The following is a 71,689-nucleotide window of genomic DNA, read 5'->3' as shown; positions in this document are numbered from 1 at the left end:
ACCAACTAGGCCCCAATTACAATTTTTTGTACCCTAAAGGCAGGATGAGGAGTAGGAGGAGTTCGGAACAGGCAGGAGGCAGACTGAAGCACCCTCAAATCCTCGGCAGTATGAGATGCGCCCCAAAAATTGGAAAGGTGTATCTCACACGTACCGACACAGACTATCACGCAATTTAATTGTTTATACCCAAAGGTTTTGATTACATAGAGGAATAGAAAATATGATCAAAAAAAAAGTGTATGTATATCACACGTACACAACCACACTAGGCCCCAATTACTATTGTTTGTACCCCTAAAGGCAGGATGAGGAGTAGGAGGAGTATGGAACAGGCAGCACTCTCAAATCTTCAGAAGTATGAGATGAACCCCAAAAACTTGGAAAGGTGGATCTCTCTCACACGTACCAACACAGACTATCCCCCAATTTAACTGATCCCCAAAGGTTTTTGATTAAATAGCGGAATAGAGAATATGATCAAAAAAAGTGTATGTTTATCACACGTACACAACCACACTAGGCCCCAATTACTATTGTTTGTACCCCTAAAAGGCTGGATGAGGAGTAGGGGGAGTATGGAACAGGCAGCACCCTCAAATCTTCAGAAGTATGAGATGAACCCCAAAAACCCCAAATATCATTCAGCTCTGCTGCAGGCCACAACTTAATTTTTTTTAACCCAAGGCTGTATATTGAATAGTGGAATAGAAAAAAAGTGTATGATTTTTGAAACCACTCAATATTAGCACATGTGAACTGAACACAGCAGTGTATGATCAGTCACTCAGCACAGCACAGCTGAAGGAAAAAGGCTGCACACAGTGCCTGATAGAAAAATACTTTTCTCCCTCCTCCTCAGTGGGCAAAAAAGATTGTGTTCACTGCACCCCAAAAAGATTGTGTTCACTGTACCCCAAAAAGATTGCGTTCACTGCACCCCAAAAAGATTGTGTTCACTGCACCCCAAAAAGATTGTGTTCACTGCAGCCAACACACAGCAAAATGGATGTGGACCACTGACACCTGCCTACCTCCTATCCCACACCACACAGCAATATCAATTGTAGTTTGTAGAACACACTTTCCCTAAAAATCAGCAGACTCTATCCCTAACAGGATTGATAAGATCGTAGATCAGGTGACTGCAAACCCCACCCCACACAGCAATATCGATTGTAGTTTGTAGAACACACTTTCCCTAAAAATCAGCAGACTCTCTCCCTAACAGGATTTATAAGATCGTAGATCGGGTGACTGCAAACCCCCCCCCACACAGCAATGTCGATTGTAGTTTGTAGAACACACTGTCCCTAAAATCAGCAGACTCTCTCCCTAAATTGCCTACAACTTGCCCTGCCTAACACACTCCGACCTGTCCCTCAATTCTATGCGGACACAAATGAGTTTTGCCTGCCTTTCTGTCCCTAATCAGCAGCCAGCACGTTGATGTGTGCTCTCTCCCTGATCTAAACAGCAGAATGACGCCGCAGCGGTGCTGCCTCGAACTTATAAAGACTTGGTCACATGCTTCAGACGGCCAATCACAGCTACTGATACATTTGCAGGCATGGCTGGGATGGCTTAGGCACACCAGTTAAACGCTTGTTGATTGGCTGTTGAAAGCCCGCCATGAAAAGCGCGCCAAAGCATGTAAAACCCGGAAATAAAACGACCGAACACGGATTTTTACCCGAATATACAGTAAAGTGTTTGTGTCCGTGTTCGGGTAAAAAAATCCAATTATTCGGTACGAACACGAATAATACAGTCCGTGTTCGCTCAACACTAATCGGGAGTGGTATTAGTGTCGAAGAATTCTCGCAATTGGGCCTGTATGTGTGTGAGTGACTCAGGATCAGAGAGGAGAGAATTATTGCATCGCCATACAAAGGAAGAAGGGGTAGTGGGGCTAGTTAGATAGTGACATGAGAACCGCAGCGTGGTCGGACCACGTGATAGGGGATATAGAAGTGTCCAGCACAAGCGGTAACAATGTAGAGTCCACTAGGAACATGTCTATCCTAGTGTACGTATTATGGCAAGGTGAAAAAAAGTAATAGTCCCGCTCTTCCACGTGTTGGTAACGCCACACGTCATGGAGCCCCTCAGCATGTGCCAGAGAAGCTAGAGAAGGCAGTTTTGATGCGCCCCTGGAGGAGGAGTCCATGACATGGTCCATCACCAAGTTGTAATCACCGCACATGATCTGTCTACCCACTTTTAGTTTAGATACCTTCATACAAAGTTTACGTAAGAAGTAGTTGGTGTCTATTGGGGGCATACACGTTAACTAAGGTGTACGGACAATTATCTATGACACAAACAAGAATTATGTATCTGCCCTCTACGTCCTGCACCAGCTTGGAGTAGGAGAAGGATACAGAAGAACGAAGCGCCAGCATCACACCCCTCTTTTTCTCTGTAGAGGAGGCCTGGAAGTTGTGAGGATAGTCCGGGTGTGTGCAACGAGGACTGTGGTCTTGTTTAAAGTGCGTCTCTTGTACCGCTAGTACATCTGCCCTAGCTGTAGTCGCCTCCCGCCACATAGAGTAGCGCTTCACGGGGTGATTTAGCCCCTTAGCGTTCAGAGAGAGAAGTTGAAGGGTCATGGTAGCATTGGGTAAAGGGTATGATTGAAGCAGGAGGTGTTGTGCAAAAGTTCAGGAGGCAGCTCCTCCGGGGATGGGTTGCGGCTGGGATGAATGTCATTCCAGTAACAGATGGAATGTGGGAAGGAGCAGATAAGAGAGAGTACCTGAGGGGCCAGTCGACGTGGGTCTTCGGACAGGATAGTAGCAGTGCATTGCAGGAGCACAAAGAGACGACTCCGGTCCACCCCTGGAGGAAGGCGAAGATGGTGACTCGAGCGAGTGTCAATGAAAGGTTCCAAACCAGGAATCACAGGATGTAACTGCAAAAAATTGGCAAAAACAAAAACGACACACAAAAAACAAGAAAAGAGTAGGGTAGGGTAAAAAATACTTGGCCTTTTACGACCAGGTGTACAACAGGCATTGCAAAGGCATCAGGGGTGAAAAGCACGGTGGTATGTGCTCATTCAGCAAATTGGGGTCTGATCCACCCAGCGAGGGTAAGGAAAACTGCTGTCACTTGTGGCGTGATCTGGATCTAGAGGATCTTGACACGACGTTCCACTCGGGTTGAACATGCCGGGGCGGAAGTGTGGTGGTGTTGCGTTGGGGATCCTGAGGTTCTGGTACAATTCCCCATTGGCGGAGCAATCGGATCCCTTGATCCAGGGAAGTGATATGGGATGTAGTACCTTGGTGAGTCACGCAGAGTCTCGCAGGATATTTCCATTTATAAACAACTTTGTGGTTGCGGAGGGCCTTGGTGACGGTGTTCAAATTGCGCCTAAGTTGCAGAGTGTATAGAGAATAGTCTGGAAGAACCTGCAGTGATCCAATTTGGTCAGGTAGGCGATCTCTGCGCCTGAAAGCTTCCAGATTTTTTTCTTTGGCTTGAAAGAAATGGATCCTGAGCAGCACGTCTCTGGGCACTTCTTGTCGGAGGAAGGATGGCTTGGGGATGCAGTGAATCCGATCTATTGTTAAGTCCGCATTAGTGAGTTCCGGAACCGCTTTTTGAAAAAGGTCCCTCGCGAAAGACGGTAGTTGGTTAGGTAAAAGTGACTCCGGGACGCCACGGATCTTAAGATTGTTGCGTCTGGATCTGTCTTCCAGATCTGCAATTTTTGCTTGGATTTTGTGGATGTCTTCCTGATGGGAGACGTGAGAGTCCACTAATACATTATAGGAGGATGTGAATTCCTCCATCTTGTCTTCCAGATTGTGTACCCGGTCCCCCAAGCCATGCAGCTCTTTCTGGCAGTAGGAGATATATGCAGCAATGTTAGCCTGCATGGAGTTGTTAAGCATGGACATCATCTCCTTGAGCGTGGTGTCTGACACTGGCTGCCCTGTGGTGGTAATGGCAGCAAAGGGGTCTGGAGGCGGTATATAGGCCCAAGGCAGAGGGCTGGTGGATGATTGAGTGCTCTCCTCCATGTCCGGTGTTTCATATGTCGCATGGCTGCTGTCCCATCTAGGCCTGGATTTCGCAGGGCTTTGCGTGGAGGGAGTGGATGGAGAGGAGTCCCCTGTGCAGGATGATCGCATCTGGGTCGGTGAGCCGTGCTGCCCGGGGCTCGCCTGATGCAGGTGCGGCCGCCGCTAGAGGGCTGGCGCGCTGTGGCAATGGCTGGGAGCCGGCACCATTTTTTTTAAGACTGGGAGACGCCGGCCGAAAGAAGTCCGAGAGTTTGCGGACTGTTGGGGCCTCGGTCTTCCGTCTTGCCATCTCTGGGGTGTGCGGGGAGTGATCACGCACTCGTTCCCGAAGAGCTGAGTTGTGAACAGCAGTTGTTGCGGGCCGTAGATCCGGAATTTGCCGGGTGGGATCAGGAGCTCCGGCTCTATGCGGCCATACTAGTTGGCGGTCGCCACGCCCCCCCCCCCCCCCTCTGCCTGTCATGTTTTTTTTTTTTTTTTTATAAATTTTATTGAAAATTTCTTCACAGTACAGTAACCACAATCAAAACAACATGTAATGAATGAAGGTACAGTCGTGTACAGATATATATTTGATAGTCATTTCTTTTGCATGGTTGCGCTATTCTTTTTTAATATACATGTTGCTTGGTCCATAGCTGCACCGGCTTTAGATATACATGTTCAGGGTTTGCTCCCCCAATTTTTTGCTTGTGTACAGACAGTCGCATTATTGCACCAATAATAAACCGAGAACAGGTAAATAGCAGTATTACTGCATGAAGGTGGGGGGGTGGTGGGGTGAAAAGTAGGGAACCTGGGGGGGGGGGGGGGGTAAAGACTACGGAGGACAGCCATAAGTAGTTTGAGGACACCTAGAGTAGAGATAAAATATGCAAATATTCAGATAGTAAAGTGGGACCATCAATTCAATAGTGCCATAGGTAACATTGGCAGATGGATGGACTGACAATAATAACTGATGTTACATTGAGCCCGTCCTTTTCAGCTTAGCAAGATGAACAGTATGGTACGCTGGCCGATTGTGAAGGTCCAGTTGTTCCTGATTTGTGAGCGTAGTAAGGATAAAAGCATTCCAGCGGTCGGAGAAGCGATTAAAAGAGGCAACACTCCCAACGTCCATGGACAATCTTTCATTATAGAGACACAGTTTTATGTGTGTGATTTTGGGGCACAAATGGGAGGTCCATTTGTTCAGTATGCATTTCCTGGCTATAAGGATGCAAAGTAAGATCCATTCCTTATGGGGGAGACCGGTGTCCGGGGGTCTGGAAAGAACTTGCGGGTCCCAATATCCGAAGAGCAAAAGGAAGGGATCCTTGGGTATGCGGACTTGCGTGACTCCAAAAATGAAAGAGAGAACGTGGTCCCAGAAGTTGGATATAGCCGTGCATTGCCAAAAGTGGTGGGCCAGGGTGGGGCGTGGAACTTTGCAGTGTGGGCATGTCGCACCCTGTGGGTTATGAGGATCCGTAGAGAACGGCATATAGGCACGGTGCAAAATGCGCAACTGAGTTTCCCTCCAAATTTCATTTGGTGTCAGGCAAAGAGTTGCAATAAGTCCTGTTCGAAGTCGGAGGAAAAGATCTGGATGTGGAAAGGCTGTACCCCAGTTCAGAACTGTTGAGTCAGATAGGGGGGGGCGTGGACTTCAAAAGGATCGGTTTATATATGCCCGAAATAGTGTTTATATTGTCAACAATAAAATTGTCTAGGATGGAGAGGCGGAAGCGATCAATGTCAGAGCTACACGACTTGCGAATAAAGCTCAAGCATTGTCTGTAGTAGAAATGATGAGAAGGTGGCAGGGAGAAGGCTTTGGTTACAGCAGAAAAATCCAAGGGGGTGCCAGAGGTACTGTCACACAGATCCGAAAATTTTGTGAGGCCGTTGGTTTTCCAGAGGTAAAAGATACCAGAGTCCATGCCCAGTGAGAACATAGGGTTTCCCTGAATCGGGAGGTGCCGAGACATGTGGAGAGGAAGATGTAGAAGCTTTCTGAGTTCCCTCCATGCAATGGCCGTATCACGGAGCAGTACATTATGTTGGAGGACAGGGGCCAAGGTTTTCCATTTGCAGTGTAGCAAGGCAGATAGGGAGACAGGGTACACCATAGCGGCCTCCAATGTATACAAAGAGCAGTGGGTAGACTGAGTTAGCCAATCAATACATATCCTAAGTAAGCATGATAAGTTGTAAACTCTTATGTTGGGGAGACCAATTCACCCCTCTCTCCTGGGCAGCTGCAATTTCTTAAGAGATATCCGTGAACGCCTGCCTCTCCAAATAAAATGAGAGATAGCCTTGTTCAAAAGCTGAACATCTTTATGTTTAAGCAACAGAGGCAGGGTTTGCATTGGATAGAGCAGTTTAGCGAAGCTGACCATCTTGACCAGGTGACATCTGCCAAGGAGAGAGAGAGGCAATTCCATCCAGCTGCCCAATTCCTGTACAATTTTGGTTATCAACGGTGGAAAATTTAGTGTGTAAAGTGAGGAAGGGGTCTTACCAATTTTTATTCCTAAATAGGTTATGTGAGTTTTGGCTATAGAGAATATAGAAGTCTGTGGCCATTGACGGGTTGGACAACAGGTGAGAGGTAGTATTTCGCTTTTTTGATAATTAATGCAGAGACCCGCACATATTTTAAAAGTGTCAAAGATAGATTTTATAGTGGGTAGATCAGAAGCCGGATTGGACGTGAAAATAAGCACGTCATCAGCAAAAAGGGCCGTACGGAGGTCGTGCTCACCCACCTTGATGCCATGTAAAGGGGCTTGTTCTGCTAGGTATCGGGATAAAGGTTCCAAGGCTAAATTAAAGAGTAGGGGTGAGAGGGGGCAACCTTGTCTCGTACCTTTATGCAGGCTAAATTCCCCCGTGAGGAGACCCTCCACCACCAGTCTGGCTGTAGGTGCCTTATACATGGAATCAATCAAATGGGTGAAGACCCCAGAGAAGCCCATGTCGGAAAGGACCATCGACAACCAGTGAAAACCCACGTTGTCGAAGGCTTTCTCGGCATCCAGGGTGATGATTGCCAGGTCTTCCCCAGGGTGGAGCCGGGCCTGTTCCAAAACCACAAGATATTTAGCATGGCCGTTCTACCTTTCACAAAACCTGATTGTGAAAGGATTAAATGGATGGCCGAAGAGGGTAAAAGGTTAGCCAATCTGGTCGCCACTAGTTTTGACAAAATGTTTACATCCAAATTACATCCAAATTAAGTAGGGAAATTGGGCGGTAAGCACCTGGGTCAAGAGGGTCTTTACCTTTTTTAGCTAAGAGTTTAATTAAGGCTTGATTACCGGTCGGCAGATATTCGCCGCCTTCCCAAATGTTGGTGTAAACCCGATGTAGAGTGGGTTGGATCACTTCGCGAAAGGATTTGAAAAATTTGCCGGTAAAGCCGTCAGGGCCAGGGGCTTTATTAGAGGGCAGGGATTTTATGACCGAACTCAGTTCATCTGGTGAAATTGGAGCATTAAGAGTTTCCAGCTGTGAAGGGGTCACCTTAGGCAGCTTAGTGCGTTGCAAGAACTCGCGGGTGGTCGGGGGGTCAATGGGGTCTCTAGAGTAAAGCCTGGAATAGTATTCCAGCATTGCCTCACTGATCCACTTAGGGGGAAGTTGAGGGAAATTCAGGAGGTGTGCGATGAGTTTCTCGAAAAATGGTTTGTCCGGTGTGTTCAGAGCATAAACATTGGATATTAACAACTCCGTGGAGCCAATCTGGATGTGAGCCGTACAAAAACGACCATGGTCGTCAGATGTGACTGACAAAACATTACAGGATAGATTTTTATGGATCAGTATAATGACCCCAGCCTTGCGACCTAGAGCTGCTGATCTCAGCACCTCACCCACCCAGAGCTTCCTAAGCCGGTGGAAGCCTGAGGGGGCGAGGTGTGTCTCTTGCAGTAGGGCAATGTCTGCATGCAGTCTGTGCAAGTGACGTAAAATTTTCATGCGCTTGAGAGGGGACCGGAGGCCCTTAACATTCCATGATATTAACTTCAGGGAGGGTAATCAGGGGAGAGAACTGGTTGCAGGAGTGGGAATGAACACGCCTTAGCTGGAAGCTCAGAGAGTAAGTATCTGACTCTAGATGGGGTAAGAGCAAAGATATGCAAATAAATTGGGCCAGGGCCTTCACCACAATTAGTGAGGGAAGCGAGGTAAAGGGTGAGATATAAGGAGAAGGGGTAGGGGAATACAAAAAAACAACATACAAAAACCAGTACTAACTTCTCTTTTTTCCACATGGGGTCACAATCGAGGGGGTCTCCCACTCACAACGGCCCACGCAGATGCACACAAAATCGCCCCAAGGGAGTCAAAGAGGATGACTTCTCCTGCTGTAAAAAAAAAAAAAAACACAGGGGGAGAAATAATGTGTGCCCTGGGAGGGATGGAGCGAGCGGCAGGGCCAACAACCCAGGGGGGAAAAGAAGCATGGCAAAACATAGCAATGTAATCACATGTGAATACATAGAAAAAATAAAACATGTTCCCTAGGGAGCGGAGTCCTGTAAAAAAATGAATAAGGCATGGGAGTGAGGTAATTGAGGGTTTGATCAACAGTCAGGTGAGCGAGTACTCGCGTGAAAGGAGAATGAAGATGGAGGACAAAGTCCAACTACAGTACCTTTAGCTGCAGAACAGGCAGGTCCGAGTCCGAGACCTGGGAAAACATATGTAAAGCATACCACAAAATTACTGCGATTGAAGATTGAACATTGAAGATGCAGGAGAAAGTTCAACGGTGTTTAGTGCGGTAAGACGGATCAGCGAAGCGCTGGCGCTTTGGCGAGTCCTTTCGGGGGCTCCGTTGATCCATAGGTCGCGGGAAAGAGAGAGGCCTAGGGGTAAACTGTTGCTGATTGTCTGGATTCAAAGAGCGCAAATAATCTTCCGCCTCAGAGGGATCCTGGAATGACAGCTGCTCACCAGTAGATGATTTCAGACGCAGAATGGCGGGGTAGGCAAGGGTGAACTTTATGTGTTGTTGGAAAAGCTGGGAGCAGATTTGCTGAAATGCTTTCCGTTTTTTGACACTTCAATGGAGTAATCAGCAAATATTAAAACTTTGACCCCATCCACCTGAAGGGATTTGGATTGTCTGTATTTCTGCAGTAGCAAGTTCTTGTCAGCATAATTAAGAAATTTAGCAATGATGGGCCTAGGGGTCTTGCGGTCCTTAGAATGAGCCCCAATGCGGTGAGCTCGTTCTACCACATGAACACCGGTCAGACCAAGCGCCTCCGGGATGCGGCGGGAGCAGAAGTCAATCAGCTCTGAAGAAAGTAGCGATTCTGGGACTCCCACAAAACGCAAGTTGCTGCGTCTGGCTCGGTTTTCCAAGTCTTCAAGTTTCTGTGACAGGAATACATTCGTCTTTTCCTGCATTTGTTCTTGGGCCTGCATGTGATAAAGTTCATCCTCCAGGCTGGAAATACGCTGCTCAGCCTCGATTAACCTGGTGACATGTTCCCCCAGCTCCTTCTTTATTTGCAGCATGCCAGACTGCACTGCTTTCTCCACAGTGCTTTGTATGGTAGGGGATAGGAGAGAGGCAACAGCCTGTGCGATCCGTTCAATGAACCCCGGATCGATGTGCGGAGTATGGGAGGAGGAGGGGCCGCCCACCTCCATGGCTGGCTCCGAGGCCTCTGCCGGCTGCTGTGAGGAAAGCGCGGCTTGGACAGCGGGCGGTTCCTGGGCTGCCCGCGGACCCGATTTCTCCAGGAAACGATCCATCGTGGTGGCGGGTGAGTGCACGGCCGGGCTGCGGGTCCCCGATGGGTACAATAGCGGGCGAATGGCAGATTTTTAAGCCGGGCGCGGGAGCTGAGGTGGAGTGTGACTACTCCATGCGGCGCCGGAACCGAAAGCCATGTTTTTTAATTACCCTGTGACAAAAGTCTCTAGAGAATTGCAGTATATCTGGAAAAAAGGTATACAACACCTCACTTCAATCTGTGGTATTGGGGGGCCACAGTTTTATCACACCAGTTCTACAAATAATTGGCTAGTAACTGTTGTCACTGTGTGTAGCACAGTTAATACAGCAACAGAGGCCAAAAGTTTACAGGACTAAAATACACTCTTAGAAAAGTATACTGTTAAATAACATGCCACTTCAATATGTGGTATTGGGGGCCACTGGTCTATCACACCAGTTGTTCAAAAAATTGGCCAGGGAGTTTGGCACTGTGTATATCAGATTGAATGCAGCAAAAGAGGCAATATTGTTGCAGGACACAAATACACTCGTAAAAGTATACTCAGATAACACCCCACTGCAATATGTGGTATTGGGGGGGGGGGGGGCAATTGGTCTATCACACCAGTTATAATACATTAAAAGTGCTTTTGTCACTGTTTGTAGTCAGGGCTAGCCTTAGGTGTTCAGGCGCCCTGTGCGAGCTAATCCTGTGCACCTTTTTTGCACTTTATTTGACTTTTCTTTTTTATGATCACTAATAACTTAGCCCCCCTTACATCAGAGAACCCCTGCACATCAGAGACCCCCCACACAAAATCCCCTTAATTTAGAGCCCCCCTACATCAGAGAGCCCCCCTCACATCAGCGACCCACCTCACATCAGAGACCCCCACACAGAGCCCCCTCACATCAGAGACCCCACACACAGAGCCCCCCCCTAAGGCCGGCCCTGTTTTTAGTATTGCTGCAGCAACGCTCAGTCACCACACTTGTCACAATGCTGCACAGTGGACAATAATACCACTGATCCACTATAATATGCTTTCTACGAACTATATTATACCGTGGATTACCCTCCCCCCCCCCCCCCCCCTTACATGGTGCACTGCACAGCAATACCAAAAAAATTGCAGCCCTTTAAATGGCTTTTGTGGACATTAACAGAGTGATTTGTGTGACTGTTGCCGATCTCTAACTTCCCCTAAAGCACAGACTGGATACCTGTCCTTAAACTCAAAAGAGACTGTAGTAGACCTATACCGAAATACCAGCCCTGAAAAGGACTTTTGTGGACATTAACAGAGCGTTTTGTGTCACTGCTGCCGATCTCTAACTGCCCCTAAAGCACTGACTGGATACCTGCCCCTAACTTGAAAAAGATACTAGTAGACCTATACCGAAATACCAGCCCTGAAAAGGACTTTTTTGGATCTTAACAGAGCTATTTTTCCCTTACAATCTCTCCCTGATGCATGCAGCAGACCTCTCCCTACGCTGACAAAAAGCAGAATGTGAAATGGCCGCCTGCTCTGGTCTATTTATAGGATAGGAGGCATGTACATGTGCTGAAATGTTTCAATGGCTGTCCCGTTCCACCTGATGGCTGTGTCATGGGTCAAAATTCTCCCCAATGTAAACTAATATGGCCGCCACGAACAACACCATGTGTTCGAAAATTGGCGGGTAGCGAACAAGCAAAATTTGCCGCGAACCAACCGCCGGGCGAACCGCAAGGCCATCTCTAGTGGGCACCCCTCCAATCAGATATGGTCACCTCTGTTGTCATACAGGTACCTCTGCTGTGACATGGGCCATGTCACAGCAGAGGTACCTGTATGACAACAGAAGTGACCATATTTGATTGGAGGTGCCCACATCACATCAGCGTGCCATATTCACACCAGGCCAGCAGTCCTCAAATCACACCAAAAGTGTCCAGACCATATATGGAGCTAAGTGCCTGTAACAAAGCTGTATTAGTCCAGACAAGTAACTGTTATGATTGATCTGTTATGACCATAGACACACATGTTTTCAGCATGGCTCTTTATGATGGAACAGATGGCAGAGCAGGAGGATGACAGCAAAATGAGGAGTTTTTAATACAGTGGCCTGTGGGTGTCAAACTGGTGGCCCTGCAGCTGTTGCGGAACTACAAGTTCTATCATGCTTCTGCCTGTGGGAGTCATGCTTGTAACTGTCAGCCTCGCAATTCCTCATGGGACTTGTAGTTCTGTAACAGCTGGAGGGCCGCCTGTTTGACACCTGTACAAGGAACCACAGAACCCAGCACTGCCCTGCTTCCCTATACTGTATGCTGTAACTAGGATAGATTTACAAATCTTACAGAGCAGAAGATATGTATGTCTGCAGAAAGATGGTCTGTGGGTGGTACTACTTTGTTCCTCATTGGTTCTAAAATCATCCTAATAGAGACTATTGTATTAATAAACTCAGAATTCTGTAAAAAAAAAAAAAAAACAGATATAAAAAAATTTGAAAAAAAATGTGTAGATATTAGTAAAGGTGCTACACATGTCCAATGATAAAGGAAACATTTTCTACTTCAAACTTCTATAAAGGACTGTGTGCTGTCCGAGGTGATATTGTGATCAGATTTGTATGTAGCTGATACTTTGTACATATTTTGTGTCATTTACCTATCAGGCAGCTTATGGCTTTATCTATGGACATCAATCTGCTGTTGATGATGGAAATAGATACAAATAGGCTGGGCTGATGGAATAAATACAATGTTTCTTTTATCTTGCTTCTTTTTTCTTGTAAGAATGTGTGAGCGCGGCATAAATGTTTATTCAGCTCTGCCACCTTGTGGTGATTCCTGGTAGAACAGTTGGGTATGTGTGCAGTACAAGGCGATGAATTGGGAATGTATAGAGGCAGAAAGTGGAGATGATCTCCGCAATAAATCTAGAATCAGGACGGTTCGATCCATTCCCCACAGTACTTCTCTACTAAATGTCATTATTATTAGTTTCCCACCCAAGAGCCGGACATAATTGGATTTATTTTCTTTATCAAGTAATATTTTATTGTGATAAATTGTATAATTAAAGTGCACTCTACAGGCAAACACTTTGTCTTCTTATCACACTCAGACTTGTAATACAGGTGAGTAGTAATGAGAGGAAATGTGATCACAGAACTTCATTCTCTCTCATCTCTTTTACTTCCAATCTATCTATGCTGATCGTCTACTCACCGCTAAACTCCTCCAACCAAATCCATTCCTCCTACGTCACATCACATTATAATTCATAGTTCAGGACATTATTTACTCTCTTGGCTATTAATAGACCACGCCTATAATGGATCAGAGTTGCTTCTTTTAAATCTCCCGCCGTTATTCGACTGGCCAATAGGAAGATTCAGCCGCATTATCCCGCTAAACTCGACATTGTAGAAGTTCTATTCATAGATTCGCTCATCTTCCTCCAAATCACATCACTTGTGTCGCCTTTCAGGTTCCAAATATTCAATCAATTATTTTCTATTCCCAAACACCTCCATCCTTTAATTCTGCTGAATAATTTCTGGAGATCAGAGATCATTGAATATTAAATACCAAACAAACATCCCCCATCTGAAAAGGAACACAGATCTCAGATCCCCCTTCACACTCCTTGGAAGAAAAATACATTTTATTATGGGAAGAAACCGCCCAGAACTGTGATTGGTGCAATTTTCACATTTTAAAATTTAAATTTCCCGCCGGAATTCTATGGAACGTTCCAATTATCTCAGATAGAATAATCCGACACTAAAATCTGATATCTTTTCCTCCGGGAACATCGATCATCCGTCCTCTGAATTGTCGGGCAGTTTATCTAACCAAGAATAATAAATACGTTAGAAATATTAGGTTCAGTTTCAACATAAACGATATATTCTCCTCACCCAGCAGCCAGCTCGGAAAATCGGCTCCATCACCCGGAGTGCGGACTCTACAATCAACTATAACAATGCATCAACTGCCCAACCAATGTAATTTGTAATATTGTTCTGTTCTTCCATAGCTTTGTTAAACGTAAAACAGATCGAACAATCAGATCGCAGAGTGTATGGGCAGCTAGACATCGCAGCACTCCATTTCTTAGTGAAAAGAAATGAGCGGCAGTTCCTATGGTTACACAATAAATGTGTAGAAATGAGTGTTGGGAGTTGTGAATGATCAGCCCTTTGTGTGAGAAGGTGGGTGGCCCTGAGAAGGACCTTTGTTGTGATGAAGTGGGGTAAGCGGTGGATGTTGGGGTTTTTTAACCTCCGAATCCGTAGAGAGTGCGCCCCTGGCGTTTGAGAGCATAGACGACATCCATGGCGGTGACGGTCTTCCTCTTGGCGTGCTCGGTGTAGGTGACGGCATCGCGGATGACATTCTCCAGGAAAACCTTCAGCACTCCGCGGGTCTCCTCATAGATGAGTCCGGAGATGCGCTTGACACCCCCTCTGCGGGCCAAACGTCGGATAGCGGGTTTGGTGATGCCTTGGATGTTGTCCCGGAGCACCTTCCTGTGCCGCTTAGCGCCTCCTTTCCCCAGACCCTTCCCTCCTTTACCGCGACCAGACATGATGATTCTCTGCTACAAAGACAGACTGAGCTCAGCTGTCTGCCCGCCCGCCTTATATACAGCCTGAGCGGACCAGATGGAAACCTTCCTGGGAAAGAGGCGGAGTCACACCATTCATTAAAAAAATAAGACAATTTAATTCATTTATAAGGCACCTAATTATTATATTATATGCCGATACATTAATGCAACAGCAATACATTTCCGGAAGATGCATTTATTCCTTCTTATCATGTATTTCTATTTATAGCTGGAGATTACACGGAGAAAAGGAATCTTTAACACTTCATAACAGAAACACAATCACCAGTTTTAATTGTTCAAAGTAATTTAATATTTATAAAATATTGTTTTGAAAAGGAAACAAGGACACGTTTTCCCGACATCTCACCTTCCTGGGTGTAAGGCTGGGCGGACCTGATGGGAGACATGCTGAGAAGGGGGCGCTGTCAGTCATTTATTACACTGCAGATAATTGCATTTATTTAGAATATTGTAATGAATGGAAACGGATGTAATTTATCAGAAGCGAGATATTTTCTTTATTGATTCATTGTACATTTTTTCTGACATGTCATAATTTGATATATTTATATAAGTTTTTTCTTTCTTCATTTACTAGTTGGAAACATTGTTAACAGTTTGCTGATTTTAAAGTTACAAAGAGGGAGCCGATCAGACATGAAACATTTGTTTCATTGTACATATGTATTTGGCAGTGTCATCATTGCTACATATCTCTACCAGCACTTTCACTTTTTTACTCTAGTTTTAATATGGGGAAAATCTGTAACTGTTACATCTCTGAAAAAGGGAACATTAATTATCGGCCAGTTCCACGATCATATACAGATGTGATGATGAAACGTGTAATACTTTTTATCCCATCATATAGAAAGGTAGAGATCTATGAGAGAAGTCATCTCACTATCATGTTCTCTGTGTAGCAGTGTGTATGTGTGTGTGTGTGTGTGTGGGGGGGGGGGGGGGGGTTGGATTCTGCATTCTGAGGACTTGGAATAAAAGAGAACATATGGAAATGTTTTACATTATTCAATCATCTTCACATTCCATTTCTATTCATCTTCTTGATAATAAAGCATTGATGAGATTTCTCGGATAAATGTCTCATCTGATGATCTCAGGTCTCAGTGTCGGATTTGGCGGTATAATAGGGCTGAGTATTTCTCTGTAACGTTCTTCACAATTCAGGCGGCAAATTTAAAAAAGAGCTATGTGAAATCTGGGCCAATTAGAGCCGTGGGCGTTTCCCTCTTAAGCCTCTACTTCATAGAAATCTATTCTGAGATCTTTCTCCGTTTCCCCCCGAGAAAATACTTGTTCAGTAGACTTTTCATTGATCTCTATAGGAAACATTCTCTAGCAGGGCGGATTCTGTATTGTAAAGTAAAAGAAAAGCTTGGAAGAAATGTGACATTTATATTTCTAACGTATTTATTATTCTTGGTTAGATAAACTGTCCGACAATTCAGAGGACCGATGATCGATGTTCCCGGAGGAAGAGATATCAGATTTTAGTGTCTGATTATTCTTTGTGAGATAATTGGAACGTTCCATAGAATTCCGGCGGGAAATCTGAATTTTAGAATGTAAAAATTGCACCAATCACAGTTCTGGACGTTTTCTTCTGATAATAAAATGTATTTTTCGTCCAAGCAGTGTAAAGGAGGATCTGACATTTTTGTTGCTTTTCAGATGAGGGATGTTTGTTTGGTATTTAATACTGAAAGATCTCTGATCTCCAGAGGATATTCAGCAGAATTAAAGGATGACGGAAAATGAAAACTAACCCCTATAAGGAGATCACATCGTTCCTTATACGATATAAACAATTAGATGATATATATATATATATATATATATATATATATATATATATATATATATATATATATATATATATATATATATATATATATATTTATTCTAATTTGAACAGACAGGTGTCATTATAGCACATTGTCCCCCCACCCGGATCACAATCTTAGGTGTATAAATATACGATCAGATCTCCTAAACATGTATGTCCGGCTCCTTCTTAGGCTCTGGGAAGATCTGTTGGATTTGGAAATAGAAAATAATTGATTCGGATTACTTGGCGCCAGACTTGTGTCAGTAATCATCGAGAATTTAACCGGTTTGGAAGAAATATTTGGAACCTGAAAAGCGACACAAGTGATGTGATTTTGAAGAAGATGAGCAGATCTATGAATAGAACTTCTACAATGTCGAGTTTAGCGGGATAATGCATCTGAATCTTCCTATCGTCCAGAAGGAGCACCTTTACTAATATATACACATTTATAGATGAATCAACATTAGCAGATTAAAAACTTAAAGTGTTAGTAATAAAGGAGCTAAGGAATAAAGGCATCCTCGTAGGGTGGTACTGTAAATGCGAGCATAAAAAGGTGCCACATCCCAAATTGAATAGCAAAATTGATCAGTGAACTCTTATGGCCTGTTTAGGCACCAAACTACACAAAATGTCTTACAAATGATACATTTTATTGCATTTTGTTCTTGAAATAGAAAGAGCAAATAAAATACTTGCGGTATGATACAACCCAAATATTCATAGCCACATGACCTTATATATACAGACCAATAGCTTACATGCCCGTACTTCTTGAATTGTATATTTGTTTGCTCTCTGAGCAATCCAATTTGTATACATGCTATACTTTGAGAATGTATCTTCTCATTTCATTTTTTGTTTCCTTTACATCTTTAAAAAAAAAAAAAAAAATCAAATACAAAATTAAAGTAATAATAATAATTTAAAAAAAAAAAAAAGATCACTTAAGACACATACTTTTTTCTTTATTTTAGTTGGAGTGGAAAGGGATAGGACCCCCTGACAGGTTTTTAATTCTGCTTGTGTCCCCATTGAGGGGGGTATTTACCCTCTCTATCTGTCCTGTTTACCATTTTCACTGAGCTTGAAAGTAAAAGAAAATCTCAAATGTTGGGTTATCACCGGAACAGTAGTAGAGTGGAATTCTTTCACACTGGACACTAGTTCTGGTGTGAATCAGGGATCCCCTCACTTTGCAAGGATTTCTTCTCACTCCCCGTTTAGCTATGGGACCAAAGATGGTAAAAATACATTTTTCATGGGGTTTATTATAACCCTCCCTTATTTTATATATTGAAATAAAATGGAAAAATAAATAAAAAATGATTATTATTATTAATAATAATAATAAAGACGATTAACACCAACCTCTGCCTTACTTACATCCTCTTTTTGCCCCGTGTGAAGGAATGTGTAGATGTTACCTCTGATTCTAGATACAAGGAAACATTCTACCTGAGTAGTCTATATAGCTGTGTAGTAATATGTGCTAATAAAGTTACTCAGAATATCCAGTGACAATATATTTGTAATGATGAGCAGAAAATGATACAAAGATGATGAGAACATGTAATGTTTAATGTACTGACACCTTCGAAATCTCTAACAATCTCTCCCATCACATCACACAGGGATCTGATGTCCCCGGCTGATGTTTTTGTTCCAGGCTCCTTCTACTCAGCTATAGACGAGCAGATTTGTGTGTTGGAGGGAAATGTTTCCTGATCTTCTCTCTTCACTCATGTAATGTGAAGATGATTGTAGTTGGAGATGTGAGAAGATTGATTTCTGATAGGAATGTGTGTAGAAAAGCAGGTAGAAGGAAGAATGAGACACACACTCAGGAGGTTGGAGGTGTTTGCAGCCTCTGTGTTCAGCCTCCTGAGCAGATGATGAGAGCGGTAAGTGAGAGATCGATAAGTGACAGTCCAGTGAGCAGATCGGGTCCCCGATAAAGATCGGCCATCCTTCCATTTCATATTAAAATCGTTTATCTCTCTGACGGGGAAACACAAGAAGAGAGAGAAGATTCTCCAACACTGAAATAAGAATTAGTGGGCGTGTTTAAGGTGTAACCAATAGCAGCGCAGAAGACAAATTCTATATCAACCAATAGCGGCGCAGAACGTCTGTATATAAGGCAGAGCGCCATCCCAGAATGATGTTTCTATTATCTGTTTTAAAAACTCCCTGAGAATCATGACGGAGACTGAGAGCGCCCCAGCCGCCGCTCCTCCAGCGGAGCCCGCCGCCAAGAAGAAGGCGACAGCCGGAGGAGGGAAGAAAGGCAGCAAGAAGCCGTCCGGTCCCAGCGTGTCCGATCTCATCGTCACAGCCGTGGCCGCTTCCAAGGAGCGCAGCGGGGTCTCCCTGGCCGCCCTCAAGAAGCTCCTGGCCGCCGGAGGATACGATGTGGAGAAGAACAACAGCCGTCTGAAGATCGCCGTCAGGGCGCTGGTGACCAAGGGGAACCTCGTCCAGGTGAAAGGACATGGAGCCTCCGGATCCTTCAAGATCAACAAGAAGCAGCAAGAGGGCGACAAGGCCAAGAAAACCGCCAAGAAGCCATTGGCTGCTGCTAAGAAGCCGGCCAAGTCCCCCAAGAAACCGGCGGCCAAATCACCCAAGAAGCCGGCGAAGTCCCCTAAGAAGAAGGCGGCCAGCAAAGCGGCCAAGAGCCCCAAAAAACCGGCAAAGGCTGCAGCTGCCAAGAAGGCGACAAAGAGCCCCAAGAAGCCCAAAGCTGCAGCCAAACCGAAAAAAGCCGCCAAGAGTCCGGCTAAGAAGGCGGCCAAAGCCAAGACAGCAGCCAAGCCCAAGAAGGCCGCTCCGAAGAAGAAATAAATCCCAGCAGCCGGAGATCTCCATCTACACCCCCCAAAGGCTCTTCTCAGAGCCACCCACCTCCTCCTAACAGAGCTACACATACCTGCCTACACCCCACCTCCTAACAGCTACACCTACCTACACCCATCTCCTCCTATCAGAGCTACACCTACCTACACCCATCTCCTCCTATCAGAGCTACACCTACCTACACCCATCTCCTCCTAACAGAGCTACACTTACCTCCTCCTAACAGAGCCACATATGATATTTCAGTATGTAATGCGGCCATTATGAACGTTCTAAGAAGAATCATTGTAATGATCGTGAGATCTCATCCTCCTCTATGGGCTGATCGATCCTCAGATCTCTAAGCACTATTCCTAGCGATTCTGTTTGGAATAAGAAATGACGTTTCTAGAAAATACAAGAATGTGTCTCCTGAGAGAATCCAAACATTGTTCAATCTGTTCCTAGGAAGTGATTTGTTTTACCGTTAAATATTGTCCCAATGTATCTCTTAGGGAAGATATTGAGGAAGTGTGAATTGTTACTCTGTAATTGTTAGTAATGTTACAGATGAGTTCCATTGTATTTAGGGGACAATAAATCGGTAAAAGGATCTCCTTTATAGATGAGAAATGTGAATTTCTCTGGGATCGGTTTAGAAATGTTACAGATGAGATTTACTTCCACACTGAGGATCGGAGCGGAGAGAAAAGAGAAATGCAGTGAAGCTGATGGCCGGGAAAGTGTAGAAATGTAGTAGCGGGGATTGGCAGCATGTAGTAGGGGTGTAGAAATGTAGTAGCGGGGATTGGCAGCATGTAGTAGGGGTGATGAGGTAGTATGGAGCTCTTTGTGAGGCGGATGTGGTGGCTCTGAAAAGAGCCTTTGTGCTTTGTAGAGATAGTATGGAGGGAGATAAGAATGTATTTAGGCCCTCTCTCCGCGGATGCGGCGTGCCAGCTGTATGTCTTTGGGCATGATGGTGACCCTCTTGGCGTGGATGGCGCAGAGGTTGGTGTCCTCGAAGAGTCCTACGAGATAAGCCTCGGAGGCTTCCTGCAGAGCCATGACGGCGGAGCTCTGGAAGCGCAGGTCGGTCTTGAAGTCCTGGGCGATCTCTCGGACGAGGCGCTGGAAGGGCAACTTGCGGATGAGCAGCTCGGTGGATTTCTGGTAGCGGCGGATCTCCCGGAGAGCCACGGTGCCGGGCCTGTAGCGGTGAGGCTTCTTGACTCCGCCGGTAGCCGGGGCGCTCTTGCGGGCGGCTTTGGTGGCCAGCTGCTTGCGGGGAGCCTTCCCTCCGGTGGACTTACGAGCGGTCTGCTTGGTTCTTGCCATGGCGGAAAAACTCTTCTAATCTCCAGACGGAACAGAAGTGTGAGAATACGGGCTGTGCGGCGTCTATTTATACAGACCGCGCTCCGCGTTTATTGGTTAGTGCTGACCACGCCTTCTTAGGTTTAATTGGACTATTTCTTAGAGCTCTAATCAGCCAATGACTGAGTTGTGTGATTCAGCTTTCAGTAGGGCGGGGCTTTCCCAGCAAGAGGTCACATGGGGCAGATTAACCCGAACCTGCCCGGAAAGCTGTGCGCGCCATTCCTGAAATAGGAGACATTAGAAATATTGTGAAGATGAAATGCTTTGTGAAATCCACTAAAGGACAATTTTACTATAAACTGCCCAGGAAGGATCATCGGGAAATGTTTTATTGAATCGGAAATAATTTCTGGCTTTATAAAGTCGTTTTTTTCTTAGTGATCAGTAAGGTGTCAGAGTTTAGATTTGATTTTCAGGTAAAATCTCTAATGAAGGTTTCTATGAAACGTGTAATACTTCCTATCCCATCATATAGAAAGGTAGAGTTCTATGAGAAAAGTCATCTCACTATCATGTTCTGTATGTAGCAATGGGGGAGGGGATTCTGCATTCTGAGGACTTGGAATAAAAGAGAAGATATGGAAATGTTTTACATTATTCAATCATCTTCACATTCCATTTCTATTCATCTTCTTGATAATAAAGAATTGATGAGATTTCTCGGTTAAATGTCTCATCTGATGATCTCAGGTTTCAGTGTCGGATTTGGCGGTATAATAGGGCTGATTATTTCTCTGTAACGTTCTTTACAATTCAGGCGGCAAATTTAAAAAGGAGCAATTTGAAATCTGAGCCAATCACAGCTGTGGGCGTTTCCTTCTTCAGTCAATAATGTCTTTCTTATAAGGATTTTAAAGAAATGCATTCTGAAATCTTTAATCGTTCCCCCCCCCCCCCAAAAAAAAAAAAATACTTGTTCAGTAGACTTTTCATTAATTTCTATAGGAAACCTTCTCTAGCAGGGCGAATTCTGGATTGTGAAGTAAAAGAAAAGACTGGAAGAAATGAACATTTATATTTCTAACGTATTTATTATTCTTGGTTAGATAAACTGCCCGACAATTCAGAGGACGGTTGATCGATGTTCCCGAAGGAAGAGATGTCAAATTTTAGTGTCGGATTATTCTATTTGAGATAATTGCAACGTTCCATAGAATTACGGCGGGAAATTTGAATTATATAATGTGAAAATTTCACCAATCACAGTTCTCTGTCTCTAATTCTGCTGAATATCTTCTGGAGATGAAAGGATGGAGGGAAATGTCAGCCAGTCCCTGTAAGGAGATCACATCCTTCCTTCACATTAAATACGATATAAACAAATATAATAACTAAATAAATATATAGCACGTTGTTCCCTCAGCCGGGTCACAATCTTAGGTGAGGAAATCTACAATCAGATCTCCTAAACATCTATATGCCGCACTCACACATTCTTACAATAAAACATCCTCCACAATCTCCCGCCTTACATTGTTACTTTATCTCAAATCACACGTTGGGAAGATCGCGGAGCTTTTATCCCACAACACAATGGAGGAGAGAAGCAAGAGAAACGATACATTGTATCTATTCAATCAGCCCAGCCAAATCTTTGTCTATTTGTATCTATTTCCATCACCAACAGCAGATCGATGTCCATAGATAAAGCCATAAGCTGCCTGATAGGTAAATGACACAAAATATGTACAAAGTATCAGCTACATACAAATCTGATCACAATATCACCTCAGACAGCACACAGTCCTTTATAAAAGTTAGAAATAGAAAAATGTTCCTACGTCATTCCACATGTTTAACACAATTACTAATATCTACACATTTATAGATGAATCATCATTAGCAGATTAAAAACTTAAAGTGTTAGTAATAAAGGAGCTAAGGAATAAAGGCCTCCTCACAGGGTGGTGCTGTGAATGCGAGCATAAAAAGGTGCCACATCCCAAATATAATAGTAAATTGATCAGTGAACTCTTATGGACTTTTTAGGCACCAAACTACACAAAATGTTTTAAAAATTATACCTGTTGTTACATTTTGTTCTTAAAACTAGTGATCGACCGTTATAGTTTTTTTTTTTTTTTTTTTTTTTTTTTTATTGCCGATACCGATAGTTTGGTCATCGCATATCGGTAAATATCAACCGATATTTTCGTACATTAAAATAAATAAAAAAAAAAAAAATATATATATATATATATATACATATATGTTTTATTATTATTTTTTTTACAGGTACTCTTGTGGAGGGATCTGGGGGTCTAAAAGACCCCAAACCCCTCCTCTGCGCTTGGAAACATTCAAAACGCCACGTTTGGCTGTTTTATATGCTGTAATTTATTAGAATTTTGCGCAGAATGTGGGGAAGTCCCCTCCCCCTCCTTGTAATGGCAGGCTGTCCAATGACTTCATTGGAGAATTGTCTTCTTCTATAAAGGACTGTGTGCTGTCCGAGGTGATATTGTGATCAGATTTTTGTGTAGCTGATACTTTGTACATATTTTGTGTCATTTACCTATCAGGTAGCTTATGGCTTTATCTATGGACATCGATTTGCTGTTGGTGATGGAAATATATACAAATAGACAAAGATTTGGCTGGGCTGATTGAATAGATAAATGTTTCATTTTTCTTGTTTCTCTCCCCCATTGTGTTGTGGGATAAAAGCTCCGCGATCTTCCCAACGTGTGATTTGAGATAAAGTAACAATGTAAGGCGGAGGATGTTTTATTGTAAGAATGTGTGAGTTCGGCATATACATGTTTATTCAGCTCTGCCGCCTTGTGGTGATTCCTGGTAGAACAGTCGGGTGTGTGTGCATTACGAGGCGATGAATAGGGAATGTATAGAGGCAGAAAGTGGAGATAGATCTCCGCAATAAATCTAGAATCAGGATGGGAATAGAAGGAAGGTTCGATCCACTCCCCTCCCAGTCTAGGCGATCTACAGTACTTATCTAAAGATAATTTAAAGAGAAAAGTTTTCTATTTTCTAAAAATTAATTAACTTCCTTAATGACAAAACACATAAAGATCGGAGTAGAGCTCTGCTGTGATGTCTGTGGGTGGCTCTTAGAAGAGCCTTTGTGTGTTGTTGGGGTGATGGGTGGGGGAGGGGTATTACTTGGCGCTGGTGTACTTGGTGACGGCCTTGGTGCCCTCGGAGACGGCGTGCTTGGCCAGCTCTCCGGGCAGGAGGAGGCGGACAGCCGTCTGTATCTCCCGGGAGGTGATGGTGGAGCGCTTGTTGTAATGAGCCAGGCGGGAAGCTTCGCCGGCGATGCGCTCGAAGATGTCATTGACGAAGGAGTTCATGATGCTCATGGCCTTGGAGGAGATGCCGGTGTCGGGGTGGACCTGCTTGAGCACCTTGTAGACGTAGATGGCATAACTCTCCTTCCTGCTCTTCCTCCGCTTCTTGCCGTCCTTCTTCTGGCTCTTGGTCACGGCTTTCTTGGAGCCCTTCTTGGGCGCCGGGGCGGACTTGGCTGGTTCAGGCATGATCAAGGATAAGAATGTTTTCTCCGCTCTGAGAAGAGAAAGTGTACTGGCGCCGCCCTCATGTGCTGCTTATATAGGCGGTCCTATGCAAATGAGCCTCCTCCCTCCTCACTCTTCTATTGGAGGACTCAGCCATGTGATGGGGAGTGACGTCATGCTTTCCTACCTCTTTTACCGATTGGTCTAGATACAAACCTAGAGGTTATTGGCTGGCTTCAAACGTGGCCAATCACAGGGCGAGACGTCATATCATTCAGAGTATAACAGGAAAGGGAGCGGCTCCAGCCATTCACATCTCTTTGAGAACTCCATTATCACAGAATCATGTCTGGCCGCGGTAAACAAGGAGGAAAGGTTCGGGCTAAGGCCAAGACCCGATCGTCCCGGGCTGGTCTGCAGTTCCCAGTCGGTCGTGTTCACCGCCTGCTCAGGAAGGGTAACTATGCCGAGCGGGTCGGGGCCGGAGCTCCCGTCTATCTGGCCGCTGTTCTCGAGTATCTCACCGCTGAAATCCTCGAGCTGGCCGGCAACGCCGCCCGCGACAACAAGAAGACCCGCATCATCCCCCGACACCTCCAGCTCGCCGTCCGCAACGACGAGGAGCTCAACAAGCTGCTCGGGGGCGTCACCATCGCCCAGGGAGGAGTCCTGCCCAACATCCAGGCCGTGCTGCTGCCCAAGAAGACCGAGAGCCACAAGGCTGCCAAGACCAAGTAATCCTCTTCCTCACCAAACACAAAGGCTCTTCTCAGAGCCACCCACAACTACATACAAAGAGCCTCATACCTCATTCTGTGTCTTACAACAAATCACATCTATCACTCAGTAGGAAAAGTTTTTCATTCCTACAAATACCTCTAAAAAGCAAACAACTTGCTTATTAACCCTTCTAATACCGGGGACTTGTAGTGAGAACATTTCCTACATCTAAAGAGAGCCTTCCACTCATTATTGGAGAATCTCCTTTCTAAAGTTCTCATCTCCCTCCAGGAACTCCTCGTCATTCCCCATCCTTTATTCCTGCTGAATGGATTCTACAAATCAGCAATTACCAAACAAAACATCTTCCCAAGGATCTCCAATATCATCCAAGTCAGGATTCTCCTGTAAAGGAAGAAAAAACGTTCAGAACTGTGATTGGCTCAAATTTCCCGCAGGAATAGCATGGAAAGTTACAATCCTCCCTGATTGGCTGATCTGACATAAAATCTCCCTTCCGGGGAAAATTCATCAACGGTCAGCCTCTGCTTCCAGGCAGTTTTATAAGCATTGAAATGTTACATTGTTTTAGGGTTTGATTTTACTACAGAATCCTCAGCCATTACTGGCGGATGAAAGGAACGCCCACAGCTCTGATTGGCTCAGATTTTAAATTTGCCCGCCTGAATTGTGGAGAACGTTACAGAGAAATAATCAGCCCTATTATACCGCCAAATCCGACATTTATCCGAGAAATATCAACACTTCATAGTTTTATTTTCACCGCTTAGTGAGGAATGACTACAAATGGAATCTGAAGATGAAAGAAAAGAGAACATATGAAAATGTTTTACATTATTTAAAGTCCTCAGAATCCCCCTCCCCCACACACAACATGAGAGGACTTCTCTCATAGATCTCTACCTTTCTATATGATGGGAAATAAAGGATTGCATGTTTCATTATCAGATCTGTGTAGAACTATATCTCCCCTCTGCCTGATATACAATTTGTACATATAGCAGATGCACAGATTTCTTCTTCCTGTATTACAATCGGAATGTTCACAAAAATTCCATCTTTGAAACATTCTATTTCTAGAATCATCTCAGTATTAGTGATCTCCATTCTTTTCATAATGAAATATACATTTGTAGGTTCAGTTCCAGGATAAACTATGATCTATTCTCCTGACTCAGCAATCGGCTCCACCACCCTGAGTGCTGACTGTACAATCTCCTATAGATCTACTGACCGCCCAATAAGATTCCACATATAATATTGTCCTGTTCTAACATCTATTGTTCAATCTGCTTTATGTTTAGCAGAGTGTATGGGCAGCCAGACATCGCTCCATTCAATTTCTTACTGAAACAATTAGCGGAAGTTCTTATTGTTACACGATAAATATATAGAAATTACATTTCTGAGTTATGAATCATCATCAGCCCTTTGTGTGAGAAGGTGGGTGGCCCTGAGAAGGACCTTTGTTGGGGTGAAGTGGGTAAGCGGTGGGTGTCAGGGTTTAGCCTCCGAATCCGTAGAGAGTGCGGCCCTGGCGTTTTAGGGCATAGACGACATCCATGGCGGTGACGGTCTTCCTCTTGGCGTGCTCGGTGTAGGTGACGGCATCGCGGATGACATTCTCCAGGAAGACTTTGAGCACTCCGCGGGTCTCCTCATAGATGAGTCCGGAGATGCGCTTGACACCCCCTCTGCGGGCCAAACGTCGGATGGCGGGTTTGGTGATGCCCTGGATGTTGTCCCGGAGCACCTTCCTGTGCCGCTTGGCGCCTCCTTTCCCCAGACCCTTCCCTCCTTTACCGCGCCCAGACATGATGATTCTCTGCTACAAAGACAGACTGAGATCAGCTGTCTGCCCGCCCTCCTTATATACAGCCTGAGCGGACCAGATGGAAACCTTCCTGCGAAAGAGGCGGAGTCACACCATTCATACAAAATAAAGATAATCTTATTCATTTATAAGGCTCCTAATCATTATATTATATTCAGATACATTAATGTTGCATTACATACACAGCAATACATTTCCAGAAGATTCATGTATTCCTTCTTCTCATTTATTTTCGATTTATTCCTGGAGATTACACGAACAGGTAACTTAACACTTTATTACCAGAAACAAAGTAACCAGTTTCATGAAATTGTTCATAGTAATTTCATATAATTTAAATTTATAAATATTGTGAAAAGGAAACAAAGACACACATCTTCAGACATTTCACAGGCTGAGCGGACCTGATGTGAGACATGCTGAGAAGGGGGCGGGGTTCAGTCATTTATTACACTGCAGAGAAGTTAATTTATTTGGAAGCTTTTAAATGTTTTACTGAATAGAAACGGGTGTAATTTATCAGAAGCGCAATGTTTCCTTTATTGATCCACTGTACATTTTTTTCTGACATATCATGATGATGATATATATATATATATATATATATATATATATATATATATATATATATATATATATATATTTATTTATTTATTTATTTCCCTTACTTAGAAACATTGTCAATATTTTGCTATTTCTATTTACAAAACGAGACCGATAAAATAGAAACATTTGTTTTATTAATTCATTGTACATATGTATCTGGCAGTGTCATTATTACTACATATTTCTACCAACACTTTCACTTTTTTATTCTGGTTTTAATATGAGGGAAATCTGTAACTACTTCATCTCTGAAAGACAGAACACTAATTATCGACCAGTTCCACGATCATATACAGAAGTGTATATGTTAATTTTCTCGGATATATGTCTCATCTGATGATCTCAGTGTCGGATTTGGCGGTACAATAGAGCTGATTATTTCTCTGTAACGTTCTTCACAATTCAGGCGGCAAATTCAAAACAGAGCAATATAAAATCTGAGCCAATCAGAGATGTGGGCGTTTCCTTCTTTAGCCAGTAATGTCTTTCTTATAAGGATTTCAAAGAAATGTATTCTGAGATCTTTCTCCGTTCCCCCCCCAGAAAATACTTGTTCAGTAGACTTTTCTTTGATCTCTATAGGAAACAATCTCTAGCAGGGCGGATTCTGTATTGTGAAGTAAAAGAAAAAAGACTGGAAGAAATGTGACATTTATATTTCTAACGTATTTATTATTCATGGTTAGATAAACTGCCCGACAATTCAGAGGACGGTTGATCGATGTTCCCGGAGGAAGAGATATGAGATTTTAGTGTGGGATTATTCTATCTGAGATAATTGGAACGTTCCATAGAATTCCGGCGGGAAATATGAGTTATAAAATGCGAACATTGCACCAATCACAGTTCTGGGCGTTTTCTTCCGATAATAAAATGTATTTTTCCTTCCAAGGAGTGTGAAGGGGGATCTGAGATCTGTGTTCCTTTTCAGATGGGGGATGTTTGTTTGGTATTTAATATTCAATGATCTCTAATGCTGTTGAATATCTTCTGGAGATCAAAGGATGGAGGAAAATGACAGCCAGTCCCTGTAAGGAGACCACATCCTTCCTTCACACATAAATACGATATAAACAAATATAAATAAATAAATATATAGCACGTTGTTCCCTCACCCGGATCACAATAGGAAACCTACAATCAGATCTCCTAAACATCTATATGCCGCACTCACACATTCTTACAATAAAACATCCTCCACAATCTCCCGCCTTACATTGTTACTTTATCTCAAATCACACGTTGGGAAGATCACGGAGCTTTTATCCCACAACACAATGGGGGAGAGAAGCAAGAAAAACTAAACATTATATCTTTGTCTATTGGTATCTATTTCCATCATCAACAGCAGATCGATGTCCATAGATAAAGGCATAAGCTGCCTGATAGGTAAATGACACAAAATATGTACAAAGTATCAGCTACATACAAATCTGATCACAATATCACCTCGGACAGCACACAGTCCTTTATAGAAGTAGGAAATTGTCCAATAAAGTCATTTGACATGTTTACTAACATCTACATATCTGCATCTACATGCATTTCTTGTTTTGGATAAAATGTCACTTCTCCTGCAGTGAGATAGTCTTGCGGTCTCACTACTGCTTTATTTTTCTCTTGTTATTTTGAATTACCTTTTTATTCACAATAAAATATATTGAGGAGAAAAAAAAGGCCTGCATTCTTGCTTATAAGAAAAAACTGACCTGATGGAAGACTGATGGAAGGGGCGGGGTCACAGCCATTCAATGATCTGCAGAGAATTTAATTTACTTAGACACATTGTTAAAATGTTTCCGATTTCTATTTACAAATAAGAGACTGAAATGAAACAACTGTGTTTATTGATTCGTTGTATATATATTTATCTGGCAGTGTCATGATTACTACAGATTTCTACCAGCCCTTTCACTTTTTGTTTATTTTAGGATGTAGGGGGGAATCCATAACGGCTACATGTCATGTCTGAAAGATGAAACATTAATTATCGGTCAGTTCCCCGATCATATACAGATCTGATAATGAAACATGTAATACTTTATTTCCCATCATATAGAAAGGTAGAGATCTATGAGAGGAGTCATCTCACTATCATGTTCTGTATGTAGCAGTGGAAGGGGGGGGGGGGGGTTCTGCATTCTGAGATCATATGGAAATGCTTTACACTATTCAATAATCTTCCAATTTTATTTCTGTTTATTCCGTACTAATCAATTAATCTGCCTGAAAATAAAGTGTTACAGATATTTATTGGATACATATCTCATCTGATTATCTCAGTTCTCAGTGTGGGATTTGGTGTTATAATGGGACTGGTTATTTGTCTGTAACGTTTTTCACAATTCAAGCGGGAAGATTTGAAAATGGCTAATTCAGATCTGAGCCAATCAGAACTGTGAGCGGTTTCATTATCAGCCTTCATTGGTCAGCGATGTCTTTATGAGGAATCCAAAGAATTGTATTCGGAGATTTTTCTCGGTTTTCAGCCCAGAAAAGATTTGTTCCATAGACTTTTTATAGATCTCTATAACAAACTATCTCTATAACAGAGCAAATTCTGTATTCTGATGTGCAAAATCAAACCTTAAAACAGAACAATAATATTTCAACATATATATTTCCTGGAAGTGAAGGGACAGTCCCGGAAAGAGTGATATTTTCTATGAATAATTTTCAGTGTCGGATTAGCCGATCTGAGATGATTGAGCAGATACAATGTTTCACTTTTCTTGCTTCTATCCTCCATTGTGTTGTGGAATAAAAGCTCCTTTTCAAAAAAGTTTTTTTTCAGCAAAAACATGCCCCCCTTCTCCTGGGCACCCAGTTCTTCCATGACATATTTGGGCATTCAACTCACCTCCCAGTCCTGGGCAGCACCCTCAAATCTTCAGAAGTATGAGATGAACCCCAAAAACTTGGAAAGGTGGATCTCACACGTACCAACACAGACTATCCCCCAATTTAACTGATCCCCAAAGGTTTTTGATTAAATAGCGGAATAGAAAATATAATCCAAAAAAGTGTATGTATCTCACACGTACACAACCACACTAGGCCCCAATTACTATTGTTTGTACCCCTAAAAGGCTGGATGAGGAGTAGGGGGAGTATGGAACAGGCAGCACCCTCAAATCTTCAGAAGTATGAGATGAACCCCAAAAACTTGGAAAGGTGGATCTCACACATACCAAAACAGACTATCCCCCAATTTAACTGATCTCCAAAGGTTTTTGATTAAATAGCGGAATAGAAAATATGATCCAAAAAAGTGTATGTATCTCACACGTACACAACCACACTAGGCCCCAATTACTATTGTTTGTACCCCTAAAACGCTGGATGAGGAGTAGGGGGAGTATGGAACAGGCAGCACCCTCAAATCTTCAGAAGTATGAGATGAACCCCAAAAACTTGGAAAGGTGGATCTCACACGTACCAACACAGACTATCCCCCAATTTAGGGGGAAAAATATATAATAGACAGATAGAGGGAGAGCCGAGACTCAGGAGGATTAGCACAATGTATTTTCGGGTGTCATTTTTGCTATGTGCATACTATGTGTTTGAAATATCTTATAAATCAGGGGTCTTCAAACTATGGCCATCAAGTTGTTTAGGAACTACAATTCCCATCATGCCTAGTCATGTCTGTGAATATCAGAGTTTTACAATGCTTCATGGGACATGTAGTTCCGCAACAGCTGGAGGGCCATCGTTTGAGGATCCCTGTTATAAATGAACAACTTTGTGTAAAAAAAATGCACTTTAATTTTCTTTTCATATTTTCCAAAAACTTGAAAAGAAATTACATGTTCAAAAGACTCATTATGCTTAACAGAATATACGTTTGGGTGTTTACTTTGCTAAATGGGGTAATTTTGTGGGCGTTTCATTTGCACTGGTGCTCAAGGGCCTTCTTTTTTTTTTAAACATAAATTTTTATTGAAAGTTTTTCAGATAATACAGTAATAACAAAGTATTGGGTAAGGCCGTGATTACATAAACAGAAGCATTAACATCAGCTTCAAATGTGCAAATACAGGAAAAATTGTCAATGAGCAAAAAAAGGCATGTTGAGAGCCCCTAACATAGGGAACCCCCAACCATAATTGCATTATAGGCATACCAGTAAGAGTAGTACCTCAATAAACCATGGGCGAGGGCGGACCTAGAACCCGAACGGAGTGGGAAGATGAAAAGAGGAGTACCTGTCCCCCCCAATGGGAACACACTGTGAACAGGTAGTCCCCAGCGTCGCTTACTGGACAAAGCGGGCTGCCACTACCCGCCCCCTCACTCCGGGGTCCAGGCCGCCAGCATGTGGTGAGCCCATTACGAAGCAAATGGTGAGCACCATTTACTACTAGCAGACAATTGGAAACCTCAAAACATGCCAGACTTGTTGATTACAATGAGAATCGCCATCGCAGCCTGGAGGGAACTACATAAACACACAAATGTAGGAGATGCCCATTGTAAACAAAGACTACCTATCCGACTACTAGACATCTTGATCCCATGTCTATCTACCCTAAAATGGAAGGACAGTGACATCCACTGGATTGACGACCTCTTTAGCGACATCGACTGAAACCATTTACTTCCCTCACTCAACAATACCAAATCCCTCGTTCGGAACTATAGACTTACACTCGTATCTCCACGTTCCTGACTAAAAACCCACCAGCACCCATCACTATTCCATACCCAGTATACCAGTTCCTCACAACCCCTCCTGGGTCGATAAAAGGCATCACCTTCTTCTATAACATATTCCATGCCAAAAAAAACTTTTCAAAAATGAAATCCCATGATTAAGTGGGAGGGCGACCTCCAACGACCTTTCTCACCACAACAGTGGACCCACACCTTCCGGCACTCGTACGGGGTGTCGAAATGCACCAACCACTGGGAACTGTTGTAGAAAATTCTCTCCCGCTGGTACCTTACACCATATAGGCTGTCTCAATTCTACCCAGCACACTCCCCGCTCTGCTGGCGAGAGTGTGGCCAGGTTGGCAACTTATACCACATCTTGTGGACATGTAAAAACCTTACAAGCTTCTGGAACCAGGTCTTTGGCCTCATCTCCTCTGTAACACAATCGCCCATTAAGCTAAATCCGGCTTTGGCACTCAATACCCTGGCCATCGATCTGCTTCCTAGTAAGGTCAGATGGGTTGTTTCACACATTTTGCTGGCCGCTAGGGCCACCATTACTAGGAGATGGAAAAAAAAAAGAAGCACCAAACCTATTGGAGGTTGTAGCCTCAGTGACACTCACATTTGAATTTAAGAAATCACTAGCATTACAGTCCCATTCTCTTAGGACACATACCAAACACTGGGAACCATGGATCACTTGGAATGATAAATGAGTGTTAATTGTTTCTGACTATATCTCTCGAATAACAATACCTTGTATTACTTGTTGTTTATGTAAATTTATTTTTTCTGTTGTGTCTTTTGACACCTTGAATGCATTTCTTGTATCTGCTGTTTATAACCAATAAAAATCTGTTTGGAAAAAAAAAAGAAGTAAGTGTCGGCCATAAAAGGCCCCAAAAATTAGCCCACATGGGTTTAACTGACAGCAAAGAACTTAGTATTTGATGGCTAGAGGTACAGTAGGCATTCACAGTATACAGAAGTAAGTGTCGGCCTGTATAGGCTCCAAAAAATTAGCTCACATGGTTTGAACTGACAGCAAATAACTTAGTATTTGATGGCTAGAGGTACAGTAGGCATGCACAGTATACAGAAGTAAGTGTTGGCCTGTATAGGCTCCAAAAATTAGCTCACATGGGTTTAACTGACAGACCATTGTTAGACCATGTGTCTGTGGTCAGATGTATCTTGGCACCAACACTGTGTGCCAGAGATATATTCACTTGCCGCTGAACATGGCCATACAGCTCTGGAATGCCCTTTTGCGAGAAATATTTCCTGCTTGGGACCTCCCATTGTGTTGTTCCAATGGCCACAAATTTACAAAAGGCCTCCAAGTCCCACAGTTGATATGGCAGTAGTTTGCGGGCTATCAGTTCCGACAAGCCAGCAGTCAAACGTTGGGCAAGAGGGTTATCCGGCATCATTATTTATTTCCGCTCCAACATTTGGACCACAGAAGCCTGCCTTTTTCCAGAACAACGTGATGACGGCATCATGGAAGGGGGAGTGGAGGGCAAATGTGAGGAGAGATGAGAAGGAGAAGGGGCTGGACGATGAGAGCCTGGAGTGTTGCTTTGTGGGTTCTGATGGTGTTGCTCCCACTGGGCTCGGTTATGGGAGTTCAGGTGCCTTCTTAAGGCGGTGGTCCCTAGGTGAGTGTTGGGCTTACCGCGACTTATGCATGGACTGCAAAGGCTGCAGATGACAACACTGTTGTCAGCAACGGACACATTAAAAAAAACCCACACTGCGGAGCCATGTGCCGGCGTCCTGCTAATGCCAGATGTGACTGTACATGGTTGATGGCTCACTCCTGATACATTTGCAGTCTGCTTTCTACCTCTTGTGCAATGCAAATTCTGCCTGCCTCCCCTCCCTATCTGCCGGCCCGTCTCCCCCTCTGAACTCCCTTCCTCTTTCTCTCTTGTGGACTCCCACGTGATGTCCATAGGCTCGTCATCATCCACGTCACCTTCCCCACTACTAACATTCAAGATCTCTGAGTAGGCAGCAACAGCGGGGACCAACCTCCTTGGGCTGATCTGGGTACTGTCGTCAGACTGCTGAGTGGTGGCTGTTGCTACCTCCTCTTCCTGATCCAATGCCAACAATGGCTGTGCATCGCAAACGTCTTGTGATGGATTGGAAAATAATTCCAGTGACTCAAGTGGAGGGTATGTGGTGGTGGTGTCTTTGGGGGTGCACACAGCAGAGCGTGAAGAGGGTGCAGATAGAGAGGATGAGGAGGGTGCAGAAGAGGAAGGCTGAGTGACCCACTCAACCAAGTCTGGTGCGTCCTTTGCCGTAATTGCACGCGCCTTTTGAAACTTCACAGTTAGGCTCCGGCCTATTGCTCCTGCCCTACCACTACCACCCCTGCGTACATCTCTGTCTCTTCCTCTGCCTGTCATGTTTTTTAATTACCCTGTGACAAAAGTCTCTAGAGAATTGCATTATATCTGGAAAAAGGTAGATAACACCCCACTTCAATATGTGGTATTGGGGTATCTATCACACCAGTTCTACAAATAATTGGCCAGTAACTGTTGTCACTTTGTGTAGCACAGTCAACACAGAAAGAGAGGACAATTTTTTGCAGGACTAAAGTACACTCTTAGAAAAGTATACTGTTAAAAAACACCCCACTTCAATATGTGGTATTGTGGGGCCACTGGTCTATCACACCAGTTGTTGAAAAAAATGGCCAGGGAGTTTATCGCTGTGTGTATCAGACTTAACTCAGCAAAAGAGGCAATATTGTTGCAGGACACAAATGCACTTGTAAAAGTATACTCAGATAACACCCCACTTCAATATGTGGTATTGGGGGGCCACTGGTCTATCACACCAGTTCTACAAATAATTGGCTAGGGAGTTTGTCACTGTGTGTAGTATTGCTGCAGCAATGCTCAGTCAGCACACCTGTCACAATGCTGCACAGTGCACAATACTACTACTAATCCACTATAATATGCTTTCTACAAAGTATATTATACTGTAGATTAACCCCCTCCCCCACCCCCTTTTTAGTGCACTGCACAGCAATACCAAAAAAATTGCAGCCCTTTAAATGACTGTTGTGGACATTAACAGAGCAATTTGTGTCACTGCTGACGATCTCTAACTGCCCCTACAGCACAGACTGGATACCTGCCCCCAATACTAAAGAGACTGTAATAGACCCTATACCGACATTGCAGCACTTTAAATGACTTTTGTGGACATTAACAGAGCGATTTGTGTCACTGCAGATGACAATCTCTAATTGCCCCTACAGCACAGACTGGATAACATGTCCCTATACTGAAGAAAGACTGGACCTATACCGATATACCAGCCCTGAAAAGGACTATTGTGGACATTAACATAGCAATTTGTGTGACTGCAGCCAATCTCTAACTACCCCTAAAGCAACCCCTGGATACCTGTCCCTAACCTGAAAAGAGACTGTAGAAGGCCTATACGGAAATACCAGCCCTGAAAAGGACTTTTGTGGATCTTCACAGTGCTATATGTGTCTAGCAAACTCTCACTGATGAGCACAGCAGACCTCTCCCTACAGGTCTATTTATAGGGTAGGGGGACTGTCCATGTGCTGAAATGTTTCAATTGGCTGTCCTGTTCCACCTGACGGCTGTGTCATGGGTCAAAGTTCTCCCCAATGTAAACTAATATGGCCGTTGCAAACTACGCCATGTGTTTGCAAATTTGTCGGGTAGCGAACAAGCAAAATTTGCCGTGAACCGACCGCCGGGCGAACCGCAAGGCCATCTCTATTAAGTGGTTAATGTTAGCAGCAATATACTGTTTGAACCAATAATGTGTTAGTTTATAGACAATATATGAGCAGCAAACACCACTTGTTGAAGATTTCATTGCTTGGTGGGTGAACCTTCTCGAAAGGGGCAAACTTGATCTTTGGACACATTTGTGTGTTTGTGTGTTTGTGTGTGTGTGTGTGGGGGGGGGGGGGGGGGTTATTTTTGTATAATTTTCAGGTCATTAATCTCTTTTCTTGTGCTTTTCAGGGGTTTTATTGCTCTAGTTGACTAAATTCAAATGTCCATATTTACTCTGTAACACTTAAAACCCTAACTAAAAAACAAACAAAAAAAAAAAAAACATAAATTATAATACATTTAAAAAAGAGCACTTTTTATTTTTTTATTTTCCCAGCCTTGTTCCCAGAGACTTTAATGACGTTCGTTGTTCAGCTCCGAAGTTATGTGATGTTCGGAAGTTATGGAACAATGGGGGGGTCCAGGATTGGAGATTATATGTAACTTCACCAATAAATGAGCTAAACATTTCAGTGAAACAATTTTCTACTTCTAACTTATATAAAGGACTGTTATCCGAGGTGATATTATTGTAATAAGATTTGTATGTAGCAGATACTTTGTACATATTTTTGTCATTTACATATCAGGCAGCTCATTGATTTAGCTATGTACAATGATCTGTTGCTTATTCATTAAATAGATACAGATAGACAAAGATTTGACTGGGCTGACCGAGTAGATACAATGTTTCGTTTTTCTTGCTTCTATTCCCCATTGTGTTGCGAGTTAAAAGCTCCACGATCTTCCCAAATACAAAGTAACAAATTTATGGCGGGAGATTGTTGAGAATCTGTTATTGTAACAATGTTTGAGTGAGGCATAAAAGTTTAGTAACCTCTGCCACCTTGTGGTCATTCCAGGTACAACATCTCGGTGTGTGCAGTACAAGGAGATGAATAGGAAATGGCTAGAAAGTGGAGATGATCTCCGCAAAAAAATATAGAATATATAGAAATAAATTATTATGACTATTATATATTTATTGAAGCCTCACAAACATGTCACCCACATCTCTGTACACAGAGCCGGACATACGCAGCATTTATTCCTATTCTTCAATAAGGATATATTTTATTAATGTGATAAATTGTATTATTACTGTCAGATGAAGTGCACTCTAAAGGCAAACACTTTGTCTTCTTATCGCACTCAGACTTGTAATACAGGTGAATAGTAATGAGGGGAAATGTGATCACAGGACATCATTCTCTCATCTCTTTTACTTCCAATCTTTTCTATGCTGATCGTCTACTCACCGCTAAACTCCTCCAACCAAAACCATGCACACCTACATAGAGCTCCAATGTCAGAACACATTGTACTCCATATTTCCAGAAATTATTTCCCCAATTTGCTATTAATAGACCACGCCTATGATGGCTCCGAGTTGCTATATTTAAATCTCCCGCCATAATTCTACTGGCCGTTAGGAAGATTCAGCCGCATTATACCGCTAAAGCCGACATTGTAGAAGTTCTATTCATAGATCTGTTCATCTTCCTCCAAAATGACGTCACTTGTGTCGGTTTTCAGCTTTCAAATATTTTCTCCAAAGCTGTAAAATCCTCGAATATTACTGCCACAAGCCCGCCAAGTAAACCCAATCTTTTTTTTTTTTTTTTTTTTTTTTTTTTTTTTTTTTTTTTATTACCAAACCCAACGGATCTTCTCAGATTTACCCACTTCTATCTAAGAAGGAGCCGGACATACATGTGTGGGAGATCTGATTGTATAATTAGACACCGAAAATTGTGATCCGGGTGGGGGGACAATGTGCTATAATGACACCTGTCCGTCCTAACAGCAATTAAGTTTTTTTTTTATATGATTTTAAAGTCTAATATAACACATTGAATTGATGTGAGTTTAGATAAGCAGGTGATCTCCTTGGTGTCCATTGCCCTCCATCCTTTAGATTAGACACATTGTTGGGATATGGGACCCATAATCCAATGATAAGGTGCAGAGAACCGTTTGATGGATCAGTAGATGACTCCGGGGTGACATAGTCGGAGCTCAGCACTAACTGCAATACATTTTGCTGTTTTTAAACATATTTGTGATGATCTGATAGAGACAACATTGATTGATTTTCCTTCCACCTATTCTGGAGCTGTTGTAGGGTCAGGAAAATTCGCATTACCCTAATTCTATTTTTCACATTATATGGGGGAGGGGGTGGGACTACAACAATAAATAGAAGACTTTACTTGCACAAGTAATAGAAATGAAGGAAACAGTGAATTGTACAGAAATCCTCTCTTCATCCATTCCCTGTTCATATTTGGCGCTATTCTTCCTTTACTGCGGTTTCCTCGTTCTTCCTTGGAGATTACACAGAAAACATTCATCTGTCACACATCATAACAATTTCATATTTATACAATATTACTGTAAAAAAAAAAAAAAAAAAAAGGCCTGCATTCTTGCTTATAAGAAAAAGCTGACCTGATGGAAGACTGATGGAAGGGGCGGGGTCACAGCCATTCAATACTCTGCAGAGAATTTCACTTACTTAGACACATTGTTAACATTTTTCTGATATCTAGTTACAAAAACTGTGTTTATTGATTATTTGTATATATTTATCTGGCAGTGTTGTGATTACTACAGATTTTTACCAGCCCTTTCACTTTTCCTTTATTTTAGGATGTAGGGGGGAAATCCGTAACGGCTACATGTCATGTCTGAAAAATGAAACATTAATTATCGGCCAGTTCCCCGATCATATACAGATCTGATAATGAAACATGTAATACTTTATTTCCAATCACATAGAAAGGTAGAGATCTATGAGAGAAGTAATCTCACTATCATGTTCTGTATGTAGCAGTGTGTGTGTGTGTGTGTGTGTGTGTGTGTGTGTGTGTGTGTGTGTGTGTGTGTGTGTGTGTGTGTGTGTGTGTGTGTGTGTGGGGGGGGGGGGGGGTAGGGATTCTGCATTTTGAACATATGGAAATGTTTTACATTATTCAATAATCTTTCATTTCTATTTCTGTTTATTCCATATTAATCGAATCTGCCTGAAAATAAAGTGTTAAAGATATTTATCGGATAAATATCTCCTCTGATGATCTCAGTGTGGGATTTGGTGTTATAATGGGGTTGATTATTTCTCTGTAACGTTTTCACAATTCAGGCGGGAAATTTGAAAATAGCTATTTCAGATCTGAGCCAATCAGAACTGTGAGCGGTTTCATTATCAGTCTTATTTAGGCAGCGATGTCTTTATGAGGAATCCAAAGAATTTTATTAGGAGATTTATCTCCGTTTTCAGCCTAGAAAAGATTTGTTCCGTAGACTTCTCATAGTTCTCTATAACAAACATCCAATAACAGAGCAACTTCTGTATTCTGATGTGCAAAATCAAACCTTAAAACAGAACAATAATATTTCTACATATATATTTCCTGGAATTGAAGGGACTGTCCGGGAAAGAGTGATATTTTCTATGAATAATTGTCAGTGTCGGATTAGCCGATCTGAGATGACTGAGCAGATATAATGTTTCACTTTTCTTGCTTCTATCCCCCATTGTGTTGCGGAATAAAAGCTTCACGATCTTCCCAGATAAAGGAACAATGTAAGGCGGGAGATTGCGGAGAATCTCTCATTGTAACAATGCAGCAGAGGTGATTAGAGCAGTTGGGTATGTGTGCAGTACAAGGCGAGGAATAGGAAATGTATAGAGCCAGAAAGGGGAGACGATCTCCGCAATAAAGGAGGATGAGATTAGAAGGAAGGTTTTATTCATTCCCCTTCGAGTCTGACCGACCTACTTCTCATCTCAAGATTATTAATGATGCCATTTTGAGTTCATTTTAAATTATCCGAAGAGCTAAAACTTGTAAAAGTAATACATTGTACGATACATAAAAATTGTATGACAGCTCGGTTGTGTAGTAGGTGGGTGGCTCTTAGAAGAGCCTTTGTGTGTTGTTGGGGTGATGGGTGGGGGAGGGGTATTACTTGGCGCTGGTGTACTTGGTGACGGCCTTGGTGCCCTCGGAGACGGCGTGCTTGGCCAGCTCTCCGGGCAGGAGGAGGCGGACAGCGGTCTGTATCTCCCGGGAGGTGATGGTGGAGCGCTTGTTGTAATGAGCCAGGCGGGAAGCTTCGCCGGCGATGCGCTCGAAGATGTCATTGACGAAGGAGTTCATGATGCTCATGGCCTTGGAGGAGATGCCGGTGTCGGGGTGGACCTGCTTGAGCACCTTGTAGACGTAGATGGCATAACTCTCCTTCCTGCTCTTCCTCCGCTTCTTGCCGTCCTTCTTCTGGCTCTTGGTCACGGCTTTCTTGGAGCCCTTCTTGGGCGCCGGGGCGGACTTGGCTGGTTCAGGCATGATAAGGGATAAGAATGTTTTCTCCGCTCTGAGAAGATAAAGTGTACTGGCGCCGCCCTCATGTGCTGCTTATATAGGCTGTCCTATGCAAATGAGCTTCCTTCCTCCTCACTCTTCTATTGGAAGACATGGTCATGTGATGGGGAGTGACGTCATGCTTTCCTTCCTCGTTTACCGATTGGTCTAGATGCAAACCTAGAGAGCATTGGCTGGCTTCAAACGTGGCCAATCATAGAGCGAGACGTCATATCATTCAAAGTATAACAGGAAAGGGAGCGGCTGCAGCCATTCATATCTCTTTGAGAACTCCAATATCACAGAGACATGTCTGGCCGCGGCAAACAAGGAGGAAAGGTTCGGGCTAAGGCCAAGACCCGATCATCCCGGGCTGGTCTGCAGTTCCCAGTCGGTCGTGTTCACCGTCTGCTCAGGAAGGGTAACTATGCCGAGCGGGTTGGGGCCGGAGCTCCCGTTTATCTGGCCGCCGTCCTCGAGTATCTCACCGCTGAGATCCTCGAGCTGGCCGGTAACGCCGCCCGCGACAACAAGAAGACCCGCATCATCCCCCGACACCTCCAGCTGGCAGTCCGCAACGACGAGGAGCTCAACAAGCTGCTCGGGGGCGTCACCATCGCCCAGGGAGGAGTCCTACCCAACATCCAGGCCGTGCTGCTGCCCAAGAAGACCGAGAGCCACAAGGCCGCCAAGACCAAGTAATCCCCACCGGTTCATCCACGTCACCCAACACAACGGCTCTTTTCAGAGCCACCCACCCATCCATACATAGAGCTGCATACATCTACATTGTTGTTCGGAGATCTAATTGTAACAATGAAAGATTGCATTTATTTTCCAGGTAGGAAATAAAATACTTACTATGACTAGAAGGTGTGATTCCCCATGGGGGGGGAACAATGTCTTAGGATGACACGTGGCAGTAATAAGAAATGATGATAGATGTTTATATTGGAACGCTTTCAGTGTCCCTTTTTATAGAGCAATGTCCTCTCATTACAGGGACTCCTCTTCATTCTCCTCCATCCTTTACTTCAAATCATTCTAGAAATAACAATCCCCCCCCCCCCCCCCTCCTTCACTCTCACCGCAACACAAATATACATTGTCATGTCATCTCTCATGGAATCTCACAGTTCTGATTGCTGCAATCTTCATGTTTCCCGCCACAATTCTCTTTACACTTCCCATCTACCATCACGATGAAACAGCAGCTTCTATTGTGGAACATTCATCAACGGTCCCTTTATTTCACAACGATAATCCATACATTGATAAACGTCCGTTTTGTTTGATACTTCAGAGTCCGCCCTGCTGTAGAGATGATTAGAAAGTCACTGAACACGTGACCTCTACTCTGAGAAAGGAGAGGGAGCGCACACTTTCTTTGTACTCATAGGAAAGACATTAGTGGCTGGCTGTGGGATCTCCCACAACTCTGATTGGCCAATATTTCAAATTTCACCCGCCTGAATTGTGTAAATCGTTACACAAAAATCCATTTCTTTTATACCGCCAAATCCGACCCTGAATACTGAGATCAGCAGAGGAGAACTTTGATTGGAAAAACATCAACACTTTAATTTCAATCAGATTAGAGAGGGGTGACCGGATTATTACTGACCAAAAAATGTCCTTTATTGCAATTGCTCGGAATCCACCGCTATACACAGAACACGACAGTCACATGACTTCTACCTTTCTTTATGATGAGAAAATAGAGTAATGATCATCTAGAAATGTCACTGAGCGATATTTATTGTCCCCTTATCCCACCCCGAATTTTTCTATAAAGAAATGTGAGGTGACTGGAAATAATGCCTAAGAAAGGGGTTTATCGGTGTCTCAACAAGCTAGCTGAAAAATAATAAAGTGATCTAACGATATTGTAAACGGAGAGAATATAAACACTAGATCGCTTCGATCTGTTGTATTCCAAGTAAAATAAAGTTGTACAATCGGATTAATATGTGTTTAGCTAAAAAGCTTTCATTCCGACGTGATAAAAGTTGATCTAAGAGAAATAAATGGTTACAGCTCTTTGTAGGAGAAGGTGGGTGGCCCTGAGAAGGACCTTTGTTGGGGTGAAGTGGGTCGGTGGATGTTGGGGTTTAGCCTCCGAATCCGTAGAGAGTGCGGCCCTGGCGTTTGAGCGCATAGACGACATCCATGGCGGTGACGGTCTTCCTCTTGGCGTGCTCGGTGTAGGTGACGGCATCGCGGATGACATTCTCTAGGAAGACTTTGAGCACTCCGCGGGTCTCCTCATAGATGAGACCGGAGATGCGCTTGACACCCCCTCTGCGGGCCAAACGTCGGATGGCGGGTTTGGTGATGCCCTGGATGTTGTCCCGGAGCACCTTCCTGTGGCGCTTAGCGCCTCCTTTCCCCAGACCCTTTCCTCCTTTACCGCGACCAGACATCTCCAAGCTCTTCGTGTATCAGACGAATGTGAAGTAAAAGCACCCAGCCTCGCTTTATATGCAGCATATGCGGACCTGATGGAGAATAAGGGGGAGGGGTTGGAGGAGGGCGCGTCCAGACGTCACAATAAGTCCGCCTCTCTGTGCTCTCAATCATCCAATCCTCAGCAGTTCCGTGATTTGAATTTCCCGCTCGATGATGCTCTTTGTTCAATAGAAAGAACAACATTTCACTCCTTTTGGGTGACCATTGGATGTTACCTGATCATCATTACTGGTGAGGTCATGTCTCTGACGTCACCCAGGATCCTCCAAATAAATGTCCTCACTACATACTCAGACATCGGAATATTCACATTCAGTGAATAAAATATAATAGTATCCTAATATAAAAAAAGAATATATAAAATAATATATTATGAAGTACATAGAAATCGCAAAAATACCATAAAATGCAGCATTTGTAACACCCCCACCCCACCCAAAACGAGACATAATACCTCCCAGCTTTTAGTAGAGTGCAGATCTCCTAGATAAATGACCCCAACCGGAAAAAAGAAAGAAGAATACCAGAGATGTGAGCGCACTCAAATGTCCATACAACTGCCCTCCCCCTTTTTTTTCTATCAATATGGAAACTAAAATTCTTCTAGCCACCCCAACATTTAGCCAATTGTCTTATGAAGAATTATCAGTTTTCCAATATTTTCTAGAAATCCATTTCCTTCCCAATAATTATCACAAACGTTTAGCCGACTTTTTATTACATATTTTGACCAGAGAAGACTTCATAGACCATTAACGCTTCCTGCATATAAAGTTCTCCCCTCAATCCATCCTCCTGTTTATAACAGATGTTCTAACACCTTCCACTGGTGACCTTCCTATCCAGATTACTATATAAAGTCCCCACAATGAACGCTCGGCTCTGGGTTCCTTCAGGTCATACACTGCACGGATAGATTGTGACATCTAGAACCCTTTGCTGATCTCTCACAAGTCATGTTCCCCCAGAGTCCTGGAACAGATGAGATGTCACACAATGTATTATGTCTCCAGAATCCCGGATCTCTCATCATCTTCTATTAGAATGGGATAGGACCCTGCACAGCTGCTGCACATAACCAGAGGGGTACAAACCAATTCCATCCCTCAGTGCTCATACACCAACCAATCTCACCACATCATTGCACTGTATCAGTTAATGTGTTATTCTGCAGCAATACACCCTGGATCAAACATGCCCCATTCTCAGCAATCAGATCTTTTAGCCTACTTGTTTAATTAGAGGTGTACCACTGTATAGACAAATTGATCATTCATTACAGATCGATCTTAGATCCACATAAGATGACAGATAGATAGATAGATAGATAGATAGATAGATAGATAGATAGATAGATAGATAGATAGATAGATAGATAGATAGATAGATAGATAGATAGATAGACCGAAAATCTATCTATCTATGTGTGAAAGGTGCAGTAGCGGCACACCTATTATAATTATTACACAGGGATTTGATTGAAAGGGGAATTCAGCAATAGGTGTTAGGATTTAATACTGATCCACATGGGACATCTAGAAATAATGATCGCACCGAGCGATCCCTCATCTGCCGACTTCTAAAGGTTTTATCTGACACAAAAAAAAACATGCAAAATAATCCGATAAATTTTGCAGTCTGGATGCCATTTCCTCAGATCTTCAGCTATGAATTGTAATTCTGTTATCAAACTGCACACACTTATCCGTTTTATTCTGTTCCTATGGATTCGGAAAGGAAGCCATGAAATTACATTGTATCTCTTCACAGATCCCCGCACGGAAGTCATTCCTCTTTTTACCAGCAGGTGTCAGTGTTTCTCCTCCATAGAGAATACATTGGAGCAGTTTAGTTCAATTTCATTCAAATGGATCTGATAGAAAACTTCCTGAGCGCTGATCCATCTGGAAACAATGACACCGACTGATCCCAGATCTGCCCGGAGCAGGGAGGGCAATGCTGGGGGGACGATTCATTGTCTGCTCAGAGATCTGTCCCTCCATGTTAGTACAGAATTGTGCTGGATGGAAGAAGCTGTGCAAGTCAACTTTCTACTTGTTATTCACTAAGAACGGAATAATCAGATCAGTGAGATCGGAGGAGGATTTTCTGTCATCTCATTTACTGTATTATGGAGAAAAACTGTCCAATCTCAGATCTTCTAATTCTTACACCGATTAGGAATCTCCGATCTTTTTTATTTTATATCATATTTCTGATGAATATTTTCTCATTTGGCAGGAAGGAAAACTGATAGAAAGGATCCTCAGCCATTCAATACTCCGAAGAGAATTTAATTTACTTTGTAACTAGAAACCAGCAACATGTTTACAATGTTTCTAAGAGGGGACAGATCTGCTTCTTCAGACATGAAATATTTGTGTTATTGATTCATTGTACATATCTGGCAGTGCCATGATTTCTACCAGTCATTTCACTTTTTTCTTATTCTAGTTTTAATATGAGGAAATCTATAACTGCTACATGTCTGATAGAGGTCAGTTCCATGATCCTACACAGATCTGATAATGAAACATGGAATCCTTTATTTCCCATCATATAGAAAGGTAGAGATCTACCGCCAGTCCATTCTCACAGTCTATAATTCCTAAATCTATAAAGATATGTATGATGAATGTTTTCTCTTTTTGAGAATAGAGATCGCTTGTATGATGTAAAGTAACTCCCCTCCCCCATCCCACACAAAGATGGTGACTCTACTTACAAAGATAACGTGCAGATTTTGGCGGGCATTTTAAAAATGCCGCTTTTTTTAAGAAAACCAATCATTGAAAGGCGTGTGAGTTACTTGTCCAATCGGAAGGCAGTGCTGTGTATAAATGGCTCCGCAGAGCGGCAATGCCTCACATTCACTGTTCCAGCAGAGAGTTGAGTAAAGATGGCGAGAACCAAGCAGACCGCCCGGAAGTCCACCGGAGGGAAAGCTCCCCGCAAGCAGCTGGCCACCAAAGCCGCCCGCAAGAGCGCCCCGGCCACCGGCGGAGTCAAGAAGCCTCACCGCTACAGGCCCGGCACCGTGGCTCTCCGAGAGATCCGCCGCTACCAGAAATCCACCGAGCTGCTCATCCGCAAGCTGCCCTTCCAGCGCCTCGTCCGAGAGATCGCCCAGGACTTCAAGACCGACCTGCGCCTCCAGAGCTCCGCCGTCATGGCTCTGCAAGAGGCTTCAGAGGCTTATCTCGTCGGACTCTTCGAGGACACCAACCTCTGCGCCATCCACGCCAAGAGAGTCACCATCATGCCCAAAGACATACAGCTGGCACGCCGCATCCGCGGAGAGAGGGCATAGAAGGGGAGGGCACCACCACTCCTACTACTACTCCCATCATCCCAACACAAAGGCTCTTTTCAGAGCCACCACATCCTCCTATATACAGAGCTCTATATATATATACTACCTCATCACACCGACTACATGCTGGAAAATACCGGCTACTACATTCCTATACATTCCCCGGGATCACCTTCACCACATCTTTCTTTTCTCTCCCTTCTCTGCGCTCCGAAGCTCAGTGTGGAAGTAAAGCTCACCTCTAATATAATTACACAGAAAACATTCCCATTTCTCATCTAGAAGGGACATCCTTTCTCTTGCCGATTTATTGTAATAAATACAATGGAACTCATCTGTAACACAATTCACACTTCCTCTATATCTTCCCTAATAGATACAATGTTACAATATTTAACGGTAAAACACACTTTCCTAGGAACAGATTAAACAATCTTTGTCTCTTTGGTTCCCATTCTCTCAGGAGACACATAGTTGCATTTTCTAGAAACGTAATTATTTCTTATTTCAAACAATGGAATCGATTTCGAGTCATTAGGAATCGTGCTTAGAGAGCTGATGACCAATCAGCCCATTTAATTTGTGGGGGAGGGGGGTAAACCTTACACAGTCCACATGGAGATGTCACTATGGGGATCAGGAGGGATTTTCCTCTATCTCCCCTCCCCCCATACTAGAACTGTGTCATCACAGGAGATCACACACGGACACATTACAGGGAAGAATACATCCGGGATTGGAGAGGAAAACAATTCATCTGTATGGAGATTCATTTTCCTGCCCATCCCTCACTCAGCACTATTGTGTACGGATATGAGGATAGGGGGGGGGGGGGGGGGGTTACGAGCAGTAGTTTCTCTTTACTTATTATCGCACGACGCCCATGTTGGGGGTTCCACTGTTACTGCAAATATTTTAAACCATTAAAATATTGGCAGGCAATTGAATATAAATTATATATATATCAGCCAATAGGAGCTTTTAGGTAATCATACAGATTTATCTTCTCAAAAAGTTATAACATTCTCAACACAGGAGACTTCCTAATCATTGTAAGATGAGCGGAGGATGAGATCTCCCGATCATTAGAATGATTCTCCTTTAAACTTTTACATACTAAAACAAGTGAATGATCTAGAAGAGGAAATATTGATCAGCGCCCATCTCTGATGTCTGTGTGCTATTAGATGTGTAGAAGAGATGCGGAGCACTGTGTGCCGTGGGTGTAGGTAGGTATGTGTGGCTCTGTTAGGATGATGTGGGTGTAGGTAGGTATGTGTGGCTCTGTTAGGATGATGTGGGTGTAGGTAGGTATGTGTGGCTCTGTTAGGAGGAGGTGGGTGTAGGTAGGTATGTGTGGCTCTGTTAGGAGGAGGTGGGTGTAGGTAGGTATGTGTGGCTCTGTTAGGAGGAGGTGGGTGTAGGTAGGTATGTGTGGCTCTGTTAGGATGAGGTGAGTGTAGGTAGGTATGTGTGGCTCTGTTAGGAGGAGGTGGGTGTAGGTAGGTATGTGTGGCTCAGTTAGGAGGAGGTGGGTGTAGGTAGGTATGTGTGGCTCAGTTAGGAGGAGGTGGGTGTAGGTAGGTATGTGTGGCTCAGTTAGGAGGAGGTGGGTGTAGGTAGGTATGTGTGGCTCAGTTAGGAGGAGGTGGGTGTAGGTAGGTATGTGTGGCTCAGTTAGGAGGAGGTGGGTGTAGGTAGGTATGTGTGGCTCTGTTAGGATGAGGTGAGTGTAGGTAGGTATGTGTGGCTCTGTTAGGAGGAGGTGGGTGTAGGTAGGTATGTGTGGCTCTGTTAGGATGAGGTGAGTGTAGGTAGGTATGTGTGGCTCAGTTAGGAGGAGGTGGGTGTAGGTAGGTATGTGTGGCTCTGTTAGGAGGAGGTGGGTGTAGGTAGGTATGTGTGGCTCTGTTAGGAGGAGGTGGGTGTAGGTAGGTATGTGTGGCTCTGTTAGGAGGAGGTGGGTGTAGGTAGGTATGTGTGGCTCAGTTAGGAGGAGGTGGGTGTAGGTAGGTATGTGTGGCTCAGTTAGGAGGAGGTGGGTGTAGGTAGGTATGTGTAGCTCTGTTAGGAGGAGGTGGGTGGCTCTGAGAAGAGCCTTTGGGGGGTGTAGATGAAGGAGGCCTCCGGCTGCTTGTATTTATTTCTTCTTCGGAGCGGCCTTCTTGGGCTTGGCTGCTGCCTTGGGTTTGGCCGCCTTCTTAGCCGGACTCTTGGCGGCTTTTTTGGGCTTGGGTGCAGCTTTGGGCTTCTTGGGGCTCTTTGTCACCTTCTTGGCAGCTGCAGCCTTTGCCGGTTTCTTGGGGCTCTTGGCCGACTTCTTGGGGGATTTTACTGCCTTCTTGGGGGACTTGGCCGCCGGTTTCTTAGGGGACTTGGCTGGCTTTTTGGCCGCAGCTGATGGCTTCTTTTTGGGGGCTTTCTTGGCCTTGTCGCCCTCTTGCTGCTTCTTGTTGATCTTGAAGGATCCGGAGGCTCCATGTCCTTTCACCTGGACGAGGCTCCCCTTAGTCACCAGCGCCCTGATGGCGACCTTGAGGCGGTTGTTGTTCTTCTCCACATCGTATCCTGAGGCGGCCAGGAGCTTCTTGAGGGCGGCCAGGGAGACCCCGCTGCGCTCTTTGGAAGCGGCCACGGCTGTGACGATGAGATCGGACACACTGGGACCGGACGGCTTCTTGCTGCCTTTCTTCCCTCCTCCGGCTGCCGCCTTCTTAGTCGCCTTCTTCTTGGCGGCGGGCTCCGCTGGAGGAGCGGCGGCTGGGGCGCTCTCAGTCTCAGACATGATTCTAGAAAGTCTATTGGACAGATAAACTTCCCCACTCACCTCTTCTGGGATTATATAGTTAAACGTCCTGCACTGCTATTGGTCGGTACACAACAATCCTCCTGCTCTGCTATTGGTTACACATCAGACACGCCCACTCAGTATCATGGAGTAGTTGGAGAATCTTCTCTCTCTTGTTGTGTTTCCCCAGTAGATAGAAAACCGACTTTTATGAGAAATAGAACGCTGTCCGATCTTCATCGGGGACCCGATCTGCTCACTGGACTGTCACTTATCGGGGGTCACTTACAGCTGCCAGGAGCTGCTGAGGAGGCTGAACACAGAGGCTGCAAACACCTCCATCCTCCTGAGTGTGTGTCCCATTCTTCCTTCTATCTTCTTTTCTACACAAATTCTACACAGAAAACAATCTTCTCACATCTCCCTCTAGAATGATCTTCACATTAGATGAGTAAAGAGTGACCACCAGGAAACATTTCCCTCTAATACAGAACTCTGCTCATTTATAGCTGAGTAGAAGGAGCCTGGAAGAAAAACATCAGCCGGTGACATGAGATCCTTGTGTGATGTGATGGGAGAGATTGTTATACATACAAATGTCTCAGCTGATTACACAATGTCATGTTTAATATACAATGTATCATTATCTGCTCACCATGATAAACATGTTTTTATACAAATACTCTGAGTATGTTTATTGTCACATATTGCTGCAAATCTATACTGGCGGCTACTCAGGTATAATGTCATATAGAGGTAAAGAAGTCACTCTGGAAGACCTCGCCTCTATTAAAATGTAATCTGCCCCCCTCCATTCCAAGCACCGCTCTTCTAGTGTTAATCAATTCCGGCTAATCCGGAAAATATACAGCGCCAAGAAAAAAGCTTTCCATGATCCTAATCACATCAAAAGTCCATGTATCTCATAATTCAACAAATTTCCAAATTTACAGTGAAAGGAGGAAAATAGTCAAATACGATATATTTATCGAAGCATCACAAACGTGTCACCCACATCTCTGTACAAAGAGCCGGACATATGCAGTTTTTATTCCTATTCTTCAAAAAGGATATATTTTATCAATGTGATAAATTGTATTATTACTGTCAGATGAAGTGCACTCTAAAGGCAAACACTTTGTCTTCTTATCGCACTCAGACTTGTAATGCAGGTGAATAGTAATGAGGGGAAATGTGATCACAGGACATCATTCTCTCATCTCTTTTCATTCCAATCTTTCTATGCTGATCGTCTACTCCCCGCTAAACTCATCCAACCAAAACCATGCACACCTACATAGAGCTCCAATGTCAGAACACATTGTACTCCATATTTCCAGAAATTATTTCCCCTCTTGGCTATTAATAGACCACGTCTATGATGGCTCCTAGTTGCTATATTTAAATCTCCCGCCATAATTCTACTGGCCGTTAGGAAGATTCAGCCGCATTATACCGCTAAATCCGACATTGTAGAAGTTCTATTCATAAATCTGTTCATCTTCCTCCAAATGACATCACTTGTGTCGGTTTTCAGCTTCCAAATATTTCCTCCAAAGCGGTAAAATCCTCGAAGATTCCTTCCACAAGCCCGCCAAGTAAACCCAATCAATTATTTTCTATTACCAAACCCAATGGATCTTCTCAGAGCCACCCACTTCTATCTAAGAAGGAGCCGGACATGCATGTTTGGGAGATCTGATTGTATAATTAGACACCGAAGATTGTGATCCGGGTGGGGGCAATGTGTTATAATGACACCTGTCTGTCCTAACAGCAATTATGAGTCTCTATGATTTTATTGTCTAATATAACACATTGAATTGATGTGAATTTAGATAAGCAGATGATCTCCTTATAGGGACTGGTTTCCATTGTCCTCCATCCTTTGGATTAGACACATTGCTAGGATATGGGACCCAAATCCAGGTTCAGGATTCAGAGTAAAGCTGGATACACACTATCCAACTTTTGTGGTTAGATTTCCTTCAGATTCACCTTTTCTATGTAGTGCAAGGGCCTGCCAGATTGCATACAAATTGAAAGTGTATAGGTATGACCTCATATTATATGGTTTTGGTAAGTCTGAAGGAAAAAAGTCTTCAGAAAATCTTATAGTGTGTATGGCCCTTTAGACGCTGTGCATGCAGATCTTAATTTATATATATATAATTGTCATTGCAGGTGAGAAGGAAATAGTGAGAGAGGGTCGGAAAGCATTGGATCAGATTCCTCTTTCTGCATTTTGATGAAAATGCATCCAATCAATGGGAGGAAAGGAGAGTAAGAGTATCCAGGAGACACCTTCATACCTCAGAAAGGGACTTTGCCACCTCTCCCTCGTCCTCCTGCACAGTGCTGGATGGAGGGCCCAGTCTGGATCCTCACTGCAAATGGCTTCTGAAAAGATAAGTGTGCCTTTATTTGCAGGTTAAGGAAATCTTAACCAACGGAAATCTGCTGCCATTCTAAACACTGGCCACATACTATGCAATCTTTTTTAAAAATCGTTGGTTAGCTATAAAGTGCCTTTTAGTTTTGTACTAAAGAAAAATGTACAATCGGATCTTTTAGTGTATGTTCAGCTAAAAAGAGCCTTCTTTCTCCACAAATTTGTTCTAAAATTGCTAGAAACTCACATAACTCCGGTAGCAATGTATAAATATCAACATAGACAGCCCTTTGTATGAGAAGGTGGGTGGCCCTGAGAAGGACCTTTGTTGGGGTGAAGTGGGTAGGTGTTGGCGTTTATCCTCCGAATCACCAGATATTATTGTCAAAAACGATGTCATATTTATAGAATATTACTCTAAAAAAGAAATTATATATACGAATAACACCTCTTCCCTGATTAAACCTGAGCGGACCTGATAGGAGACTAATCAAAAGGGGCGTGGCCACAACATATTCGTATTCTGTAGAGAATTTTACGTTCTTAGAACCTTGTAACATTTGGCGGATTGTGTGATACAAAGAGGAAACCGATCTGGTTCTTAAGGCATGAAATAGTTTCTTTATTCATTCATTGTACATATTTATGTGTCATGGTTACTACCAGACATTTCTTGTTATACATATTCTGCTTGTGATATGAGGACAATCTTTCACTGATAAATGTCTGAAAGAGACATAAATTGATGATCAGATCTGTATGTGATGATTTCCCCATCATATATAGAAAAGTAGAGATCTATAATAGAATACATTTCTCTATCATGCTGTGTGTGTAGCAGTGGTGAGATCCTGGATTCTGAGAACATATTGAAGTGTTTTCTCATGGTTTAGTAACAGAGAATCCTTCTGTACGAATGGCATTGGAGTAATAATGGGATTTAGCCGATAAATGTCTCATCTGATGATCTCCTCCGTGTCGGATTTGGCGGTATAAAAGGGCTGAATATTTCTATGTAACGATCTACACAATTCTGGCGGGCAAATTTGAAAACTGCTATTGGAAATCTGAGCCAATCACAGCTGTGGGCGTCTCCTTCATCAGCCAGTAATAATGTCTTCTTATGAGGAATCCAAAGAAATGTATTGTGAGATCTCTCTGTTCTCAGCCCAGAAAATACTTGTTCTGTAGACTTTCCATTGATCTCTATAGCAGGGCGGATTCTGTATTGTGAAATGAAACATCCTGAAATTATTATTTCCAACGTATTTCTTATTCTCGGTTCATGAATCCCCCTGAGTTGATCAATGTTCCCGGTAAGGTCGGCTGAGTGGATCGGAGATGACTGTAACGGTCTATGGAATTCCTGGGATCCATTTATAGGAAGGAATTGGAAAGTTGATCCAATCGCAGTTGTGGGAGATTCCTTCAGATAGGATTTTGTCTTCTGATGAGTGTGAAGGAGGTGATGAGATTTGTGTTCCTTTTCAGTTGGAAGGATTCTTGTTTGGAATGTATAGAATATGTAATCATCCATCAGAAGTAAAGGATGGAGAGCAATGAGGATCAGTCCCTGTAATGTTGTACAATAAGAAGATCCAATCCCATCCCCCAACAACAATGCTGATATATTGTAATGAAAAGAGATGAGAGATTTCCCCTCATTACTATTCACCTGTATTACAAGTCTGAGTGTGAATAAGAAGACAAAGTGTTTGCCTTTAGAGTGCCCTTTTCCTGACAGTAATAATACAATTTATCACATTAATAAAGAATGAGAGAAACATGTATTGTGGTCGTACTGTTTATTTTTTTTTGTTTTTTTATAAAAGAGAAGGAAAACTTTTCAATAAAATGATATTTGAAAAAAAAAAAAAGAATGAGACAAAAAAAAAAAACACATATGTGGGGCTCTTTGTATGGTTGGGTGGAAATACATTCTCCTAAAGACTCTTCTAAGCCGATATTTCTACTATCACAGCTCTCATCCCATCCCCATGCACTATAACATTCACTAACTTTCATTGTATGCACATTTGGTAATAATAAATATATTAAATCACTCATCACGATCAGAAAATGACATTCCTGCTAGGAAAAAAAAAAATAATAATGATGAACAAATGTGTAGACACACACTTAAAGGGGGTTGAAACAATCAGATTTTTTTTAATTTTTAAATGGTTTGATCCAATGATTTTTATGTATTTCCTTTGGAGCCGCATTTATTGTCTTTGTTCTACGATTACAGCGTAAAAAAAATAAATCATCCTGTTGCTGTTTGATGAAATGGCCGCACGGTGGCAGTGTTGTGTTGATCTTTTGTGCCAGTATTTCCCCTAAATACTGTAACTGTCCGATCAGAACAATATGGAGCTCAGTATTAGAATTGAGGTATGTTTGGGGGAATAAAAAAAAAAATAATTAAGTTTTTTTTTTTTTTTTTTTTATGACATTTAAGTCATTTATTTTTATGGTACGTTTGTGATTTCTGCCTCTTTCACGCCTCAGCTGTGTCCTCTCCTCTGCAGGGCTCTGGATGCCTCCAGATTTTCTTCTAGTCGCATCCTGATTCTCTCTGGATTGTGGAGATCATCTCCACATTCTGACTGTATATATTCCTCTATTCTACTGCAAACACACCAAAGTGTTATACCCCGACTGACCACTAGGTGTCAGCACTGAGTGAACATTTATGCTGCACTCAGAAACATTGTTACAATTTTAAATCCCACAATCACCCACCTTACATTGTTACTTTATATGAAATCACAACCTGGAAAAGATACAAGAGTAGACTAGAGAATACCCCAGGAAGAATGAAGAACAAGAGGACACTTCTCTTTCTCCTAGGCAGTCTCTGTACACTAGAGCAGAAGATTATAACTGAAACAATCCATGTAAGAGAACACCACAAAGCCAGCAAATATAAGGGCCTTCTGGAGTAAAGAGAATCTGCATGTATTCACTGGGGCACAGAATTCTGGTCAGTACTCACAATGTTTTAGGGTCAGCGGTTGCCTCCTTCCAATTTTCAACGGGCACTCTTTAGTCAGGGAGAAACCAAGCTCACAATACTACAAGAGGATAGAGACAGGAAGGAGAGGAGTGAACAGAGTGGACACATCAATATGTGCCCCAAAGATGGGGCACTATTCATTTCACTAACACAAGTGATGGAGCACTATTCCTCTCACTAACACAAGTGATGGAGGGAGGCACTATTCCTTTCATTGATACCAATGATGGGACACTATTCCTCCTACTGATACCAATGATCGGACACTATTCCTCTCATTGATACCAATGATGGGGCATTATTCCTCCCATTGATGTCAATGATGGGGCACTATTCCTCACACTGATACCAATGATGGGGCACTATTCCTCCTGCTGAGACCAAGAATAGAGTACTATTCCTCCCACTGATGTCAATGATGGGGCACTATTCCTCCCACCGATAGCAATGATGGGACACTATTCCTCCTGCTGAGACCAAGAATAGAGTACTATTCCTCCCACTGATGCCAATGACGGGGCACTATTCCTTTCATTGATACCAATGATAGGACACTATTCCTCCCACTGATACCAATGATGGGGCACTATTGCTCTCATTGATACCAATGATGTGGCACTATTTCCTTCCACTCCACTGATACCAATGATGGGGCACTATTTCCCCCACTGATACCAATGATGGGACACTATTCCTCCCACTGATGCCAATGATGGGACACTATTCCTCCCACTGATACCAATGATGGGGCTCTATTCCTCCCACTGACAACAATGATGGGACACTATTCCTCCCACCTACACCAATGATGGGGCACTATTCCTCCAACTGATAAAAATAATGGGGCACTATTCCTGCCACTGATACCAATGATGGGGCACTATTTCTCCCACTAATACCAATGATGGGGTACTGTTCCTCCCACTAATACCAGTGATAGGGCAAGATTCTCCCCATGATAGCAATGATGGGGCACTATTCCTCCCACTGATGCCAATAACGTGGCACTATTCCTCTCACTAACAACAAGGATGGTTCGCTATTCCTCTCGCTGATGCCAATGATAGGAACACTATTCCTGCCCCTGATACCAACGATAGGACACTATTTCTCTCACTGTCAATACTAATGATGGGACACTATTCCTCCCACTGATGCCAATGATGGGGCACTAAACCTCCCACTCACACCAATGATGGAGTACTGTTCTTCTCTCTGATACCAGTGATGGCGCAATAGTCTCCCTCCTACATACTACAGATTCTATGTAATTTGATTTACTCCCATTGACCATCAAGCCTAAGGCAGTGTTTATTTTCAGAGTTGCCAGAGGATTTTCTACTCTTACTGGCCACAATCTAGCCATCTAAAGTCTGAAGGACTTTACATTAGATTACACCACATTGTACAACCCACTACCACCTAGCAGAAAGTACTAAACACAGTTTACCTGAGTACAGTTGTTGCACCTATGTCTGTGTAAACAGCCTGCTAGCACCCATAGATGGCACAAGCGATTACATTCCAGGACCAACAGGCAGGGTATAAAAGAATATTTTTAGAACCAGCAGATGGTATAGGAGGCCAGGCTCCACAACTAAGAAACACCTCATTGTGTACTTTTGGGCCCTTTCCTTACTTTCTTTAGCCCTTCACTTGTACTGCCATTGTTAGCCCTTCACTTGTAGTTTCATGTCAGGACTGCAAATGATAACAGCCAGTCTTAAGATGTAAAATAACAACAGAATACATGCGCAAAACTAGAAAGCTGTCACCAAGATCACCATGTGCTTGAGCTCCAGTCCACTTGAGTGTTAAACTTATTTTTAAATTACAAGAATTCCCAATTCCCAGATTTATTGATTATGAATGAATCATTCTGTTTATTTAGTTATTGTGTTAACTCTGACATCATTCTTCACTTTAAAACTCATAAATCTTATAGCAGAACTCATAAATGTCTGTTTGATGTCCTTGTTTCTGAGAAAGTATATAATGGGGTTGCATATATGTGGTACATAGGAGTATACACAAAGGACAAACACGCTAAAGTCTGCATTAAAAACCAGGTTGAACTCGTTGGCCAGGAACACAAACACCCCGGAAAACCGTCAGGCCCAGGGGCCTTGGTGGGATGTAATCCCTTAATCGCCTGTAGTACCTCCGATTCCGCGATCTGCTCATTCATGAGATCGACGTGGGACTGTAACAGCGAGGGCAGATTCAGGTCGGCAAAAAATGAGTCGGCTAGTCTCCGATCGTAGGTCGTTGGAGCCCGGTAAAGTTTGGAATAGAACCTTGTGAATTCAGATGTAAGCAGGGTAGGATTGCGAGAGAGGACCCCCTGTCCGCAACCGTAACCTGGGTAGGGCAGCCATAAAGGGGCGAGGGGCCAGCTTCCGCGCCAATAGAGTGGTAGGCCTATCTCCCATAGTATAGTATCTATGACGGGACCACCGAAGGTACTTCTCCGCTTGGGTCGTGAGAATCAAATTCAGCGCCAGCCTGGCCACATCAATTTTGTGTCTAATATCTACGTGGGGGTGTGTCCGTTGCTCAAGGAGTAGTGCACTCAGTGTTTGCTCTTGCGCTCTTATTGTGCTCTCCCGGGTACGTTTTAGTCTAGCCGCTATCCGAATCAATTTACCGCGAATAGTAGCCTTATGGACCGCCCAGGTAATGGTTGGGGACGTATCACCCGGCCTATTTTCCTGGAAAAACTGTTTAATATCTAGTTCAATTTCCCCCAGGACCCCAGGGTCATTAAGTAAAGCCGCGTTAAGCCGCCACGGAGAAGGACCCTGAGTGGACCACAAAGCCGAAAACGGCACTAATACCGGTGAATGATCGGACCAAGAAGTCGCCAGAATCTGTGCAGAGCACACGCATGAGGCAAGGGCAGAGCTGGCAAACACGTGATCTATGCGAGAGTAGGTACCATGGACATGAGAAAAATGTGTGTAGTCTCTCTGAGTCGGTTTATATTCCCTCCACAGGTCCAGCAAATCCCAGTCGTGAAGAAGTCGGGCCAATTTGGAACCGCTCTTCGGTGCATGTCTATACCTGGGCACGCCCCGGACGGACTTGTCCAGTGTATTCTCTAGAGGGAGGTTGCTATTCCCCCCTAGGATCACCCTGCCCTGCACTTTGGGAAGCAACGTGAGCAGAATATCCTGAAAAAATGCTATCTGACCTGTGTTAGGGGTATAATAAGAGACACAAGAGACCAGTTGATCATGAACAAGGCCCACCACCATGAGGTACCGACCCTCTCTATCCCCAACCACCGTGACCGGAGTAAATTGGACCCCACGAGAAAAACAGATAGCTACTCCCCGCTTCTTGTCCTGACCCGAGGATAGATAAAATTGGGGATAATGAGCCGAGAGGTATTTAGGCGCAGAAGTTTTAGAAAAATGAGTTTCCTGCAACAGCAAAATGTCCGCTTTCTGGCGTTTGTATTGTAGGAAGGCCTTGGTGCGCTTCAGTGGAGAATTAAAGCCCTGCACATTATGTGATATCAGTGTGAATCTAGAGGAACCCGGGGGTGACATGGTGGTTTGGCAGTGCACTCTTACCTGGTCGCAGCGTAGTAAGTCCCAGCTTGGCAAAATTCAACATCCCTCCGTCCGGGGAGTCTGGGAGCAGCAGCACGGGGCTAGCACACAGAGCCTGGGTCCAAGAGAAGGAAAAAGAAAGTTAGAGAAAGAATAGGAGAGGGCAGGAGGATTTACCCCCCATGCCGATAAGGCACTAATGCAATACACAATAGAAAGTACTTGGGAATTGTGTTCCCCCAGTTCCCAAACCTGAGGCATGTGTCGTGAGGTTGCCCCCATCACAAGAGGAGGGCAAGTTCACAGGAGTGGCACACGGTAACATCCTGATCAACAATCCGAAAAACATATAAAGGCAGGGAGTCAAGGCGGCGCCGCCGGGATTGACAGGGAAGGGAATCAACATTTCAACGAACATAAGTCAGGTAAAATAGAAAAGCTTGGACAAGCAAAAGTAATCCTGGCTACATTTCAGGTCTTGCGCCCCTACCTGCCCCCTTGCTGCCCAGCGGAGGGGGTGCCTCGATGTGACCACACCGGGGATAGCGGGCGATCAGGCTGGGCAGCCGATGGTGACTGTGGAGAACGCGGTTCTCTGGACAAGATGCCTAGTTTCAGAAGCAAATCCTCTCCGGCATGGAAAATGGTGAATGAGTGGTTCTTGCCGTTGAAAGTAAATGACAGCCGAAAGGGGAAGGACCAACGATATTTGATATGATTGTCCATCAAACATTGAAGCAAAGGCTTAAGAGTGCGGCTCTTCTGCACTGTGGAAGGGGCAAGGTCCGTGAACAGCTGTATTGGGGAGCCAAGCAGAGTGAGGTCCCGGCGGTTCCTGGCCGCTGACATCATCTTCTCCTTAACTTTGTAGTAGTGCGGCTTTAAAATGATGTCACGGGGAAGACCATCCGGCCGCGGTGCAGTCAGGGCCCTCTGCACCCTGTCCACTTCCATTTGATGTGGAGAAATGTCCGGAATCAAGTCTCTCATAAGGTCCTGGACTGCCGTTTCCAGGTCTTGGTGCGTCTCAGGAAGACCCCTTATGCGCACATTATAACGGCCCGATCCGTTTTCCAGATCCTCAATTTTGAAATAGGCCTCCTCCAACCGTTCATGAAGCTCAGGCACTAATTTAGTATTCTGATTGACCTGGAGCAGAGAGCCATCCACCTTGCTTTTAATAGTGTCAAGTCTTGCCCCAAAACTCTGAAGATCCTGTTTGATATCAGTCGTGATGATGGAACATGCTTTGGACAGTTCCTGCTGGAGCATTGTGGAAAACCTTGCTAATAACACTGCATCACCCGAAAAGGGGCCTGGGGGGGGGGGGCGCCAGATTATCTCCCGTGGGGCTAGGCTGGCTGGACAGTGAATCCGCCATTTCAGCCATGTTCCGGTCCATCGAGGAGCCCGGGGAGCCTGACATTTTCGGGGGCGGTGGGAGGGTAGCTGGTAACTCACCCCGGCGCCCGGAGATCTCCCGGATGCCCCCGATGCCTGTGAGGAGAAGGGGTCAGCCATGTCCTCCACTAAGGGGGAATCGGCTGCCAAGTTGGGAGATGCTGGAGTGGGAGGCCGTTCCAGGGCCGCGTCCCGACCGCACGGAGTGCTCTGCTTGCCCCTCGCCATCTTTGGGGAGGGAGTTTTCCCGGAGGAGATAGGCCGCAGTCCATCCCTCTGGTTGCCGTGCTTGTAGGGCCTTTTCCTGGGCAGTCCACCCGATCCCCGCCGCATGACCACCTCACGAACCTTCCGGGAGAGAGCCCAGCCACCACTTAGCCTCCCGCCGCTGTATTTAGCTGGATTGTCTGTGGTGATGTGCGGAGCGCGACTAGAAAATGTCCGTTCTCGTGCCCGCGCTCATGCGCACTGTACATGCCCCCTTTCAATGTAGTGACCAGCATACATGCCCCTCAATGTAGTGACCAGCATGCCCCCTTTCAATGCAGCGTGCGTGCCCCCTTCAAAGCAAACAGTACTGTACTGGGCTAGTGGGCTGGCAAGTGGCAATGGATGGAGAATGGTGCTGGATGGTAGAGTGCTGGGTGAGGTTCATGCATGGCTGCACTGTGCACAGTGGTGGGTATGGGAGGGGGGGGGGTGTCCGTTGCTGACACCAGTGTTGCCATCTGCAGCCTTTGCAGTCAATGCATAAGTCGCGGTAAGCCCAACACTCACCTAGGGACAACCGCCTTAAGAAGGCACCTGAAATCCCATCACCAAGCCCAGTGGGAGCCAAACTGTCAGAACCCATAAAGCCACACTCCATGCTCTCACCGTCCAGCCTCTTCTCCTTCTCCTCCTCCTTCTACTTCTCCTCACAGTTGTCTAACACTCAACCTTCCATGATGCTGTCGTCACGTTGTTCTGGAAAAAGGCAGGCTTCTGTGGCTCAAATGTTGGAGCGTAAAAAAAAAGATGTCCGTTCAACCCATGTGAGCTCATGTTTGCGGCCTAAACAGCCCGCCACCAACTTGTGTATACTGTGAACGCCTACTGTACCTCTAGCCATCATATACTACGTTCTTTACTGTCAGTTCAACCCATGTGAGCTCATGTTTGTAATGCCGAGACTGCAGCAGAAGAGGGAGCAGGATGAGCCAGAGACGTTTCTTGGTTTTGAAGGTGTCTACTCCACTGCAGCTCGTGCTTTGCACTTAGATGCCTGATCATGCAGGTTGTGCTCAGGTTGAGAAGGTTTATGCCTCGCATCAGGCTCTGATTGCACAGGGTGCAAACCACTCGTGTCCTGTCATCAGCACATTTTCTAAAGAACTTCCACGCTAGAGAACTCCTTTGAGCTGACTTTGGTGCGCTCGTTCCCTTGCTGCGTTGGGCAGTAGCAGGCGTAGTGTCTAGGGCACGGGCGCTCCGCTTCTGCACCCTGCTCCCTCTTCTGCTGTGCTGGTGGCTCTGTGCGACCACCGCCTCTTCCTCCAAACTACTCAGGTCACCTGCATGATGTTCATTCCATTTCATTCCATGTGGGGTCGAGGACCTCATCGTCCTCCACATCATCTTCCACCCAGTCTTCACCCCTGCCCTCCTTGTCGGTCTCCACAATGCTGAACGCCGCAGCAGTTGGCACCTGCGTTTCAACATCATCGGAGACGTGCTGCGATGGTCCTTGCATGTACTCATCTTGAGAAATTAGTGGTTGGGCATCGCTGCACTCAATCTCTTCCACTTCTGGGGCAGGGCTAGGTGGATGGCCCTGGGAAACCCTGCTGACAGAGTCCTCAAAAAGAAGAAGAGACTGCTGTATGGCTTGGGGCTCAGACTGCTTGCCTGATTTGCAAGGGGGTGAGGTGAAAGACAGTTGGACATTGGTTGGGGGGCGTGGCGACCGCCAAGGAATATGGCCGCATAGCTTGAGAGCTCCTGAGAGGTCCCGGCTGATTTCACATCGCCTACATACCAGAGACCCCTAGGAGACGCCCGCACCAGCGGACCGCACGCCGGATCACCCAGCCGAAGCGATGGCCCAACGGAGGAGAAGGAACAACTCCGTCAGCATAAAGAAACTGTCTGACTTCTTCCCGGCGGCTCCCGCCGGACTCCGCCAAAATGGCGGCGGAGACAGAACACACAGCGGGACACGCCACCCTCTTGCGGCCAGCGCGCCGGAGCTTAGAGAGGAGGGGCTGCACTCGCCCGCGCCGCCACACACTTCCTCGGGAAGACAAGGAGAAGTACAACAAGGCTCAGGAAACTCCACGCCGCCCACGCCACCTACACCGCCCACACCATCATTCCAAAGCCCTGCTAAGTCCAAACCCAGGATGGATCCTGGGCTCCCTGTGCAATCTACACTGGCTATGGAGGTTAGTGCTGCTGCTCCAGATGCATCCTCCTTCACTCCAACCCAAGACCTGTTTTCCTCCTTTCAGACTACAGGGCAGCCTGTGTCTGATTCCACCATTAGTGTTGAGCGAACACGGACTGTATTATTCGTGTTCGTACCGAATAATTGGATTTTTTGTACCCGAACACGGACACGGACACTTTACTGTATGTTCGGGTAAAAATCCGTGTTCGGTCGTTTTATTTCCGGGTTTTGCATGCTTTGGCGCTCTTTTCATGGCGGGCTTTCAACAGCCAATCAACAATCGTTTAACTGGTGTGCCTTAAGCCATCCCAGCCATGCCTGCAAATGTCTCAGTAGCTGTGATTGGCCGTCTGAAGCATGTGACCAAGTCTTTATAAGTTCGAGGCAGCCGCAGCGGCGTCATTATGCTGCTTAGATTCAGGGACAGAGCACACATCAACGTGCTGGCTGCTGATTAGGGAAAGATAGGCAGGAAAAAAACATTTGTGTCCGGATAGAATTGAGGGACAGGTCGGAGTGTTTAGGCAGGGCGAGTTGTAGGCATTTTAGGGATAGAGTCTGCTGAATTATATAGGGTCAGTGTCTTCTACAAACTACAATCGATATTGCTGTGTGGGGGGTGGGGTCTGCACTCAATCCTGATCTACGATCTCTTCTCAATCCTGTTAGGGACAGAGTCTGCTGAATTTTAGGGAAACTGTGTTCTACAAACTACAATCGATATTGCTGTGTGGTGTGGGATTGGAGATAGGCAGGTGTCAGTGATCCACATCCATTTTTCTGTGTGTGAGCTGCAGTGAACACAATCTTTTTGGGCTGCAGTGAACACAATCTTTTTGGGCTGCAGTGAACACAATCTTTTTGGGCTGCAGTGAACACAATCTTTTTGGGCTGCAGTGAACACAATCTTTTTGGGCTGCAGTGAACACAATCTTTTTGGGGTGCAGTGAACAAAATCTTTTTGGGGTGCAGTGAACACAATCCTTTTTGGTGTGCAGTGAACACAATCTTTGTGGGGTGCAGTGAACAAAATCCTTTGTGGGGTGCAGTGAACACAATCTTTTTGGGGTGCAGTGAACAAAATCCTTTTTGGGGTGCAGTGAACAACATCCTTTTTGGGGTGCAGTGAACACAATCTTTTTGGGGTGCAGTGAACAAAATCCTTTGTGGGGTGCAGTGAACACAATCTTTTTGGGGTGCAGTGAACACAATCTTTTTGGGGTGGAGTGAACAACATCCTTTTTGGGGTGCAGTGAACAAAATCCTTTTTGGGGTGCAGTGAACAAAATCATTTTTGGGGTGCAGTGAACACAATCTTTTTGGGGTGCAGTGAACACAATCTTTGTGGGGTGCAGTGAACACAATCTTTTTGGGGTGGAGTGAACAACATCCTTTTTGGGGTGCAGTGAACAACATCCTTTTTGGGGTGCAGTGAACACAATCTTTTTGGGGTGCAGTGAACACAATCTTTGTGGGGTACAGTGAACAGAATCTTTGTGGGGTGCAGTGAACACAATCTTTGGGGGGTACAGTGAACACAATCTTTGTGAGGTGCAGTGAACACAATCTTTGTGGGGTGCAGTGAACACAATCATTGTGGGGTGCAGTGAACTCAATCTTTGTGGGGTACAGTGAACACAATCTCATACTGAAGGTTTGAGGGTGCTGCCTGTTCCATACTCCCCCTACTCCTCATCTAGCCTTTTAGGGGTACAAACAATAGTAATTGGGGCCTAGTGTGGTTGTGTACGTGTGATATACATACACTTTTTTAGGATCATATTTTCTATTCCGCTATTTAATCAAAAACCTTTGGGGATCAGTTAAATTGGGGGATAGTCTGTGTTGGTACGTGTGAGAGAGATCCACCTTTCCAAGTTGTTGGGGTTCATCTCATACTTCTGAAGGTTTGAGGGTGCTGCCTGTTCCATACTCCCCCTACTCCTCATCTAGCCTTTTAGGGGTACAAACAATAGTAATTGGGGCCTAGTGTGGTTGTGTACGTGTGATATACATACACTTTTTTGGGATCATATTTTCTATTCCGCTATTTAATCAAAAACCTTTGGGGATCAGTTAAATTGGGGGATAGTCTGTGTTGGTACGTGTGAGAGAGATCCACCTTTCCAAGTTGTTGAGGTTCATCTCATACTTCTGAAGGTTTGAGGGTGCTGCCTGTTCCATACTCCCCCTACTCCTAGCCTTTTAGGGGTACAAACAATAGTAATTGGGGCCTAGTGTGGTTGTGTACGTGTGATATACATACACTTTTTTGGGATCATATTTTCTATTCCGCTATTTAATCAAAAACCTCTGGGGATCAGTTAAATTGGGGGATAGTCTGTGTTGGTACGTGTGAGAGAGATCCACCTTTCCAAGTTGTTGGGGTTCATCTCATACTTCTGAAGGTTTGAGGGTGCTGCCTGTTCCATACTCCCCCTACTCCTAGCCTTTTAGGGGTACAAACAATAGTAATTGGGGCCTAGTGTGGTTGTGTACGTGTGATATACATACACTTTTTTGGGATCATATTTTCTATTCCGCTATTTAATCAAAAACCTTTGGGGATCAGTTAAATTGGGGGATAGTCTGTGTTGGTACGTGTGAGAGAGATCCACCTTTCCAAGTTGTTGGGGTTCATCTCATACTTCTGAAGGTTTGAGGGTGCTGCCTGTTCCATACTCCCCCTACTCCTAGCCTTTTAGGGGTACAAACAATAGTAATTGGGGCCTAGTGTGGTTGTGTACGTGTGATATACATACACTTTTTTTGGATCATATTTTCTATTCCGCTATTTAATCAAAAACCTTTGGGGATCAGTTAAATTGGGGGATAGTCTGTGTTGGTACGTGTGAGAGAGATCCACCTTTCCAAGTTGTTGGGGTTCATCTCATACTTCTGAAGGTTTGAGGGTGCTGCCTGTTCCATACCCCCCCTACTCCTCATCTAGCCTTTTAGGGGTACAAACAATAGTAATTGGGGCCTAGTGTGGTTGTGTACGTGTGATATACATACACTTTTTTTGGATCATATTTTCTATTCCGCTATTTAATCAAAAACCTTTGGGGATCAGTTAAATTGGGGGATAGTCTGTGTCGGTACGTGTGAGAGAGATCCACCTTTCCAAGTTGTTGGGGTTCATCTCATACTTCTGAAGGTTTGAGGGTGCTGCCTGTTCCATACTCCCCCTACTCCTCATCTAGCCTTTTAGGGGTACAAACAATAGTAATTGGGGCCTAGTGTGGTTGTGTACGTGTGATATACATACACTTTTTTTGGATCATATTTTCTATTCCGCTATTTAATCAAAAACCTTTGGGGATCAGTTAAATTGGGGGATAGTCTGTGTTGGTACGTGTGAGAGAGATCCACCTTTCCAAGTTGTTGGGGTTCATCTCATACTTCTGAAGGTTTGAGGGTGCTGCCTGTTCCATACTCCCCCTACTCCTCATCTAGCCTTTTAGGGGTACAAACAATAGTAATTGGGGCCCAGTGTGGTTGTGTACGTGTGATATACATACACTTTTTTTGGATCATATTTTCTATTCCGCTATTTAATCAAAAACCTTTGGGGATCAGTTAAATTGGGGGATAGTCTGTGTCGGTACGTGTGAGAGAGATCCACCTTTCCAAGTTGTTGGGGTTCATCTCATACTTCTGAAGGTTTGAGGGTGCTGCCTGTTCCATACTCCCCCTACTCCTCATCTAGCCTTTTAGGGGTACAAACAATAGTAATTGGGGCCTAGTGTGGTTGTGTACGTGTGATATACATACACTTTTTTTGGATCATATTTTCTATTCCGCTATTTAATCAAAAACCTTTGGGGATCAGTTAAATTGGGGGATAGTCTGTGTTGGTACGTGTGAGAGAGATCCACCTTTCCAAGTTGTTGGGGTTCATCTCATACTTCTGAAGGTTTGAGGGTGCTGCCTGTTCCATACTCCCCCTACTCCTCATCTAGCCTTTTAGGGGTACAAACAATAGTAATTGGGGCCCAGTGTGGTTGTGTACGTGTGATATACATACACTTTTTTGGGATCATATTTTCTATTCCGCTATTTAATCAAAAACCTTTGGGGATCAGTTAAATTGGGGGATAGTCTGTGTCGGTACGTGTGAGAGAGATCCACCTTTCCAAGTTGTTGGGGTTCATCTCATACTTCTGAAGGTTTGAGGGTGCTGCCTGTTCCATACCCCCCCTACTCCTCATCTAGCCTTTTAGGGGTACAAACAATAGTAATTGGGGCCTAGTGTGGTTGTGTACGTGCGAGATACATACACTTTTTTTGATCATATTTCCTACTCCGCTATTCAATAAAAACCTTTGAGGATCAATTGAATTGCGGGATAGTCTGTGTCGGTACGTGTGAGAGAGATCCACCTTTCCAAGTTGTTGGGGTTCATCTCATACTTCTGAAGGTTTGAGGGTGCTGCCTGTTCCATACTCCCCCTACTCCTCATCTAGCCTTTTAGGGGTACAAACAATAGTAATTGGGGCCCAGTGTGGTTGTGTACGTGTGATATACATACACTTTTTTGGGATCATATTTTCTATTCCGCTATTTAATCAAAAACCTTTGGGGATCAGTTAAATTGGGGGATAGTCTGTGTCGGTACGTGTGAGAGAGATCCACCTTTCCAAGTTGTTGGGGTTCATCTCATACTTCTGAAGGTTTGAGGGTGCTGCCTGTTCCATACCCCCCCTACTCCTCATCTAGCCTTTTAGGGGTACAAACAATAGTAATTGGGGCCTAGTGTGGTTGTGTACGTGCGAGATACATACACTTTTTTTGATCATATTTCCTATTCCGCTATTCAATAAAAACCTTTGAGGATCAATTGAATTGCGGGATAGTCTGTGTCGGTACGTGTGAGAGAGATCCACCTTTCCAAGTTGTTGGGGTTCATCTCATACTTCTGAAGGTTTGAGGGTGCTGCCTGTTCCATACTCCCCCTACTCCTCATCTAGCCTTTTAGGGGTACAAACAATAGTAATTGGGGCCCAGTGTGGTTGTGTACGTGTGATATACATACACTTTTTTTGGATCATATTTTCTATTCCGCTATTTAATTTAACTGGGCCTCCATGCGAGACCTGTGTGCCTTGTTGCGCTGTTTTGAGTACTCCACCAACATGGCCAGTGGCAATGACGCCGTTCTCAGCTTAACTATCCCACTTCCATGCCTCCTTGAAAAAACAATTCGGGCGATGATGGAAGAGGATGTGGCACAGGATGAGGAGGAGGAGGAGGATGAAGAGGTAACATTTCCAAGGCTTTCAGGGCAGTCATTCGCAAGGGGCTCCGAGGGTGGGTTCCTGCACACGCAAACGCCAGGGACGCAATTGTCCAGCAGGGGCACAGTTCTGGAGGATGAGGAGGATGAGGAGGAGGAGGAGCTGGAGGAGGAGATGGAACCATGTTCACAGCAGGGTGGCACCCAGGCCAGCTCATGGCCATCACTGGTGCGTGGCTGGGGGGATACAGAGGACACGGACGATACACCTCCCACAGAGGACAGCCTTTCGTTGCCTCTGGGCAGCCTGGCACACATGAGCGATTACATGCTGCAGTGTCTCCACAACGACCGCCGAGTTGCCCACATTCTAACTTGTGCTGATTACTGGGTGGCCACGCTGCTGGATCCCCGTTACAAGGACAACGTACCGTCCTTAATTCACTCACTGGAGCGCGATCGCAAGATGCGCGAGTACAAGCGCACGCTGGTAGACGCCATGCTGCTGGCATTCCCATCTGACAGCGGGGCCACAGTGGAAGCACAAGGCAGAGGAGGAGGAGGAGGAGGTCGCCAACGCAACCAGGGCACCGCCAGCACCTCAGAAGGCAGGGTTAGCATGGCCGAAATGTGGAAAAGCTTTGTCAGCACGCCACAACAAACAGCAGCACCAGCAGCTCAGATGGAACGTCTTAGCAGGAGGCAGCATTTTACCAACATGGTGGAGCAGTATGTGTGCACACGCCTACATGTAGTGAATGACGGGTCTGCCCCCTTCAACTTCTGGGTCTCCAAATTGGGCACATGGCTTGAGCTTGCCCTTTACGCCTTGGAGGTGCTGGCGTGCCCTGCAGCCAGTGTATTATCTGAACGGGTATTTAGCACGGCTGGGGGCGTTATAACAGACAAGCGCAGCCGCCTGTCCAGAGACAATGTGGACAAGCTCACGTTCATTAAAATGAACCAGGCATGGATCCCACGGGACTTTTCCGTACCTTATGCAGAATAGCAATGGATACCGACCTTACCCACCCATTGTTCCATTTTTGCTCTTTCTCACTCTTTTGGGGTGTACCCTCATTTAAAATTTTTGAAAAGAAGCAGTGTTGGCTACCTCGTCCTCCTCCTCAGGGCCAGATTAATGTAGGGGCTATTGGAGCTGCAGCTCCAGGCCCCTACCTTTTATATAGGCCCCGGGTTGGCCATATTCACTGTTACCGCTCTTCTGTCACTTGTAAACACAGAAGTCTGGCTTCTATGCTCGCTTCCCCAGGCAGCACCCTCAGAACCTCCCCACACAGCGTGAAGGCCGGACAAGGAGGGACAGTTGGCGATGCATGGATGTGTTTATGGGCTTCAGAGACAGCATCCCATGTTGAATTAGGCATGCATGGCTGCACCCTTCCTCCTCTGGGTGCATGGCAAGGCACGGCCCTTAAGGCCCTTCAAAATCCTCAGCACCAAGCCCATGATGCTGTTAATCCGGCCCTGGTCCTCCTCCACCGCCGCTTCCACCTACACCGCCCATAGGTGTGCGCAGCCTATTGCATTAAGGTGTGCACCCCAAAGTTGAAATACACATGCATGTGTTTGCCAGCAGGGAGAGTAATGTATCGGGGCCATGTACCTGTAGGCAAGGAGAAATAGAGCAGAGCAGGTCCCAGGGAGATCTTTCCCATCTCCTCACTGGCAATGCTATGTGCCCTAGGTGATTAGGGTGTGCCCAGGCACACCCAGCACACCCTGTGCGCACGCCTATGTCACCGCTAGGCTTGTGACGGTATCAGATTTTCATGCTGCGATTAATTGATTAAGGTTTTGCCACGGTATACGGTATTATCACGGTATTCTATTATTAAATTTAAATTATTAAATTTCCACCTCACTTCAATTTCATTGCTGAATTTAGGGGCTTTGGTTCACTTATGCACATTATTATATAGTCAGTCAGTACAGACTCTGTGAACCAGGCCTAAAATAGGTCATCAAGCAGTGTCTGGCCTAACTGGTGATAACTGGTTCTGGCGCTCGGCTCCGATCCGATGGCCTGGTCATTAAGAGGGCAAATCCTTGTGGTCAAGAAGTGGTTAAACCTGAAGGAGGTGTTGTTTATAAATTACTTTACTATTGCTTTAGGCCTGGTTCACATGTATGCGGGTTGGTGGTTCACATTTGCACAGGCATAGCAGCCCATTGATTTGAATGGGCTGCTATGCCCTCATTTTCCGCAGAAAAAAGGTGCATGCAGCATTTTTTTAAAATTCAGTGGCCTTGAAATCCATCCTGCTTTTGCACCATGCGACTAACCTGCAGTTCCTGCTCTGGCAAGCTTTCTGCATTTTTTGTATACGTGGGCACGGCATTTAAAAATAAACAGTTTGCGTGTGCAGCAACGGCAGGTAAGTCGCATGGTGCAAAAGAAGGATGGATTTCATGGCCACTGCATTTTTTTAAATTCTGCATGCACCTTTTTTCAGCTGAAAACGCAGGCATAGCAGCTCAAGCCCATTCACATCAATGGGCTGCTATGCCTGTGCAAATGTGGGCCCCCAACCCGCATACATGTGAACCAGGCCTAAAGCAATAGTAAAGTCATTAATTGGTTAAACCTGCAGGAGGACCGGTGTTTTTATCTATTAATGACTTTACTATTGCTTTAGGCCTGGTTCACATGTATGCGGGTTGGGGGCCCACATTTGCACAGGCATAGCAGCCCATTGATGTGAATGGGCTTGAGCTGCTATGCCTGCGTTTTCAGCTGAAAAAAGGTGCATGCAGAATTTAAAAAAATGCAGTGGCCATGAAATCCATCCTTCTTTTGCACCATGCGACTTACCTGCCGTTGCTGCACACGCAAACTGTTTATTTTTAAATGCCGTGCCCACGTATACAAAAAATGCAGAAAGCTTGCCAGAGCAGGAACTGCAGGTTAGTCGCATGGTGCAAAAGCAGGATGGATTTCAAGGCCACTGAATTTAAAAAAAATGCTGCATGCACCTTTTTTCTGCGGAAAATGAGGGCATAGCAGCCCGTTCAAATCAATGGGCTGCTATGCCTGTGCAAATGTGGGCCGCCAACCCGCATACATGTGAACCGCCAACCCGCATACATGTGAACCACCAACCCGCATACATGTGAACCAGGCCTAAAGCAATAGTAAAGTCATTAATAGATAAAAACACCGGTCCTCCTGCAGGTTTAACCACTACTGGATCGCAAGGATTTGCCCCTTTAAAGACCAGGCCATCGGATCAGAGCGCCAGGACCAGTCATCACCAGGTAGGCCAGACACTGCTTGATGGCTATATAATAATGTAATGTGGGCTGCTAGGCGTGTGTGTGTGTATATATATATTTATTAGAGCTGCACGATTCTGGCCAAAATGAGAATCACGATTTTTTAGCTTGGAATAAAGATCACGATTCTCTCACGATTCTCTGTGTAACAAAAAAAAAAAAAAATTGGGATAACTTTACTGTTACGTTTTTTTTTTTTTTTTTATTCATTAAAGTCTAATCATTGCGTTTGAAAGACTGCTGCGCAAATACAGTGTGACATAAAATATTACAACAATCGCCATTTTATTCTGTAGGGTCTCTGCTAAAAAAATATATAAAATGTTTGGGGGTTCTAAGTACTTTTCTAGCAAAAAAAAAACTGATTTTAACTTGCAAACAGCAAGTGTCAGAAAAAGATCCAGTCTTTAAGAGGTTAAACTTCCTTTCTCCCTGGCAGAGGGAAGGAAAAGATACAAATGTAATCATTTTTGTTTATAGTTAGGAGACTTAATGCTGAAAGGTGTTAGCTGAGTGAGTGAATGAGTCATCCAGCTCACTGAAATGTATCAATTCACAAGTCAGGCAGACTTGACAGAGAAACTCGGTATTTTAAAAATGCCACAATAACAATACCGTGGCTATGCAATACCGCGATATATCGAATTACCGAAAACCGGCATATGTCTAGTCACCGCCACATCCACCACCACCTCAACCTCCCTCCTACTCCATATGGGCCTCGTCCTTCAGAGATGAAGAAGAACATTGTTTTATTTTTCTGTTTTTTTTTGTTGTTTTAAGTTATTTCCCTATCCACATTTGTTTGCAGAGCACTTGCCATGCTCTTAATTACGTTTTGCTGCCATTTGCAGCACTCTAGCCCTTTCCTTTGGTGTTTTAGAGCCATTTTAGTGCCTTAAAGTTCGGGTCCCCATTGACTTCAATGGGGTTCGGTGTCCGGGAAAAGTTCGGTAAAAGTCCGGGACACGGACCCGGACTTTTTTTTAAAGTTCGGCCGAACCCGTCGAACACGGACATCTAGGTGTTCGCTCAACCCTATCCACCATCAAATCAATGTTAAATATGCTGCATACATCACTTCAAGCTAACATTGTCTCTGCTATGACACGCTGCCAGAGGGAGATAGCCGACTTAGGAGACAGGGTCGATACAGTGGAGAACAAGATGTGTGAATTCACAACCTCCTACAATGCATTGGTCGATTCGCACGCAGTATACCAGGAGGATATGCGCCGAGTCCAGGCCAAACTAGCGGACTTGGAGGACAGATCACGGCGCAACAATTTGAAAATTAGGGGGATTCCTGAGTCGGTGACTCCTAATCAACTACCCCACTTTGTCCGTGACCTCTTTAAGAAAGCCGTCCCTGAACTCTCTCCATCTGATCTCACTATCGACAGAATCCATCGTATCCCCAAGCCGTCCTTCCTCCCACAAGAAGTGCCACGCGATGTCCTCATGCGCATCCACTTCTTTCAAGCCAAGGAACGCATCCTGGATGCATTTCGCCGCAAGGAACATCTCCCGGATCAAGCATCTACACTTCAGGTCTTGCCCGACTACTCGCAACACACTCTCCAACTGCGGAGGAATTTGAATTCCATTACGAAGGCTCTGAGGAACAATCGTGTTGTTTACAAATGGAAGTACCCCGCTAAATTATGCATCACTTACCAAGGCTCTACCTCCTACATATCTACCATAGATGAAGGCCTGCATCTCCTCCGTCAGTGGGGGATGGTCCCAGACCCTCCACCAAACCATCGCAATCTCAGTCACCCGCCTCCGAGACATGTTCAACCAG

General features: G+C 44.4%; 10 protein-coding genes across 10 annotated transcripts; 4 read left to right on the top strand and 6 right to left on the bottom strand.

Annotated features, from left to right (window-relative positions):
* Positions 1-14,039: 14,039 nt before the first annotated feature.
* Positions 14,040-14,351, bottom strand: LOC309563125 (histone H4; the record flags this gene model as incomplete). The annotated part of the gene is made up of 1 exon (XM_082267440.1): positions 14,040-14,351. The coding sequence occupies one exon, from the start codon at positions 14,349-14,351 to the stop codon at positions 14,040-14,042; it is 312 nt and encodes a 103-aa protein (XP_082123566.1).
* Positions 14,352-18,429: 4,078 nt separating this feature from the next.
* Positions 18,430-19,074, top strand: LOC309563102 (histone H1.2-like; the record flags this gene model as incomplete). Its single annotated transcript, XM_082267417.1, has 1 exon — positions 18,430-19,074. One exon carries the CDS (start codon positions 18,430-18,432, stop codon positions 19,072-19,074), a length of 645 nt encoding a protein of 214 aa, XP_082123543.1.
* A 918-nt stretch (positions 19,075-19,992) lies between these two features.
* Positions 19,993-20,403, bottom strand: LOC309563105 (histone H3.2; the record flags this gene model as incomplete). The annotated part of the gene is made up of 1 exon (XM_082267420.1): positions 19,993-20,403. The coding sequence occupies one exon, from the start codon at positions 20,401-20,403 to the stop codon at positions 19,993-19,995; it is 411 nt and encodes a 136-aa protein (XP_082123546.1).
* A 3,161-nt stretch (positions 20,404-23,564) lies between these two features.
* LOC309563116 (histone H2B 1.1) lies at positions 23,565-23,945 on the bottom strand (the record flags this gene model as incomplete). Its single annotated transcript, XM_082267431.1, has 1 exon — positions 23,565-23,945. One exon carries the CDS (start codon positions 23,943-23,945, stop codon positions 23,565-23,567), a length of 381 nt encoding a protein of 126 aa, XP_082123557.1.
* A 324-nt stretch (positions 23,946-24,269) lies between these two features.
* Positions 24,270-24,662, top strand: LOC309564325 (histone H2A type 1-like; the record flags this gene model as incomplete). Its single annotated transcript, XM_082268953.1, has 1 exon — positions 24,270-24,662. One exon carries the CDS (start codon positions 24,270-24,272, stop codon positions 24,660-24,662), a length of 393 nt encoding a protein of 130 aa, XP_082125079.1.
* A 1,507-nt stretch (positions 24,663-26,169) lies between these two features.
* Positions 26,170-39,967, bottom strand: LOC309564323 (histone H2B 1.1-like; the record flags this gene model as incomplete). The annotated part of the gene is made up of 2 exons (XM_082268951.1): positions 26,170-26,493; positions 39,614-39,967. The coding sequence occupies 2 exons, from the start codon at positions 39,965-39,967 to the stop codon at positions 26,170-26,172; spliced, it is 678 nt and encodes a 225-aa protein (XP_082125077.1).
* A 324-nt stretch (positions 39,968-40,291) lies between these two features.
* LOC309563110 (histone H2A type 1-like) lies at positions 40,292-40,684 on the top strand (the record flags this gene model as incomplete). Its single annotated transcript, XM_082267425.1, has 1 exon — positions 40,292-40,684. The coding sequence occupies one exon, from the start codon at positions 40,292-40,294 to the stop codon at positions 40,682-40,684; it is 393 nt and encodes a 130-aa protein (XP_082123551.1).
* Positions 40,685-42,093: 1,409 nt separating this feature from the next.
* On the bottom strand, positions 42,094-42,405 carry LOC309563124 (histone H4; the record flags this gene model as incomplete). The annotated part of the gene is made up of 1 exon (XM_082267439.1): positions 42,094-42,405. The coding sequence occupies one exon, from the start codon at positions 42,403-42,405 to the stop codon at positions 42,094-42,096; it is 312 nt and encodes a 103-aa protein (XP_082123565.1).
* A 2,945-nt stretch (positions 42,406-45,350) lies between these two features.
* Positions 45,351-45,761, top strand: LOC309563107 (histone H3.2-like; the record flags this gene model as incomplete). Its single annotated transcript, XM_082267422.1, has 1 exon — positions 45,351-45,761. The coding sequence occupies one exon, from the start codon at positions 45,351-45,353 to the stop codon at positions 45,759-45,761; it is 411 nt and encodes a 136-aa protein (XP_082123548.1).
* Positions 45,762-47,904: 2,143 nt separating this feature from the next.
* LOC309563098 (histone H1B-like) lies at positions 47,905-48,549 on the bottom strand (the record flags this gene model as incomplete). Its single annotated transcript, XM_082267413.1, has 1 exon — positions 47,905-48,549. One exon carries the CDS (start codon positions 48,547-48,549, stop codon positions 47,905-47,907), a length of 645 nt encoding a protein of 214 aa, XP_082123539.1.
* Between the last annotated feature and the right edge of the window lie 23,140 nt (positions 48,550-71,689).

The sequence above is a fragment of the Pelophylax lessonae genome (genome assembly GCF_965119305.1).
Source record: "Pelophylax lessonae genome assembly, chromosome: 9".
In the NCBI taxonomy this organism is placed as follows: domain Eukaryota; kingdom Metazoa; phylum Chordata; class Amphibia; order Anura; family Ranidae; genus Pelophylax; species Pelophylax lessonae.
The sequence above is the reverse complement of the archived record's forward strand: the minus strand, read 5'-3'. Positions and strand labels throughout refer to the sequence as shown.